At 31.5% G+C, this 50,831-nt stretch overlaps 3 protein-coding genes and 1 pseudogene across 4 annotated transcripts; 1 reads left to right on the top strand and 3 right to left on the bottom strand.

Annotated features, from left to right (window-relative positions):
• Positions 1-9,804: 9,804 nt before the first annotated feature.
• LOC114414949 lies at positions 9,805-13,882 on the bottom strand. 2 transcript variants are annotated; one of them, XR_003667294.1, is made up of 6 exons: positions 13,328-13,882; positions 11,391-11,453; positions 11,180-11,242; positions 11,006-11,074; positions 10,272-10,895; positions 9,805-10,105 (listed from the first exon to the last, which is right to left on the bottom strand). XR_003667294.1 is itself a non-coding variant. In XM_028379405.1 (5 exons), exons 1-5 carry the CDS (start codon positions 13,628-13,630, stop codon positions 10,629-10,631), a joined length of 765 nt encoding a protein of 254 aa, XP_028235206.1. In that variant the 5' UTR covers positions 13,631-13,882; the 3' UTR covers positions 10,203-10,628. The 2 variants fall into 2 exon arrangements, 1 of the variants encoding a protein (XP_028235206.1); XM_028379405.1 differs by lacking the exon at positions 9,805-10,105 and having other exon boundaries at positions 10,203-10,895.
• Positions 13,883-27,276: 13,394 nt separating this feature from the next.
• LOC114414948 (cellulose synthase A catalytic subunit 8 [UDP-forming]-like) lies at positions 27,277-33,629 on the top strand. The gene is made up of 13 exons (XM_028379403.1): positions 27,277-27,527; positions 27,988-28,064; positions 28,180-28,231; positions 28,320-28,467; positions 29,044-29,316; positions 29,601-29,946; positions 30,105-30,242; positions 30,700-30,825; positions 30,908-31,120; positions 31,389-31,623; positions 31,724-31,923; positions 32,062-32,415; positions 32,796-33,629. The coding sequence occupies exons 1-13, from the start codon at positions 27,350-27,352 to the stop codon at positions 33,381-33,383; spliced, it is 2,928 nt and encodes a 975-aa protein (XP_028235204.1). The 5' UTR covers positions 27,277-27,349; the 3' UTR covers positions 33,384-33,629.
• A 3,502-nt stretch (positions 33,630-37,131) lies between these two features.
• LOC114414947 lies at positions 37,132-40,702 on the bottom strand (annotated as a pseudogene).
• Positions 40,703-44,481: 3,779 nt separating this feature from the next.
• LOC114414946 (shaggy-related protein kinase eta-like) lies at positions 44,482-49,358 on the bottom strand. The gene is made up of 12 exons (XM_028379402.1): positions 49,055-49,358; positions 47,938-48,030; positions 47,747-47,806; positions 47,393-47,665; positions 47,234-47,308; positions 46,818-46,874; positions 46,221-46,361; positions 46,033-46,083; positions 45,849-45,944; positions 45,659-45,742; positions 45,408-45,509; positions 44,482-45,071 (listed from the first exon to the last, which is right to left on the bottom strand). Exons 1-12 carry the CDS (start codon positions 49,067-49,069, stop codon positions 44,976-44,978), a joined length of 1,143 nt encoding a protein of 380 aa, XP_028235203.1. The 5' UTR covers positions 49,070-49,358; the 3' UTR covers positions 44,482-44,975.
• Between the last annotated feature and the right edge of the window lie 1,473 nt (positions 49,359-50,831).

Genomic DNA, 50,831 nt, shown 5'->3' with positions numbered 1-50,831 from the left:
CCAGTCTTTACTTTAGACAAGGTAAAAGAGAAGAAATATTTTTATTTGTACATATGTATATAAGTATAATGCATGACCATCAGTTTAGTTCCTCGATCGGAGTGAGAGAGAATTGTCTAAGTATTAATTTAGATAAGCATCGTATATAACACTTAATAAAGAAAGTTAATTTTATTTGATTTATTTTTACGTCCAAGTCATTAGTCATATATAATAGTGATGTTTTGTAAAGCATACTTTCGAGGGTTTGACCAATCCTATTTCACGCCAAAAAATAAACAATTCATGCAAGCAACGAGTGACAAATTTTCAATAAAACTTTTAGTCCCATAATAAGAGTTTGCTGATGTTAGAATAGAAGAGGCCAATATGATTTTTCAAATACTCACGCAACATTTTCAAAGTGGATAGGAAAAAAAAGTAATGTAACTTTTCCGCTCTCTTGGAAGATTCGTCATTGTAGATTATCGCTACTTTAATTTTATGCTCTTATCTTAAGGCCGGGGTGAAACGAAACAATTGGATGTAGAATAAGGACAAAGAAGCAGTTATAATCACAAACTTTGGACTGCACTGTTTGATAGAACCCTAAATTTTCCTAAGTGTGTGTCTGTGCAAACATTGGACAAATGGGCATTTGAAATGTCTTAAGTTTAGGCGTGACAATGGCGCAGCCCCCCACTCGAATGTGTGGTGGCCTTATCCAGATTAAGACCATCTTTTTTGAGTTGCACTTTGTCGTGGAAAATGATTGTTCGGGTCAAAGCAAAGCAAAACGGTATATTATTATTATCAGTATGGAACAATTACGAAGGAGGGAATTTGGCTCAAAAAGTGATACCCAAATAATGCTCTTTGCGCGGGTTAAAAGAGACGTGCATTTTGTTCTTTTATCATAAGACCAAGCATTGAAGACCCAATCTCAAGATGCTCCCAATGCCTTATCCTGCTTATATTGTCTTGTGAGTTATAAGTCCTTAACATATAAGATGAATTAAATGATTAAACGAGAAGAAAAAAAGGTTAGAAGTTGAATAATTTTTACTAATAAAAATAACATTCTAACAAGTTAATATTTGTTAATAAAAATTTGTGTGTTACACATCTTGAGGGTTAAAAAAATGATCAGTAAAATTTAATTTAAATTGTAAGATAAATAATCGAAAGAGATACACGGTTAAAAATATTAAATATAAAGATAAAGAAAAATAGTTGAGAGAATTTTTTTTAATTAGTTACTAAGATAATATATGAAATGTACATTTAAAGAAAAGAAGGAAAACAATGTTGAAAATGTTTGATTGAGAGAGTTATAATTTATAATATTAAGAGTAAAATTTATCTTCGCTTTTGTTTTGTAAAAGTGTTGTTGAACCAAGCTGAATTATTTCTCTCGTATGTGTCTTGTACTCAAATTTTACTGATAAATTTTCTTTCCCTTTAAAAAAATAATGTAACTTTCAATTCATATCAACATATCAATAGAAATATAATATAAAATCATTCACATTTTCTTGCTTGACAGTTTAAGTTTTTTAAGGATGGTTGATTCATGCATGACATGATATATCAAGGTCCGTGATCAAATAATTTACAATTCAGCTGATGGAATAATTGATATTTGATAAATCTAAAGGAACAGATAAGGTAATAATGTTTGGAACCTAATTAATTAGTATTGTCCCATGGTATAATGTGGCTTAATTACATAACCAAGGCCCCCCTCTTCCCACCATATCATGTTCCTTTCCTCCCTTCACCTGCCTCCAAATTAGGCTTTCCTCAACTGAACTCCAGGACCACAAAAGCACTTAATTACCAACACTGTTTCCTTCCCTAGACCACTTTTTCGCCCTACTCAATTTTTCTCTCTTCTTTTTCTTCAATTGGCTTTCCTCGTATAAGATGCTGCTTGGATAAAACCAGCAACCCATAAAAATAAAAAATCATGTGAAAGTGAAAAACACATGCAAATATGTGAGTGTATAGTTGCCATACCTCCACAACAAGGATCGATTTAGTTTAGTTCCACGCTCCAACGGAAGGCGCGTGTGAAAATAACATATAACATAAAGGATATAAGAGTGAAGCTATATATGTAAAAAAGAAGAAGAAAAAAGTGAATAGTAACACCAATCAGAATAGGTAACGGGGCCAAGTATCCCCACCAAGGTAATGTAGGTGACATGATAGATGAGGAAAAAAAGAGGGCATCAGAGACGTATATATAATTGAAAATACGATCAAGCATGCATTCAGACTACACAGATGCATCATAATATGGTCGATGGAATTCACTGTTTTATTTTCTTGCTTTCAAACTTATTTCTGTTTTTGTGTGGTTAGTTGGAACTATAGCAATTTTGATGCGAACGTGTTGTATCATGTATGTGTTCCTTCCTTCACGTCTTGTCACACCAATCTGCTCCTTGTTTTATTTTATTTTTTATTATTGATTGATGAAACTGAGAAAAAAAAAAGTCGGAATCAAATATAATAAACGTTATGAGAGAGAAATAGGGGGGTGGGTGGTAAAGTGAAGACTTGGGGTTAAGTTGTTGAACGTTTCTGTCATTTGCAATTACTACTAATTTGGAGGGTTTGTTTATCATATCCTTGCCCCTTCAAAAGAAAAATAAAAATGAAGGGTTTTCTTTTTTTCTAGTAGGTTTTGGGGTGAATTGTAGTTTGTGTAGGCGAAACTGAGTTTTATAGTTGTGAAAATAACAAATACAGTAGGATTGAGTTATCCTTTTTGTACTGAATGACACTTTATCCGAATTTCCTACCTGAGAAATTAAAAAGAAGAATCATAAAATTATAGAGATTAAAAAAGTTATTTTTAAAATTACATAGATTAAATAAAAATTAAAATATAAATTATAAAAACTAAAAAAATCATTTTCAAATTATAAAGAAAAAAAAAATAAGAATCGTAGAATTGTAAAAAGTAAATGAATAATTTAATCAAAAATAAATTTCAAATTTTAGTTGCAAGTACAACAGACAGCTCCACAAAGTATCCAATAGATAAAATAGTCTTTATGCTTAGTCTATCGGTTCGTCTTCTTCTACCCAACCTTTGAGGTTTTAATAGTAAACAAGAGAGATTGAAGCACGGTCGCATAGTAACCACTGTGTGTATTTTTATTTTTTATTAATAAATATATGCTAATCATTTCAATAAATATTAAGAAATTTACTAAAAAAATAAAGTAAATATTTGTTTGAGACATTCGTGCAAATTTTAATCTATTAACAATTAATTAGATTCTTTAGCATTAGAAAATATAAATCAATCAATCACTTGATTAACTCAAATCAGAATTCTTATGTTAAAATGAAGTGGTCACTTAATAAGTAAAAAAAATGAAAATCTTATATTTATAAACAATTAATTATAATTTTTATAATCTTCTAATATATGTTCTTATTTATCCTAGAAAAAAATGTAAAAACATATAAATAAATTTGCTAACAAATTTCATAAATATTACAAAATTTTAAAACAATAAATTAAATATTTTCTTGAGCCAATCTTGTAAATATTAATTTAATCACAACTTATAATTGCTTGATTATATATAGGTGGGAAAAAAGCAAATGTATTAACAGTATTCAAAGAAAAAGAAAAGAAAAGAGAAAGGCATATTCGGAGCATAACTAAATGATGTCATCTTCTCCAAGCAGAAAAGAGCATATATGGTTATGGCAGCACAAAGAGTTTTATTAGGACAGAGATATTTATGTGGGTTCAATTACGGATAATTTAATTGGACGGTGCAAGACGGGCAACCAAAAATGACCGTTGGATTACAGATGATTAAATCGGACCATGTTGATTACTTTCACACCTATGAAACTCAGTTTGGCCTATGCACGCTAGAATTCACCATGTTTTGGAGCATAAATTTATTTGACAACTCAAGGCCAGGAAACAAAATTGGCTTGCCATCATCAGCTTCCATACTTTTGTATATCTATTCAATGTCCTGACAAAAACCTGAGTATTATCTTTTGAGTTTAATTTTAATACATTATTAATGTATTTTTTTTACATCACTAATTAATTTAAAATTACTATAGAAATTATTTTTAAAACAATTATAAGAACTTAATAAATTTTAATTACTTCACAATTTATAATTATACGATACTGTAAAGTCAGTATATTTTAATTAATTTTTTTAACTGGTTATTGGCTTGTATATGATTTTTTTTCCATCTGTTCAGATATTACTGGACATGCTAATTAATCAATATTATACAGAGATGTAATTGGTTTACACGGTTATAATTTATGACCTTTCGATCATTCTTATGGCAAAATCAATTTAGGTATATTTGAAAGTAACTGGTCAATGTGAAAAGGATGTATATAATCCAACAGGGTCAATGAGACGGCGCCATGTGGCAAAATCAGAGTAGGTTGGTGACATGATATAAAGTTATAAACTATAATTTATGAAATAAAAAAAAATATATATATATATATATATATATATATATATATATATATACTTGTAGGTTATAATTAAGAAGAGAAAGGTCAATGTGAAATTGCGCTGATTCCTCATTTGTATAAGCAACTAGAATAGGACGAAAAATGGATGGTTGAGGAAACCGTTTAAATCCTTTTTATACTTAAGGTCTCCTACTATACTAATTACTAACGAGGCCTTTCTTCTAGTTCTAGGGTCAATTGGACATTCAATCACTTTTAAGTGTGTGCCAAAGTACCATATTATAATTTCCTATATTCTTTTGGGTCACTTTCTTATTCCGTTTTGGTTACAATGCCCTGTTTCCCTTCTCCCAACCACGGTACAAAGATATTTACCCAATTTCCAGTGCCATCTCATCTCCCTCTCCTCTCCTTATTTTAAGTTGTTGAACGTTTTAATTTAACCTCATATGTCAATAATAATTCAAAAAAGAAGGAAGTAGAGGATTGGAGAGCACCGAACAAAACAAGGCCCAAATCCATTTATACATCCCATCAAAAAAGAAAGAATGTACTTGCTATTTGGTATTAAAAAAAAAAAGGAGACAAGCTAACAGAAAATTGAAAAATTAGTTGATTGAATAAAAAAATGTTTGATAAAATTAGCTACCAAATTATAATTGATCAATGTAAAATAATATAATCTATATAAAAGGAAGAATTCTAATAAGAATCTAAGGATGAAAATAGAAGACAAGAGTTTAAAATGTTTATACATTTGAATGCTGCTTGAAATAGTATTTCCAAAACAAGCTCTTGAAATGAACTCATTTTCCAAACAAGTTAATCAAATTTTTAAGCTAGTTAAATAAGTTACAAACTAACAAGAAAATCTTGCTAACTGCACCCTAATACGAGGAAATTAAAGACAACTAGGTTTTGCAGCAGAATAATTTATGAGCTATTGTGTGCAGGCTTCAAAATAGTGAAACATTTGCATTGACTCGTTTCTTTTTGTTGATATCAACTCAAAAAAAAGTTTTGGACTAGAGTTTGGCCCAAATAAATTGTCTTTACGAGAAGTACTACATTAGCTATTCATTTTTCTAACACACTCTACTATTGGCTAAGATTTATTAGAAATTATAATTTTTTGTGAGTCTTGCTTCTTATTTTATAACTTCATCTCTTAATTTTGTGGTTTCCAATAAGTATATATTAGGCAAAATGTGTTAGATAGTGAGTTATTAACACTCCTCTTGTCTGCATTAGTGGCCAAGGAGTTTTAAGAAAATCGAGTAAAAGTAATTTTCTTGTGAAATAACAGCAGTTTTACAACAACAAAACAACTATCATTAAGATCAAACCTTATGTTCCATGCCTAATCTTACCATCTTAAGGTACTTCATTTGAAAATTATTGGGGAGTCAAGTTAACGACATAAGATGTGGGGAACCGGGAAAGATAGGATTTCATTAGTGCCCGTTGGCCCTGTATTTCACAAAGTCCATTCTGGAATATAAATGAATGGACTTTCCAAAATCAATAAGAGATGTTCGAAACAATAATGAGAGTGCGGGATATAAATGCCCATGAAATATTATATCAAACCATTTGAATTGAGTTGGGCCAAGGGAACATATCCGTTTGAATCCACTTTTTTGCGATCCACTGGAGTATAGTACTATACTTTTTATCGAACATATCGGCTTAAAGTGTAGTCCATTTCACAGAATGATTTGGTCCATTACAAAGTCTAGTACTGTCTTCGTTTTTATTTTTGTAATAACAAGAATTTCAATGACATTTGATGTGAATTTCAAGAAATAAATTAATATTTTGTTCATAAACTTTAACATACACAGTTATATCAATAAATGGAAATAATGCATTTAATTTTAAGATGCTACAATTTATAAATACAAATTTACAAAAAAGAAAAAACATTGAAGAGTGAGACATATATGTTTCTTTTTGTGTAATTTTTTTTAAAGATTGAAAACAAAAAGTAAAACGAGAGATCTCGTCGCTGTAAGCATTAAGCAATAAGGGAACAAAGCTGTGCAACTTTTTGTGTTCTATTTCAGTATTTTGTTTCCTTATAAGTTATAACTATATAGTCTATAGTTTGGTCTCGGTTTCGGGTTTATTTTTGGATTTTTCGTGTGCAAAGGTCGAAAGACTTAAACCGAACAAGAAATAGACAAATACTACTTAAGTAATAAACCACAGTTTATTCCTTTTCATACATTGTTGTGAAAAAATATTTCAAATATTTTAGATTCACACATTTAAGCTTATTTTTCAAATTAAATTATATTTAAATAACAGTGATAATAATTCAATTCATTGAAGGATTTTTTTAAAAGGACTTACGCTTTTGCTAATAAATATAAAAATTGGGGTTAATTAATTTTAGTACTTCCGTTATTTTCTTAATTAATAAGGTTTAAAAAGTGTGTGGCGATCTCAAATTTTACGATTTGAGTAATAAAAATATTTCATACTTACGTGATAAAAATATTTCAAAAGCTATTACCAGCTCAATTTAGTTTTTCAAAATTTCAATCAAGTAGACCTGAGCTGACCAATTATTATTCATGATCATATTTACATATATTTCAGAAATCAGTTTCTTCATGACTTATTTAACACTCTTTACTTGAGCCTTTATCATTACACAGCCACAAACCACTGATGAACTGCTTATTTTAAGCTTTGGTTGGCCTCTTTGATTCCTAACATCTATGTTTTTTATTAATGATAATTTTATCCGAATTGACAAAGGTTGACTTCCAATTGACAAATTGAACAGTGTTAGACAAACTCATTTTCTTTAAATGGGAGAAAGATGAGTAACGCGACAAGTCTCATAACACCAAAACTCATCAACAATTTTTCTCACTCAAGTGTACCAAAAATCTCACTAATGGAGGAGGAGGAGTAGGTTTTAAATTTGTGGAGCCCACTAGTAGAAAACTCTTATAATTCTTCCCTATTATCATTACTCAACCAAACACAATAACTTTGTTTTTCATATCTCTCTTAAATCACCCATGTGCATTTCTTTCTCCAATATCAACTCAAACATAAAAAAAAAAAAAGATTTAGAGCGTGAAAACCTGCCCTTCTCAATCATGGGTGTATGAAATCCTTAATTTGGCAAAAAAAAAAAAAAATGTTGCCAACTTCAATTTTATTAATAGAATCGATTTGATTTTGTTATATATATGAAAATTTTCAAATTAAAAATAAATGCAAGTTAAAAGGGACCGAAATTTCAATTAAATTTTATTTAGTAGTGTAAAAAAAACTTGGAGTGCGTCTATTTGAAGCAGCACGCTACATTGTTCTCATTCATTTTTATTATTATTTTGTACTCTTTATTTTCTGAATAGGGAATTTTGTACCGATGTGAAAAGGTTGCAAGTGACTTAGTTATTGCATTTGTCTGTATTATGATCTACTGTTTCTTTCAACAACCTACACATGTTTATAAATGACAAAATAATCAATTGAAGAAAAAAAAGAGAGAAAGGAAAATTGAAGCAATATTTCTACTACAATAGGATTTAATTAGTTATTCAGTTGGACAAAACTTATTCTAAATTCGCCAATTAGGAGTCTACTAATTCACTACTTTTTTTTTTGGAGGAAGGAAGGTTTGACTCCTATGAGATACAACAAGTAGGTTTTTTTTACATTTTCGGAACAATTAATTTTAAAAATTACAAAAATAGGTAATTTTTTTTAAAAAAAGTAAATCTTGTTTTAATAACATATTTTGAAACACGACATACAATATTTATTTATTTTTATTTTAGATAAAAAATCATTTTTAAAATGACCGTGTGAATTTTTATTTTTTTATTTGAAGTCATATTGACTTTTTTAATTTAAATTAAGAAGTCGGGAATTTAAACACGACTTTCCCATCTGGCCAATCAAATAATAATATTACTATTATAATCAAGTCTCATCCCCCCCCCCCCCCCCAATTCTTTTTTTCCACCTTGGTTTTATAAATGAAAGGAAGTTGGCTTAACGGCCAAATATTTTTTCTTGAGACAATGATATATATCGCGTTTCATTACACAATTTCAATTTTTAAAAAAAAATGAAAGTTGTGTCACTGTATGCGACTTTTTTAAAATAAAATTTGTCATATTTAAAAAAATTTAAAAAATGTTATGATTTTATTTACGACTAAAATCTGAATTAAAATGTGACTTCAATAAAATTATGTCAACAAAAAAAATATAAAGTCAATGTTTTAAAACATAATTTCTTCGTTCAAAATTATGTTTGTAAAATACGACTTATTCATTTGTGTAATTTTTTAAAAACTTACCAATTTTGATAATTTTCAAGTAAAAAAAACCGGTACAAGTATCAAAACCACACTCAGAGATCATATAATATCATATAAATTTTTTTTTATCATTATATTCATATAGAATATCAAAACAAGCATGTAAAATCATCGTAAATGATAATTCTACTTTTAAAGTTCTGTTTGGATGTAAGATATGCTAAAAGTAAAAGAAAGAAAATTAAGAAAAGAGAAAATTAATTTTTCATATTTTTTAGAATAAAAAAAGGTTCAAAGAAAATAATTATTTTTATTTTTATTTACTGAACATGAAAAACCAGAGGAAATAAAATATAATATCATATTAAATGATTTTAACATCTTTCTTAATATAACGATGAATAAATGAACATTTCAACAAATTCTCGTTTTAGATCTGATTCTTCTGGAGAGCCTTTATTCTGTCTCCTTAATCAAATAGAAAAGAAGTACTTTTTCTTTTGTTTGTCTCCATTTATATCTCATTTTCACTCCAACTTTTGCCTGGGCTGTTAAGTAAAGCCCTCCTAGTTAAGAGTTAGGGATTAGCATTAATCAAATTTTGTGATATTTCACCATATTGATTCAGTTTGTTTAAATTTTTTAAAAAATAATTAAAAAGTGATTTTAAAAAAGTATTAGGAGTTAGAGATTTCTCATTAATCAACTTCTGTTCTTTTAGTACGAACTATTTTTTATTTTGATGCTATTTTTAGTACAAAATGTATACACATAGAACTCTTACCAGGTAGCATTTCTCACGAGAGAGAAGCATAACAGGCACATGTTTGTTCAGCAATTTTAGATTAGACGCAAGCTTCCGCTACTTGTGCTTGGCCGCAAGCTTTTGTGAGTTTGTAGAGGGGCCCATAAAAGTTTTGAAACGGCAAAAAGAAATGGAAACAAAACTTACAAAGCAAGGTAATCATCAGCAATCAGCACAAGGAACAGGTTCTTAAATTTAAGATGTGTTTTACCCGTTTCTTTTATGTTCTAATACACCTTATAATGAGCTTAGGCAGGATGAAAATTGAATATGTAAAAGATCTAACCTCGTAAATAGCCATAGTTAGCAGTCCCCTGTACTGGCACTACACACAGTAGGGGACCACTAGAGCTATGTATGTTCATCTGGTTGGATGTATGCTTTTATCCCCATTGCACTGTCCATTGTTTTGACATGGAGGGTGAGTCATTTATCAAATAGAATAAAGAATAGTACATACATGGTGCCAGGATCTTGTGTTTCACCAGTCACCACTAAGATAAGAGAATCCAGCACATGATGATCATGGCAGTGCCGAAAGATCCTACAAAAAACCATATGAAGTGGACCGACATCATCTTTATGTCCCTTCATCTTCCACGAGGGGCATGATTCACACAACACATTCTCAAAACAAGAAATGAAGGAGCAACCGATGGAACTGATGAATAAAAATATAAAATTGTATATTGATTTTAGATTTTAGATACCTTCTAAGGGAATCCAAGAGCGTTTAACCTACAAAAGAATTGGTACATCTGACATGATTGACGAATTCCGAAATCGGAAAGGTTTTTAAGAATTTCGGAATCGGAGGAACCTGCGAACTTTTTAGCATATCTCTCTACTCTACAGCCTAATGGCTAGAACTACCCAAGAAAATTTTCCCATATATATGACTACCAATTTCTTTTCCATTCATAAGAATTAGTAGTCAGATCAAGAAACGTTTCTAGTGCACCACGATATTCATTGGTTTTCTATTGGATAGAGCCTTCAAATAGCTCTCTGGGCCTGTACATTGTTCAGATTTGTATCCCCAACACACATAGTAAGAGAAAGAGGTCTCAACTCATTCCACATAGAGCGTCAGTGCAAGAAACATCCTCGGACGGCACCATATTTAGATCTGGTATCAAGAAAAAACTTTCCCCGGTTGATTTTATCCTGTTTGGCCTAGATTCTGATGCAAGTGAATGAGTATCTTCTTGAATGGGACGTATGAGGGCCTCCGTAGATACCACTATTCTCTGATGGGGTTGACCAGCAGGCAGACGCTGCGGTTCAACAGATGTTGAACTTGGATTGTTCTGATATTTTGATCCCACATCAAGCTGAAAATACCAAAAATAAAAATAAGGTAAGCAAGAAACGAAAAGGACATCTTCTAAAAACTGACCAACAAAAACGGTGATTCACAATGTCAAAGAAAATATGGACATGCCTTCATTCTCTTCAGACTCTCATTTTTAGCTCTCTGTGCCTCAAAGTTTGCATTTACAGACGCTATTTCCTGCAAAACAAGGGTGATATTAATATTCATGCATGCCCATCTTAATATATGCCTAAATTATAGTTATGGTACTTCACATTTTTTTTCATAAGACAAGGAAGATACCTTTTTCAGATATATGCTTTCCTTTAGCAGGGAGCTCTCCTCTTCCTTTAATTCTGCAAAGGTCTACAAAATGGCAAAAAGAATCATGATTAACACTCATATATAGGCAAAGAAAAGCCATTGCCTGTACCAGAGATCATTCACCAAAATGTTTGAAGTAAAAGAAGAAAGTAGCTTTATTACTACTAGAAGTAAGAGAGGGTAATTTTACCTTTTTTCTTCTGCACCTCTTGGTAGAAGCAGAGTTGCCAGTGTATCCACTTGTAGCAGTAGCCTGAAAATTTGTTTCGGTCATCAAAGATTAGCAAAATAATGACATGAGATTCGGATCAAATTACAGTTTTAATAGGGACCTCAAAGAATACAAAAATACACGACTTGTAGCTAAATCAGATATGAGCAACGAACAAGCAACACAGAAGAATAGTAGTAATATTTTATTTTATTTAGCCTTAAAAATTAGCTTACAAAGGTTGCTTGAATGCTAGATGTTTGCAACCTAATGAACTTATTAATAGTATCAGTAAGTAATTATTAAAAGCAAGTACTGGCTCCGCCTGATTAGCACTGAATCTGTTTGTGTCTGAGGTCACTGACAACGAATTGGTCATACTCTCACCCACCCTCAGGCCCAATGGTTGAAACAACAACCTGCTTGCCTATTACGACTCACACTTCAAACTACGTCATCACAGCACGTGATTTTGGGATGGTCACATGACCTAGCCCTTCAATTTCATTGAGCTTATCTCCTTCTGTTTCTTCAATTTAATTAAGAAAAACAAAATGAGGCACAGCATGGAGTGGGCCAAAGGGGCCGAAGATACTGCGTGGTGCCTGTCTCATCCCATTTCCCACCCCCAAACCAATCCTAATGTTTAAGACACCAACTTTAACTACCCTCACCCCCGTGACACTGATACCACATCCACCTCATAATAATGCTACTGTGCCGCGGTGTTATGTTATGACTGTCTATCACATCTCTACACGAGAAACCCCTCGTCCATACCAACACCTCTCTCAATTCTAATTTTAATTCAAAACACCTAAAAACCATTCATTATGGCTCTTTATTACATATTTGATATTTAAAATTAAAAAAAAAAAAGTAACAATACTTATAAGAGAGAGAGGGAGAGAGAAAAAACAAAGTGAATTCCCCGACCCAGGCCCAGAAGCAGAACTGATTCAACTGAATCATTTAGGACACTAACTTCAACGAATCTCAGGCCCGTCAGCTATCCATAACATGAAGAAGCAAACCTTCCAAATCCACAGTCGGCTCGGTCTTTTCTCCACCGTACCCATTCCCATCTAAATCATGGGGACCCCACAATCCCACGATTTACATTGACCAATATACCCACGCTACCCACTCCCAATTTTCAGTGAAAAAATGGATCCGTGATTCTCATCTCGGTTATCGCTGCCGGGAAAATTGGTGGAAATTGTCAAATTATTGATTTTTGTTTTTTCACCTTGACAACAGAAAAAAAGTGGTGTCAGCGGAATGTTAGTTTGACCTATGAAGGGCGTTTTCGTCAATCCGTCGAATGACCGGCCAAACAAAAGCAGGTGAGAACAAAACACCGAGCCTTTTTTCCAGTGGACCTAACGCCCCCACAAACATCCCAGCATTTCCGTCACCACAATTTCATAATGAAAAAACATTTAAAAAAACAAAAAAATTACAAGATCAACCAACCTCCATAAGAATTAAAAGAAAATCGAAAGGAGAACTAATTAGCAAGTTCAATTTAATTAAAAATTAATAAGAAAGGAGAAATTGACAGATTTGCCCGTGATGTCAGCGAAAAATCGAAAAAGATGCGAGCGATTGGAAAAGGAAGAAAGGAAAAACAGTTAAGACTTAAAAACACCGCTGGCCTAGTGCGAGTGAAAAGTGAAAACAGAGATGAAGGGCAAAATTGTCAGAAAAGAAGGAAACGTCATTTGGAAGGCAAGAATGTTTCGTGACGCACGCCAAGCCATCTGAACCGCCCCAAACTACCACAGTTCTCCGACAGCGGAGAGAGTTGCGCGCGGTTCGTAGTTCGTAAGGGTATTTCGGTAAAAAAAAAACTCAAACTCTGACGCACACAAACAGAGATCAGGAGAAAACAGAGAGAAAGAAAGAGAGGGAACCTTGGATACGGCGGCGTGATGGTGGTGGTGGCGGCTGGAGTCTTCGTAACTGTCGGCGCCGGCGCTCCAAGAGAGGGGCGTGGTGGGGCTGCATCTGGTGGAAACGGCGGCGTCGCATCGGGAGACGGCGGCGGAGGTTAGCCTTGATCTTGAGCGCGGCTGTTTGACTCCCCAGGAGAAAGGTAAAAGCTGCTGGTGGTGAGATTTGTGTAAAACGGTACCTTGCTTGAGGCGTAGCAGAAGCTCCACCACAACGGTGTCATCCTCCATCGCCGCACGCACCCACTCGTCGTCGTTCACCATCTTGGCCGTTCAACACTCATCAAAGGGAAATAATCTAGCGTGAGTATTGAAGAGAGAGAGAGAGAGAGAGAGAGAGTGGTGGCGGAGGTATTGGAGGAAAAGATAAAGAGTGGAATGAGCATAGGTTTATATACTAGTATAATTTTAGTTTTAATAATAAAAAGAAAAAATGAGCGAAGGGGTGAGGATATTGTGTGGGGGTGAGGAAGGAGGAAGGTGGAAGATGGAGTAGATTCGAGTTATTCTTGGTTCGCCGTTCTTGGTTAAAAAGCAAGCTAGTGGGGTCTCACTCTCTTTTCCAATCCCAGACCCCACCTACTGACATTTGGCAATGTCAATTTCCTTTTCTCTCTCCCTTTTTTTTATTCCCTTTCCTTATTAGTATTACCCATTGCAATCTTCAAATCATCAAAATCTAATTTACGGATTTCATCCCTTCATATATCCTCTATAATATGTTACAATTTTAAATTTTTTTATTAATTTTTTTTATGGGATTTAGATTTTGGGACTCATCAAATCTTCACGGGACTTTAAAGAATATTTAGAGATATACTTGCATATTATCATAAGTAAGATTCTCCCTGAAAACAATAAATATTTAACTTATATATTTTTAATATATGAGTTTATTTCTTACTAGTTGGAATATTTTTTATGATGATTAAAATTTTGTATCAAGAACATTGCACTTTTTTATTTGACTCTATTCTATTAGAATATTTTAAAATAATTGCATTTAGTAAATAAACAATACAAAAATATTTCTAAGTTTATCTCATTTCTTTAAAACTAAATTCCTCTATAAAATAATTTTTGAATTATCATTGACTTCCTTGTCCGGCAAAAATTACATGTTTATTTTCTAAATTACGACATGAATCCAAAATCATAAATATTGGCGTAGGAAAAAAGATAAAGAAAATCAAATATTTATATATGGAAGGACATTGATAACTTCCTTATCTGACAAAAATTACATGTTTATTTTCTAGATTATGACATGAATTCGAAATTCATAAATATGGGTGTAAGAAAAAAAAAGGAAATCAAATATTTGTATATGGAATAACATTGAGAGAGATAAATTAATTTCAATATTTAACGGTTAGTAAAAAAATACTCTATGTTAAGAAAACAATCTAAAAGATAGGCTTATTTAATCTTTTATTAGTGGCAATGTTTAAATTTATGAATAAAATATTCTTTTTTCTGAGTTAAAAGATCATAAGTGTTGTCTGATTTATAGAATGAGAGATCAATTTTTTGAGTATTTCAAAAAAAACATTTTAATTTCAATAAAGTATTAACCCCTGAATTAACTTATTTTGTTTGTTTGCTTTTAGTATTCAGAAAGAAAAAAAATATCTTGCGTAAGGAAGATCATTTCAAAGACTCAAACTATAAGTTATTCCTCTTCTACCAAGGGTGCATTCAATTCATTGTGATTTGTTGGCTATTCAGTTATTCCTCCTCTACCCAGACGGTCTCGTTCCACTCGACAAAGTTTTAAATTACTATTACCTCTTCTGTTTTATGAGAATCAATGATTAATTTTTAAATTTATTAAGAGTTAATTTTTTTTATATTCTTAATTCATTGTTAACTCTATTTATTAGGTATTTATTGATTGGCCTATCAATATTAATATTAAATAAGACCATCAATTATAACATTTAAATTTAAAAATATTTTTAAAATAAAATTTAAATTTATGATAATATTAAATGTGACTATCTTATGTTTCTTATATTTAGGATCGAAAATAATATTAACCAACATTTATGATAACTGTGAAATATAAACTAATTTGATAGTGAATTTGAATTAATAAGTGGGTGTAATTTCTTTACTTTATTATTGTTTTTAATGAAATAATAAAGAAATTAACATCTTTGTTATTTTTTATTAGCAAAATTCAAAAGAAAAATATTTCAAGTGCATTAGAGAAAAAATTGATAAAAAACTAGAAGAAGAAACCTTGAAGAAAAATTAGAAGAATTGAAAAGCCCGCTTAATGCGCAAGACAAACTCAGTGCGCAACACACGCTTAGTGCGAAAAAGGCCCACGCTGAGTTAAATGCTCATTTGTTATTTTCTTGCAGGAAATCTCTCCAAGTTTGAGCTCACATTGTAATTTGGCTCCTTTCCGCAGGCGTTTCACTTCTTTACAACGCATTACTGACTCTTTAATTAGGGGCAGATCCACATCAGGTGTTCAAGGAAAATTACGTTGTCTGATTATAGCAATTACAGTCTACTGTATTTGGTTGTCTAGGAACAAGCTGATTTTTGAATATTATCAATTTTCTGTAATAGAGGTTATTTGCAAGATTAAGTTTCTTATGTATAGACTAGTGCACCTGTTGCATTTGTTTTAGCATTTTGATATAGGTCTTCTTGTATTAGGGAGACTTTTGATTTTCTTTAACTGCGGGGTATGCCCCATTTATTATTGTATCATTTTGGGTTTAATATAATTTACATTTTTTCCCAAAAAAAAAAGGCCCACGAAGAAGTTCAAAGGCACACTTAATGCGAAAGCCCGAAGTCAGCATGAAAATTAAGCTATCTAGTGTCTACATGACAATGAGAGGCTAAAACCTCATTTAGTTAGGGTCTGACAGGCCTAAAAAGCCAACAGATATATTGTAATGTTTCATATCTATCAATGCAATCAGGTGTTTTCTTTCCTATTATCCTTTCTTATTTTAATTTCATCTATCATTCATTATTTTATCATCTTTAGGGGTTAGTCGCTCGGGAAACGGTAATCTTTAACAAAAATACAAGGAATGTCTTACTTGCATATGTTTTAGGGGCAATTCATTGGGAAATGGTAATGTGTACAGAACTGGGAAAAGGTATCTCAACATTGCATTTCTAGGGATAGAGTTACTTTGTTGTGACTCTGCATACATCTTTATACTTAATGTTGTTTATGATTCCATTTTTGCAAAGGAATCTAGGAGAGATAATACATAAATTAGGCTCTTGATCGTGAGGGATCCGAGTTGAGCATATTAATAAATGTGGGTAGGAAACATTCACCAAATTGATAGAGAAAAATATAAAATAATACATCTTAGGCAAATAAGTTAGGTTAGGTCCCAACATTATTATCACATTTTGAGAATTTATCTTCATTTATCTTTATCTTATCTTTTACTTTTCTTATCTTATCTTTCTTTATCTTTATCATCTTTTAATTCAAATATTTTATCTTTTCTATCTTTCTTTGTTTATTATTTTATTTCTTTATTTCTTGCTTTTTAATTTGGGTTTGCATCGTACAAAGTCTTTGTGGATTCGACACTCAAATAATTTACTATTTGTCACAACATTAGTTCACTTACCAATTGGTTAACACTTCAGTATGTAAAAACTAAAAAGTTGTAATCTCATAGTCATGGACCATGGCTTTGAAACTCAAAAAACTTATCAAAGCAATCACAATTACGATTTAATGCAGAATATAAAAGTTCGCTTAGTGCGCAAGACAAACTCAACGTGCAACACACGCTTAGCATGAAAAGGGCCCACGAAGAAGTCCAAAGGTGTGCTTAGCACGAAAGCCTGCGCTAAGCCCGAAGTCAGCGTGAAAAATTAGCTACTTAGTGCCTATATAAGGAGGATGGAGCAGAAGAAAAAGACATGGAGTTTTCTTTTTTATTATCCTTTCTTATTTTAATTTCATGTATCATCCATTCTTGCATCATTTGTACGAGTTAGTCATCCTTAATAGAAATACAAGTAAGGTCTTTATTGTAGCTCTGCATACATCTTTATTTGATGTTGTTTATGATTTCATCTTTGTAAGGAAACTTGGGAGGGAGAATACATAAACTAGGTTCTTCATTGTGAGGGGTCCAAGTTGAGCATATTAATAGATGCAGGTAGGAAATATTAACCAAATTGATAGAGAAAAATCTAAAATAATCTTAGGCAAATAAGACAAGCATAGTTCCCAACATATCACATTCTGAGAATTTATCTTCATGTTATCTTTTAGTTTTCTTATCTTATCTTTCTTTATCTTTTGTTTTCTTTTAACTTTATCATATTTTAATTTAAATATTTTATCTTTTCTATCTTCTGTTTTTTATCTTTAAATCTTTTATCTTTTCTTTTAAATCTTTATTTTATCTTATTTCCTATCTTTCTTTTTTATTATTTTATTTCTTGTTTTTTAATTTGAATTTGCATCGTACAAAGTCCTTATGAATTCGACACTCAAATAATTTACTATTTGTCACAACATTAGTTCAGTTACCAATTGGTTAACACTTTAGTATGTAAAAACTAAAAAGTTGTAACCTTATAGGCATGGACCATGGCTTTGAAACTCAAAAAACTTATCAAAGCAATCACAATTACGGTTTAAAAATGTAAATCTTTTTAAGAAAAATGTAAGTTTCAAAACTCGCCAATAAAATCTTCATATATCAACAATTAAATTTGATTCTATATTTTTGTAAAATATGATTCTGATGCTTACCAATTTCCCTAAATGATTTGGATCGCAATTTCCATGAGTTTGGTGAATGAGGTCGTGACCATATATGCATGGACATTGGAGAAAATCAAATACACGCAGAAGATGGAAAGTGGTATTGACAAAAAAAAAAGACATGTATGGAAACTGAAAAGTGGTAGCAAAATATCAAGAAGAGAGGAAGATGAGAAGGACAAGACAATTGTTGCAGCCAGATATGATGGGGAAGGGTTTCTTGTGTGTGTGGGGGCGGAAGGGAAGCTAAGCAGGTATATGGTTAAGTTATAATACAGTCCACAAATATTTTTTTTTTAATTTTTATCGGATTATCTACCTGTCTGAAAAGAAAAATCTTAAAGATTAACACGGTATTCAATTGAAAAGAATCAACTAAATAAAAAATAATAAAAATGGATGAAAGACAGCAAAAAGAGATGAAAAGTGAAGTAAAAAAGAATAAAAAAATTAAAATGATTTGGTAAGTAAAAAATAAAATAAAAAATTAAGTATATATACAATTTTCATTTTACTTCACGCATATGCCTTTTTTTTTTGTTAAGATTTTTTTAAAATTAAATAGATATAATCGATTATGTCTAAGCATAAGATTTTTTTATGTGTTGTGGATTTTTTTTTATCAAAAAAAAAAAAAGATACATAAGCAATTATGTCTACATTATGTTATAGGCACAACCGATTAAAAAACAGCTACTTCGTCTTTTTTTATATTTGCAGCCACGTGTTTTTTTTTCTTAAAAAAAAAAACCTCTCATCTTTGAACCTCACGAGGAAACAATATAACAGTTTCAAAAATATAAACCATGCCACATATTTACTGTACACTTTTGATACGCTTTCACATTTTCATTTTATTTTGAGGTGAAAGTGATATCCGTTCGTTGTAACTCTTTTTCTTTTCACTACTTTTAATGCTCATTTTAATCGAACCGAACAACTTTTCACTTTCACTTTTATCTTGTTTCATTCTACTATCCACTTTTATTATCTATTTTCAACACCAACTAAGATGATTTATGGTCACTTGATAGTAAGAAGATTTTGCCTGCATAAAAATTAAACTCTAAAAATGTATAATTGTTTTATCAGACTCTAAAAATATATAATATTAAGTTATTACTAAGATAATACTTATTATATAAAGCAAAAAACTCATCGGTTACTAATTACATGGAGAATGAAGTTTTGTTTAGCTATTATGAGAACTAAAAAAATATAAAATTTCAAATTATATTTAAATGATTAATATTAAAAAATGCATATGATATTTTTAAGTAACTATGTAACTATTACTGTTGTTTTTCACTTTTTCTATTTTTAATAATACATAAATAATTGAATAAGTTAGATGTATCATTTTTATATTTCCAAATAAAAATTATTCCTAGTACGCCAAAGCGAGGAAAGAAACCAAGTTACACGAGAGACACGAGTGAATGATTAGAAAGGAAGAGTGCGTGACAAGCGTTACTCCTTTCGGCGACTTCAACTCTTCAAGCTTTCCCTGTCACCATTGGGATTTGCACTAACACGGCAAATTTTGAAACCCTATCACAAATTCACAAGTAATACTAGAATTTATTCCTCTTTTCGATCTAAATTAATTAATTTTATTAAAGTTTATTAATTTCAATCAAACTAATTTTTTTCTTAAATTATATTTCATTAAAATTTGATATCAAATATAAAAAAATATTTAGCCTATTGAATGAATGATATATTTGAAAATAGCCGCATTAAATACGAAGAAATCATTTAAGATTTGTTTGCATTTGAGAGTATAAAAAAATGGATTTTTTATCATGTTATTTATACAAAATATCTATTTATTTTATTGATGACTAATAAATGAGAATTTAACTGATCACCTTTATTAGAGTTTTTTCTCTTAATTGTGGTTTTTTTTCATTCATAAGATTTTTTACCCAACATGCTGGATCTAAAACCCTAGGGGACAATTCATTTGAAAAATAAAAATTAATAATTATTATCATGAAAGAGGAGAGGAATCATGGGTAGAGATTAAAATAAAACAAATTAAGGAGACAAAATGTACATACTCAAGATATTTACATGAACTTTTTTAAAAAATGAGAGTGTGCATGTGCACCCATAAAGTAAGTGTGGATCTATCACTCCAAACCAATAACTTGTTGATAAAATAAAAGATTTTAGTTTGTTATCTTTCATATCGGAGAACATATAAGATTAACTAAAATTTTAGTCAAATAAACGTTTAAAAAAATTCAATCTATATTTTCTAAATAAAAGTTTGGCTGATGAAAGTTTGTAAGATTTTTTTTTTCTGATATAACCTTTAATGGGTAGGGATTAATTTGTACGTTATAATTTCTTATCTTTCATATCGGACAACATATTAAATGATATCTCATGATATGTCTGCATGTTAGTTTTAAAATTATTTAATATGGTTCATTTTTTCCAAGTTAAAAACACACAAAAAATACTAGGCGACTTTTTGAAAGCATTTAATGTTTTATGGTGGCTAAAAGCCGCTAGAAATTTTTTGCAACCTCTCACTCACTCTCACATTAAACCAAAACCATCCTCTTAAAAAAAACAATCTTAAAATTATTATATAATAAAAAAACCTATAATTTTTAACTTTTTATGAAACATAGAATCGAATTTTTAAGTAAAATTTTAGTTTAGAAATTTTAAAATTTCTGAAATTGAACGAAAATGGATTTTTAAGTAACAATATGATACTTATATGATTATTTTGTAACGTGATGAGTGTGATTTTTCCCTTGTTTCTATTGGGCCCAACACTAGTTTCAGGCATATCACACTTTCTATATAGATCTCATGTCATGTTATTGACACTTGCTGCTAAGTACACCCCTTCCTCTTCTCTCTATATATTTTAAATTAGAGAGACCACGGATTTGGATTGCTTCATAGCGAGTAATGCTATAGCTGCCGAAATAAAACAACCGACCAATTCTTCGAACCGCACTAAAATAGTAAAATGACACTTGCAAACCTTTTTGACTGAAATATTCATTTAATTTAATCTTTAAAAATGTGTTTTACTTTCCAAATATATCCCTTATTATCTCTGAATAATTTTTTACGAATCAAACCCAGATAGACGGTGAGGTACAATAGCTTCCGACTGAACTCAACAACACAAATGATTCAAGAATAAGAATACGTAAATCTAAAATCTTTCATGTCAATTTTGCAACAATCAAATTTGAATTTCCTCCAATCCACTCCTCATTTAAGAATTAGATTCGGCAAATCAATACTTTCTAATTAAATGAGATTTCCACTTTCCTTCGTCCTCTTAGTTGTTGTTCTGCAAAAATCCTAAACCCAAGCTCAGAAAACGAAGATGAGGGAGGAAGAAATGGTGGAAAACATAACATCAATTTTGCAGAAAAAGAACAAGGTAAACGGAGGAGTGGAATCCTTCATCCCTCACCCCTCTCATCCTCTCACGGAAGCCCCTTCACTCCGAAACCACGCGCCACCGTCCATCCGTTCCTCTGAATCGCCGCCCTTCTCCACAATGCCGTTCACAGTGGGACAAGGAGTAAGTTTGAAATGTTTAACTCGAACCTTCATCTATATGCTTGCATTCAACTTTTAATTTTTGTTCACATGTTCTGTAATTTAAGGTGCATATGCGTTGCTCCATTTTGATTTCTTTTACCAAAATCCAAAATTACTTTCCAAAATTAGGATATGTTGTTCGATATAATAATTCAGTACTTTTTTTTATTTTTCTTTCCAAAATTGTGACATGGAGTTCACTAGTTTAATTAGCAAGTTGACTTGGTCAACTGTCAAAATAGTTAATATGTTCAGTAATATTTTTAAAATAGTACTATTTTAGTATTTTGTTCTTAAGAAGTCTTTATTGCTGTTGAAAATATTATTTTGCTCAGTTTCAAAAGCAATTCGTCATACTCTTCACCATATTATATTTTTAATATTTAAAATATCTTCTAATATTGTAAAAAATATCAAGCTTTTGTTGAGAAGGGCCAATCTGCGCGCATAAGTGGGTCACTTCGGTGCAAAAGCGCTGTATCAGCTGATTCAGCTCATGTTGCAAGTGTCTATCAAAAGTTAACACTTAAACGTAGAATTTCTAAGATTTGCTCGTGAATAGTGGACCATATTTCGATCAGGAATAAGGTTACCCTATTATTATGCAAAAACATATATAGTAACATTGTTTCCAAGAGGCTTTGGATCTTGTGCCAGAGAATCTAGCACATTTCAGATCCTAATAAATTCCATTTTTCCCTACATAAATGACATAATCATTTTGTGGATAAAGCTGGTATGGATCACTAAGGGCCTATACTTGTCATTTCAAGTTCCTTGAATGTAAACACTTAAATATAAACAAAACCTTATGTTATGGTCAGTGCAATACGCCAATACATGTTCTTTCAGAAATGCTTGTGCAAAAACATCTAAGGAGTAGACTCAAATAATGAACATGATCGTGATTTGATTATGATCCAGCAAGTAATCAATAGTCTGAATGATTTTAGCACAAAAAGATGTGGCCAAAGGATTCCAAGCCTTGATTCCTGCAGATAGTCCATTTTGTCTTGACAGGTCATTAGAGCTTTCCAATTGGTATGTATGAATCTATTTTTTTGGCAATTTATGCATGGCAGCAGCCTAATTGGGCCCTTTCATTTTAATTTTTTGCTCAACCTTTATTGCTGTTGAAACTTATATGTACATGTTTACATTAGTGATCCACACCAGCTTTATCCACAAATGATTATATGGGGAAAAAAACAGAATTTAAAGTGTTTGGTCACAGTGGACAGAGATTTTTGTATCTAGCAGTGATGAAGGCAATGGAATTGCTTAGAACTCCTGGGTAAAACTCTGGATTATGTTAAACACATACACCCAGAGATTTTACAGTTTTTGAATTTATGACTTGATTCCGATCGAAGCAGAAACTTGTTATACTAAATTGCTGTACAAATCTTATTCAAAACACTACAAGAGAACAATTAATAACAATTATAACAATTAGATGCTGATTAAAATTAAGATTAAATTAGGATTTTTGTTTCCCTAATTTCTCAAATTCATGATTTTGATCTCCATAAATTTTAATTGTAATATTTGATCCTAGTCTTATAAATTGATGATTTTGGTTATTAACAAATAATTATGATCAATTGAGTTGTCAAGTTAATTATAAATTAATTAAAAATATTATTATTGCTAATTTTTTATAATATTGTGCTTCTCCTCTTCTCTCCAAACACCTATTCTATTTTTATTGTCGCATGCAACTCCACTAATAGTAACATTACATGACTTAATAGTCTTTTATTAATTTTTTTAATGATTAGTAATTTTTATTTAATTTATAATTAATTTAATATCTCTAATAACCACAAGTGTTAGTTAATAATCTATCCGGGAAATCAAAATAGCAAATTTATAAAACTAGAGATCAAATGTCAATTAAAAATCAAGGGGACAAAAATCATGAATTTGAAAAATTAGGGGAACCAATTAAACCTAAAAATAATAAACAATTGGGATTAAAATATTTTAAAATTAAAATCAAAATCTAATACAACCATTAAATCTCTAAAAAATTCACCAAACAAATTAGGTCATAAAATATCTCAATTCTCGTTAATCCATCATCATCACTATCATGATTGTTACCACCTTCGTTATCATGATCATCATCGTCATCGCTATAGCCACTGCCACCGACGATAACAATGATGACGACGATGATTATGACAACAGAGGTGGTGGTGATGATGATAATCATGATGATGATTACAACAATGGCCATGATGATTGCAATGACAATGACGAAGAAGGTCATGACGATAGAGATGGTGAAGGTTGATGACAGTGATAATGACGATAATGATTATGGTGGTGACTTTAATCATGATGAAGACAATGACAATCATGATAATGATGAAATAATTGAAATATTTTAAGGAATGATAATTGATATATTTATAGATTTATTTGTTGTTTGGTTAATCTTTTATAAATTTGATAATATGTTAAAATTTAATTTAAAATTTTAAATATTTTAATCTCAACGGTCTATTATTTTTATTCTTGATCTGATAATTACTATTAGTTATTCTCGTATTCTCATATAAAATATTATTCTCATTTTCTCACAAGAAGTTGTAATTAATATATATATATATATATATATATATATATATATATATATATATATATTAATTAAGGAATGTTTGCATCACTCCTTTTAACACACTCCTTTTTAATACATTTTCTATTATTTAGTAAAATTTATGTAAGTCCCATTAATAATAAATGGACTCATTAAAAGGGTAAGATCCTTAGTATTTTTTGAGATTCACATGAATTTTATCCAATTCAGAATGTATTAGAAAATACTTGCTACTCTTAACACTACTAAGAAAATCATGGCTGTAATATTGTGCATACTAACTTGAATCTTGGATGATGCATAAATTATGTATTTCTATTTTCAGGAATTGTGGAGGTAACGGTGCTTTGAAGATGTGCAGGAGACACAACTGGATGCTGTAATCAGACATTTGTAAATATCATTCATATTCATTTCTCATTTAAATCTAGCTAGAGTGAGTAACTTGTACAAATGCAACTGATTCATGTGAATGCAATGGATTTAGACTTTTTATCAAGAGGTTTTTATTAATTTTGCAGTAGTTGACCTTGTCCTACGTAAAGAGTTAGAGTTCTATCGTGCCACTTAATCTTTTTTCAGTTTGATTTTGAATTTGGAAGAAATATTCATATGAAAGTCTAACTACATATTCAAGTACTGATAATTTTTGTTGTCTATAAGTTTATATATATATATTACTAACTTCTTTCGTGTATGATCTTACGATGTATGCAAATAAATGCGTACGTAGCTTAATTACTGCTTTGGGGTTCTCTTGTCTCTTGATGATTGAGTGACCCATGTATGAGCTGTTTAATGATGGCCTATAAGTTCAATCACATGAAATGATTCAAGAAATTAATCTTCACTTGTTCTCTCCTGAACTTTGAAGTTACTCTATTTGGGGTGCTTTTTGTGAAGATATCATGAAACTGCTACGTGAATTAACACTGCACAAACTCACGTTATTCTACCATATATAAATAAACACAAGCACATATGGAATATGTTTTACGATTTACAGTATGGAAAATTTCTGAAAAGAAAATTGAATTATTGACTACACTACTTGGGCCACTAGGTAATGGCAAAACGTTTCTATAGTATCCATGCCTGGCAATATAAATATGATATATAAACGTTTGTACTTTGGCTTAGCAATGATTGTGATCATGATCTGACGTTAGAGCAACTTCAGAATAGAAATGTGTATTTTGCTAGTTAGCAACATACATACCAACTGTTTTAAATGCTAAAAATGTTAGCTAAAATTGGTAAGGAGAATAAGATGCACGAAACCTTGTTAGTAAACGGCGGTCAAGTATCACTATCAGTTGGCCGTTCCTCTGTTAAAGGAAGATCCTTCCTGTCTCTAATTCTATGTTTACATGGAGTGAGTTTACTCGGTGGAGGATATTACTTTCATATAAAGATGAGACTAATGAATATAGATTATTAGATTTTAGTTGAAGGGTTTTTTTTTTTTTACCTGAAATATCTTATGTCAAATTCATTTTCAAATTTAGTTATTTATATATGTGGTGATGATTTAAATTTACACTTTTCACATTGTTAAATGGTAATTACTTATTTTATTTAAAAAATATTTTTCAATAAACAAGTTTAAACAAATATAACTATTTTAATTACTCATAAATCATGTTAACAATGACTTTTAAGTTATATAGTTATTGTAAAAATAAATAAAATGATTTTATTAGTTGATAGTATAAAAATTCTTTATAATATTAATGTATGTACTATTTTCACTTTATTTTATTGTCAGAAATTTAATTCTCGTACTTTTCAATAAAAATCATAGATTCCAATGTAATTTCTCTCAACTTTTTAAAAATCAATTCTACCAAACTATACTCCAATACTAAAACAAACGGGCACTTAAGGTAAAATAAAGAGACACTTAAACACTTTTATACTACTTACCTAATTAACAATATATATTAGTCCCATAGAAGAGCATCTAATTTTAGCTTTCATACCGAAAATAATATATATGGAAAAAATAATGTGAAAGGAACTCTTACCGATAAATTGAAAATATTTACCCACCTTAATCCGTATAGCTTAATTAACAGCAGCGAGATTAGTAGATTACCGACAGAAATTTTATCTCAATACTTTTCCTATCCAACTAATTAATTGAACATCCACTGGCTGGCTCTACATCTACCATCTGGTTGAACACAATTGATTCAAATTGCAGTAAAAAAATAATAAAAATTGATTCAAATTAATTAACTCTATCGAGAGACTCACTAGAATTTTTCACAACTTGTCAAACAATTTTCTTTTTTGCTATACATTATATATTGTTTTCGTGTTTCCTAAACAAGCATTCTGTTATCACCGATTAAAGACTAAAAATAAAATATATTAAATAAAAATAAAACTTATATAGTTTTCAACATATTAAATATATATTTTTTTTGGATAAAGAACATATTAAATAATTTGTCATTATTTACTAAAAACTTTCCACATATATTATTCTCAAAGCTGGAGAAATGAAAACAGAAACCTTGTGTTGTGTCAATATCATATCAGGTTGTAGTGATCTTTTTCCATCTAATTTTGTTCATTGAAAATGTTTGCAACATTATTTTTAATTGTAATATATTCCTTTGGTTGCAGGTCAGTGGTCACGAGCTTGTAGCTTAAGAGTTGTTAGTTAAAGACGTACCTAGCTCAACCGAAAGCCTTCCTTATACTTCCCGCAATAAATTCAAATCTTTAATTTCTTGGTATGAAAAAAAAAACACACACACACAAAAACTAGACGTTGCTTCTCATCTCTCATTGTCTGTCTCTGAATGTTACCTTTGTGTGTGAGCCAAACAATGAATGACACCAACCTTCTAACCTCTGAAAATGATCTCACTCTCACCACACTACTATCACCAAACAATGAGTTTATGTTCTTTCATATAAAAATCCATAAGAGCATAGACTTAGAAGGCAAAGGGTGAGTGAGAGAGACATTTTGGTCCTTGAACATAATTTGGACCAAAACCAAAAGATGATGGAATCCGGGGCTCACTTCTGTAACTCTTGTGGTGAACAAATTGGACTTGATGCTAATGGGGAGGTGTTTGTGGCTTGTCATGAGTGTTATTTTCCAATTTGCAAGGCTTGTTTTGAATATGAAATCAATGAGGGGCGTAAAGTCTGCTTGAGATGTGCCACTCCCTATGCTGGTAACCCTCCAATGTTTCTATTCCTCCAATTATCTTGTCACTCACTTCACTTTGAAGATTTTTTTTTTTTCACCAGAGATTTTTTTTTGTTCAAAGAATTTATGTGATACATTACATCAATATAGTATTTCATAATTCCTAAAATAATGATTCTTAAGGGTAGATTCATCTTGGGTCATTTTATTTTGTATCATAAAGAGAATAATCATATTAAATATCAAATAAAAAAATGGTCCAAACATTTATCAAAGACCAATCTTAGGTGGAAGAAAAGGTTCCTTGAAAGTTGGAACACTTATTTATTTATATTTCAGTATATTGGGTCTCTTTCTTTCATTTCAAAAAATTTATATAATTTCTATTTTGAAATGAAAGAAAAGGTATGGAATAAAAAAGTGACATGTATACTAGTTCATCACATGTTATTTTTGTGTGAAATAATAATGTATATATTTGATAGATAGAGCAAAGGATAATAATGACACCAAGGTTTATGAAAACCAATCCACAACAGCTGCCCAGATCAATGTTTCTCAGGTAATTAATTAATTATTGGAGGTGCAAATAGTAATTAATTAGGCTTAATTTTTTTATTGACAACAAGTTGTTGTTGTTTACATTTGCACTTACAATCTCTGCTTGCATTATGTAGGATGTTGGGCTCCATGCTAGGCATGTCAGTACTGTGTCCACAGTGGATAGTGGTAAAGAAAAGAAAGACTTAGTTCACACCTAGTACAATTTCTTTAGGACTGATCGTTGATAATCATGATCTGTTTTTTCCCCTTGTAGAATTAAATGATGAATCCGGGAATCCAATCTGGAAAAATAGAGTGGAAAGCTGGAAGGAAAAGGATAAAAAGAAGAAGAAGAAAAAGTCTGCACCTAAGGCTGAAAATGAGGCACCAATTCCACCAGAACAGCAGATGGAAGAAATGCAGTAAGTTCAATGAGATATGCCACACTTTTTTTGAAGGGAACAATACGAAGTGTGTATTGAAATAACATTCTTTTGGAAAGTTAAAATTATTTCAGCCTTAACTAGGTTAAATTTAAGAGAAGCTATAGAAGAAATTGAAATAGTCCCTTGTACATTGCTCATTTGGTAAAATGAGATGAGGATGGGGTAGAGCTATTTGATAAAATACATGAAATCAGATACAAAAGGTTAAGAAAACTTATATATAAGAACTAAAACAAAATATCATTTGAATTCTTCCATTGATTAATTTCTCAATCCTGTGTGCATTCATGTATTTTGTTTGGGGCGTGCTGGTATAGGCAGGATTCTGATGTGGAGAATAACAAACTCTATCTTGAAATTAATGACCAATTTTTCATCAAATTATTAATGGTTGTAGCTGGAGGACTAGCAGTACTTTGATCATGAATATTTTCATGTAGCTATTAATTTTGGTGGCCTTGCTCTATCATTTTAAAATTTGTCATAAAGATTCAATCATATTTTTATTCTGACGTACATGGCTTCATGCTGATATATTGATGTCTTTTGCAGGTCCTCAGAGGCTGCTGCTGCTGAACCACTTTCAATGGTTATTCCAATCTCAAAAACAAGACTCGCGCCATACAGAACTGTGATAATCGTGCGACTGATAATCTTGGGTCTTTTCTTCCATTATCGAGTTACAAATCCTGTTGACAGTGCTTTTGGTCTGTGGTTGACATCCATCATATGTGAGATCTGGTTTGCCTTTTCCTGGGTGTTAGATCAGTTCCCTAAATGGTCTCCTGTCAATAGAGAAGCTTTTATTGACAGGCTTTCTTTAAGGTAAATGCACAAAGTTGTCATACATTTGAAAACTTTGTTCCTTGTACTTCAAGATTTGAAATGAAGAATCATATTGTAGTGGATTTAGGAATTTTCAGTATTTCTTTCTTTCTCTATTTAGAATTTGTGAAAGGTAATCTATAAAAATGAAATGAATGGATAATATATGGTAAAGTAACATCAAAGTTGAATGTGAGAACTGAGAACTGAAATTCTTTCGGTAGTATTAACTAGTCTGTATTTTGTTGGATGCTTGAATGCTCACTTCTGTGTTGACATGCCAGGTATGAAAGACCTGGTGAACCCTCTCAGCTTGCTGCTGTGGATTTCTTTGTCAGTACAGTCGATCCTCTGAAAGAACCACCATTGATCACGGCTAATACAGTGCTTTCTATTCTTGCTGTGGACTATCCTGTGGATAAAGTATCCTGTTATGTGTCAGATGATGGTGCTGCAATGCTGTCATTTGAGTCCCTTGTGGAGACAGCTGACTTTGCAAGAAAGTGGGTTCCATTTTGCAAAAAGTTTTCAATTGAACCACGCGCACCTGAGTTCTACTTCTCTCAGAAGATTGACTACCTGAAGGACAAAGTACAACCTTCTTTTGTGAAGGAACGTAGAGCAATGAAGGTAAGCATTTGTAGCTGCTTATATTCATGACTTCAGAGGCAGGACAATCTTGATGTTTAGAATATATCTGATATGTCATACTCAGTACCTTGTTTTTTTTTTTTTCAAATCGAGTATCTTAGAGAAACCTCTTCATTATTATCTTTAATTTCTTTCAGAGGGAGTATGAAGAGTTTAAAGTGCGAGTTAATGCTTTGGTAGCAAAGGCTCAGAAAACACCAGATGAAGGATGGACTATGCAAGATGGAACTTCATGGCCAGGAAACAACTCACGTGATCACCCTGGCATGATTCAGGTACGTCCATTCATTTTGTGTGTAATCAAATCTCAATTCTGATATAGTCAGATATCTGATTTCTGAAAATGTGGAAGTTTAAAAATGCCTAATATTTTAATTTTAATGAATGCTATATAAAGCTAATTATCTACTTTGTGTGGAAGCAATTCAACACATATTCAGCATACAATATGTTTGTTTTTAAATTAGTTTTTAATTATTGCATCGAGTTAAGCCTTCTTGTTTTTCTTCAATGTCCACAACATTTGTTCTTACTTTTTCTCTTGTTAAAAATGAGTGCTCCATTTGAACATTCATATAAGCAATTGATTGTTCTTGTAGTCGTTTAATCATTAAGAATATTTTACATTCTGAGCAAATAATATGAAGAACTTTTAAGTGCATGTCATACTTCTATTGCCTCGTCATTGCAAAAGCAGAATTTTTAGGCAAAAATTCTGTTTGCCATTTCCAGGTTTTCCTTGGACACAGTGGTGCCCATGACATAGAGGGAAATGAACTTCCCAGGTTGGTGTATGTTTCTAGAGAGAAAAGGCCAGGCTACCAACACCACAAAAAGGCTGGTGCTGAAAATGCACTGGTATGGATAGTGACTTCATATTAACGTTCCATATAAGGTTATTAAGATTTATAATGGTTGATGCTTTTTTGGATTTATACAGGTGAGGGTGTCTGCAGTTCTCACAAATGCTCCCTTCATTCTCAATCTTGACTGTGATCATTATGTGAACAATAGCAAGGCTGTACGGGAAGCAATGTGTTTTCTGATGGATCCAGTAGTTGGCAGAGATTTGTGTTATGTGCAGTTTCCCCAGAGATTTGATGGTATAGATCGTAGTGATCGATATGCCAATCGAAACACAGTTTTCTTTGATGTAAGTTTAAATAAAATTAAGAGTTTTAAAACTTAATAACTATTGTAGCCTCAGTGTGGAAGAAATATTGACCCATCAAAGAAGCATTCAAACCTTTATGTGTTTTCTTTTTGTGAATGATAAAAAGTCCAATTAATTTGGAATTTATCTGCTTCTATGTCCAGATAATTTTTCTTTGTTAACAATATTAAAATGGTGGCATAACTTGTATGAAGTAAAAATCATGGACACAAAACTTATTGTAGTTTCCAACCTTGATCACTTTCAGGTTAACATGAAAGGACTTGATGGCATTCAAGGACCTATGTATGTGGGAACTGGATGTGTTTTCAATAGACAAGCACTTTATGGCTACAGTCCACCATCTATGCCCAAATTACCAAAATCATCATCCTGCTGTTGCTGCCCCTCAAAGAAGCAAACCAAAGACGTCTCAGAGCTTTATAGAGATGCAAAGAGGGAAGAACTTGATGCCGCCATTTTTAATCTCAGGGAGATTGACAGTAAGCACAGCTAGCTAGTTTTGTCTACCAGTTTTACTTAAACACGTAGCAGAATCTTCAATGAGGAAAATGCTTCTTGTTTCTTTTTTACTTCTTGCAGACTATGATGAATACGAGAGGTCAATGCTGATTTCACAAATGAGCTTTGAGAAAACATTTGGTTTGTCCACTGTTTTCATTGAATCTACACTAATGGAGAATGGAGGGCTTCCTGAATCTGCTGATCCCTCAATGCTGATCAAAGAGGCCATTCATGTTATTAGCTGTGGATATGAAGAGAAAACTGCATGGGGAAAAGAGGTTAGACTCAAATGCTAATGCTATTTACCAATGATGGTATTTCTGTTACTATACTTATACCAATGAAAATATCATTCCAACTACATTTACTACCTTTCACTCTACTTTTTTTAATCACATGTTTTCCTGTTTGTTCAGATTGGTTGGATCTATGGTTCAGTTACTGAGGATATCTTAACGGGGTTCAAGATGCAATGCCGGGGATGGAGATCAGTTTACTGCATGCCCTTAAGGCCTGCATTCAAAGGATCAGCACCAATCAATCTTTCTGATCGTTTGCACCAAGTTCTTCGATGGGCCCTTGGATCAGTTGAAATTTTCTTCAGCAGACATTGCCCCCTCTGGTATGGTTTTGCGGGAGGTCGCCTCAAATGGCTGCAGAGACTTGCTTACATAAACACCATTGTCTACCCCTTTACATCCCTTCCTCTTGTTGCATATTGTACTTTGCCTGCAATTTGCCTTCTCACAGGAAAATTCATCATACCAACGGTAATCTCCTCATAAGTATTTTCATATAACATAATAGTTTAATTTCTATGCAAAGTTAGTATAAAGAATTTTATACCGCTAACCAAATAAGAAATCATTCTAAGTATGACTTTTAAAGTGATAATCATAAAAATCAACAAACTTAACATTCGTGTCAATATGTGATTGCACTGTCAAGGCATTTAAATTAAATTCATAACATAAAGTGTTAAAAGATATATATGGTATTAATTCATTCATTCAATCCATAGGAGAAATGTCATAATTATTTATAATGTGCAATTACACAACAATGAAAACAGTTTATGACAAGAGATCATCATATAGATAAATTAAGGTCATTACATCACACTTGTATAACATTTGCTAATTTGATGCAGCTTTCAAACCTTGCAAGTGCCCTCTTTCTTGGACTTTTCCTGTCCATTATAGTCACTAGTGTGCTCGAGCTGCGGTGGAGTGGTGTGACCATTGAAGCTTTGTGGCGTAATGAACAATTCTGGGTTATTGGAGGAGTTTCAGCGCATCTATTTGCCGTGTTCCAAGGATTCCTGAAGATGTTGGCAGGTGTTGACACCAACTTCACTGTCACTGCCAAAGCTGCTGATGACACCGAGTTTGGTGATCTATACATAATCAAGTGGACCACACTCTTAATTCCTCCAACAACCCTTATCATTATTAATATGGTTGGTGTTGTTGCTGGATTTTCTGATGCACTCAATGGAGGATATGAGTCTTGGGGACCACTTTTTGGAAAGGTTTTCTTTGCCTTCTGGGTCATTTTCCATCTCTATCCATTCCTCAAGGGTCTCATGGGTCGCCAAAACCGCACCCCAACCATTGTTATTCTGTGGTCAGTGTTGTTGGCTTCTGTTTTCTCTCTGGTTTGGGTCAAGATTAACCCTTTTATCAGCAGACCTGACAGTGCAAGCATTTCCCAGACCTGCATTTCTATAGATTGCTAAGTCATCTGCCTATATAAAAAGTTTTGACCATATGTTAAAAATATGGATGATGATGATGATTGATTGTGATTTGAGCCGCAGTTGAAATGTGTAAGCACTTTAAATGTAAGGTTGCAAACATGGTTGTTACTTCTTTTCCATGCATTGGATGAAATTTCCTGTGTAAAGATCAACCGTTGACTCATTATATCAATGTAAAATAGTGATTTTTCTTTCCATTTAGAAATTCGAATGATATGCAGAAAATAAAGATTATAATAATACGTTTTTACTCTCTTAAATTTAACTTATCACTTCTCGAGAATTTGTTACTTTCAACACTCTCATTGATACTCCCTCAAAAAAAAAACATTCATCATTGATACAAAAGCACACTTGCTCATTATCGAAGTAACATAGAATTAAGAGCCCTATTTAAGACTAAATAAAAAAAAATCAAATTTACAAGATCTTTATGTTATTTGGATTAAAAAGGAATGAACAAGAAGTAAAGAACTGTAAGAATAAAGACATAATAAGATAACGAGGAAAACATTAATGACCGTAAAAGAATTCACTAATATCAAGATGTTTTAAGTTTTCATTTAGATTAATATTTTAGCGACTAAGAAATGGAATGATTTACCAAGATCGTCAAGTTGAGACAATTCCGTTCAGATCGATTGAAATGGTCGATCGAGTTTTAATTTCTTCTACGGTTATGGAATGAAAATCTCACTCGTTATAGAAATTGAGATTTTGTTTCCTTCTTTTTTTTAGATTTTGTATTAAATCAAATGATAAGAAATAAAATAAAATCCATTCTTTTATGTCTCATTTAATTTTATTCTAATTCAACACAAATGTTACAATATTCAAATTTCATCACATCTCACCAATTCCAACATCACATGAATCATGTATTGAACATTTGAACCCATACCTGGGAAAACAGTCATTTCATTCTCCTTGTCATCTACTTTTTATCTTGGCAGACATGTTCTTGTAGTAGGCAAATCCAACGAAGGACAGTATCAATAGATTGTCGGACTGTCTTCTTTTATAAAAAAAATCCTCTCTTTTCTCTCACGGCAATGGACTCCTTTGAACTCTTCTTTCATTTTGCCTACCTACTCCCTTTCCTTCTACCTCGAGATGGGTCTCACCATTTTTATAGATTTTCCTGGCTCATCTCCATTGGATATGGTTTGGCTCTCCCAATTGTTTTATAATAATTCTCTGTTTCTTAATATATTTGGAGGGGGGCTATTTAGGGGTTGTTGAAGTTGGGATGCCAACATAATTGAAATGTCAATCCTCTCATCTTTTTAGAGGATTTGCAAACGAAAGATTTGTTTGTGAGGAGACTTCGTTGCTAGGGAGAGCTTACAAGTTTACCCAACTTGCTTAAATTAGTTTGAACATTCCTTTTACTCTGCTTCATAACGCATAATTTTTGCATGCGGAACGGTATAGTATGAATGAATATCATGTCCCGATAAAATAAATCAGGAATTAATTCACAAATACAAAAACATCATAAATTTATCCCCATTTCCTTTACCAGGAAGCATGATATTTATTCAGTATTCATTCATATTGTACCAGTTTTGCACGCAGAAACTAAGCATTATGAAAATAAATAAAGAGAATGTCTAAATTTGAAATATTTGCTCTAAGCAATTTGGCAAAAGCTTTAAAGTCTGCTTAGGTACAGTGTACCCTAAGTACAAATAAATCTTTGGCTAACAAGTCCTCTAAAATGAGACACCCGGAGAGAAGCATCATAAGATTTATAACCCTGGAAAGAGACCCAATCCAAATGAAGGGTTTTGATGCATGGAAAATCTATGTAGGAAGATCGTCAAGGCTTGGATTTTTTAATTTGAGAACAGTGAAGGTGGTTTAATTGAGAATGCTGGGAGGCAAGTTTAACCATTTCATTTGGGCCCCTCATGCCAATAGGCAATAGTAAAGTTTTTTTTTGTTGATGGTTTGATTTTAGCTCTTAAAAATACAAGGAAAAATTTATTTATCACACGCCAAGTTGTATACTACGATGAAATGTAATTATATGAACGTTTTTAACTTTGTAGGATTTATTGGAAAGATCGATTTACCCCAAAAGGTCCAACAGGATATGTGTTTTCTTTCTGCCAATGTAGTCATATATTATCATATGCCAACTTGGTTCCCTGGCCGTACAAAATTAAAAACGACCATCGAGATAAGTTCTAATTATTGGCAGTGTCTATCTGTATTGGAATATTGATGTCTTATTTATTAGATGGAAAACAATATGAAAAAAAGAGAATTATAAATTCTCGACATTTTTAATTAAAGTTTTAATTAAATATTGAAATAAAGTAAATAAATTTCACTTATGTGATAAAATATCTCTACTTAAAGTGCATTAAATAATTCACGATGCCTTCCTTATTTGGTAGTAATAATAATAATCCACGACTAGTTGTTCCTTGTTTTTCTATGCTATTTTTATGAAAATTATTTGCAACTAAATTCTTATTCTAGTATAAGGATAATTGAAGTTTGATTCTTTGAAATTCACAAAAAAAATCTTTGAAAGTGGTGAGATCTAATTATCTTTACTTTTTTCATTATATTTATATTTAAATGTCTTCGATAAATCTATAACATATGTAAATTTATAGAACCATTTTACTTGATTTTTTAATTAAATTAATGAGATTTAATGAGAAAATGATTCAACAGCATAAAATTTCAAGTGATTCATATTTTTTAATTAAATTATGACTCAACAGCATAAACTTAATGAATTTTACTTTATTTTTTTGGATTTTTCTTTTCGATGTTAGGAAAGATGAGCAAACGAATGGAATAGCACGTGAGCCAAATAGAAGGGACTTCTAGCGGAAAGGAAAAGAATGAAAAAAACAGTAGACCCGATACTGTAAGTAGTGTTGGGTGGCACTGTAGCAGCGTATAGCATCCTATTTTTTTGTTTTAGATAAATCGAGCCTAATGTCTTTTTGAGGTCCAAATTTGTTATTTAGTTGAAATAATTCATAATTGAGAGTATTTTTTGCTATCTATATATAAACCTACATTTTTCACAAAATTTTATCTCTTAAAAAACCTTAATAACTAATTTTTTAATGTCGTGCACAAAAGGTTGAGTGTAGTCAATGAAAGAAGAAGATATCTTGTAAAAGCAAAAAATAGGCGTCAAATGGATTTCTAAAAAAAGCTAACAATTGTCATTATATTAGAAATAAAACACTTCTATTTTTCATCACGGCATTAGAAGTCATCACACTGGATAACGAAGAAGGCGAATAAATCGACATTACCCTATATCCAAAAATGAATATTCAGTCGTCTAAATCTAAATTATAGGCGTGAGACCAATTATATAAAGAAGTCCACGAATATAGACAAGCGAGAAAGAATATTTATTGTTGGGAAATACACAAGTCTCACATCGGCTGCCTCACTCCTTGAAGTGCAGTTTATATATATATATATATATATATATATATATATATATATATATATATATATATATATATATATATATATAATTAGCTTTAAGATGAAATTTAACATGGTATTAGAGTCTGATTGTTCCTGGATCTCGCCTTTGCTTCCGCTGCAACCACCCACCATTTATTGTTCACATACCAAGTCCCACATCGGTTGTATTGGATGTCTTTTGTGTTTGTTTTGCAGTAGATTCTTTACTTAATTTTTACAAATAAGATCTATTGCCACCAAATGTAAAACAGACTCTCTCTCTCTCTCTGTATATATTTACCTCAACATCAAACAAACTCCAAAAAATGCATCCAGGAAACAATTTGACTATCCCTTGTCAAGCTGGTAATTTCTTTACATGGAAGCTTCACATCTAAAGGGTAGCACACCTTCAGAATGTCAACTTGGACATGTGGTTAATTTAAGCATTAACATCCCTCCAAAAAATGTGATGATACCTCATAGCATGTATGCCAGAAACCAATCATCCACTCACTATATTAGCAAGTTTGAAGAATTGAAGGCAAGAATAACAGTTTGATTCACCAGCTAGAACATATTTACACGAAAAAACCACGGCCGAAAAAACCCTATTACCAGGCATGCCATCAAGAAGTTACAAAATGGCTGTCCTCACCAGCATCCAACAACCCTGTGGGACGCGTTACCTTCGGTGTCCATCAATCTTCTTTCATTCCACTCTTCCATAAATCCATTAATAGTAACACCTGAAACATTTTTTGCTGCCTCACCACATATTTCACATAACCTGTGGTTATAAAAGGTAGCACAGGGCACTCACTTGGTGGAACCATTTTTCAAGTTTGCACTATACAATAGAACTATAACATAGAACAAAAGAACCTCAAGATTAAGCAATGAAAAGGTATTTGAGGTTTAGGGTTTAGAGAGAGCTTTTACCGGACTTAATTGAATGTAAAAATAGCTAGTTTTCTAGAAGTTTTTTTTGACTTGTTTCATTTAGTTTTACGGAGAAACTTGTCAAAATAAGTTCTTTCTAAACTAATGAAGCTTTCATGTGATAAGCTCTTATTGAATAAGTGCTTAATTAAGTTGTTGATCCAAACAAGTCCTTTACATATGATACAAGAAATAGTATTTACGTAATCAGTTATACTAGATTGTAATACAATAGTTTTCACTTGATATGGAACCAATTTCCGTATTTGGTCTTTAGCAATAGAGCTGACTTGGATACAAAAGAAACTCTTGGATACTATTTGGAATTAATGATCATCTGAAATTGTTGATAATTAAGGAAAGCAATCAGGATCAAGAGACTTGATCTATGGAAATCAATCAGAATTAATGCGATCTGATTTGTGCAATTAGTAATAGGATTTGATGTAATTAGAATCTATTGTATTTCCTTCTTTCGGTTTTTTGGCTATGGCATTTACAGGAATAATTATTTCCCTGATTTTTAGGCCTATATTAGTTTACAGAATTAATCTCCTATTTATAGCTCCTGATTGTATCAGTTTCATATCAGTGAAATATATCCGCTTTTCCAAAGAAACCTTAGAATTATCCAATGAAATACTACTGTTCTAGGAAAAGGAGGGTTGATGAATATGTCCCTATTATATCTAAACAAAATTCATTTTGTGGTGATAAGACTATCCACTTAACTTTTGCTAATCCATACTCCATATGTCACCTGAACATAGAAACATCATATCCAAAAGAATCTTCACCAAGACACTTTTTCAAACATCTGAACAAGAGCACTTTTTCAAACATCAAGGACAACGAACAAGAATATGACAATCAAATGCAATAATTTACTAGTTGCCAAACTAGGATTTGATCACTTGATGGCATCATATGGATATCAATTAAACTCAATTCACAAACACTCGAAGCAATTTGCTAATTGTGTTTATGTCTAATCCATAATCTTACATCCTAAAGGAGGAAACTCCACTGGATGCATTTGTCCAATTCACCACTCATAGACCCATACCGATATGCAAGGTATGGCTATCAGGCTATGTATGGGTGCAGTAATGATGATAGTGGTTCTCCAACAAGAGATGCACCAATTCAAAGCAAATAGCAGTGAGCTACACTACCCAGTTCACCAATGGTAATGATAAGCAAATTCAATGCCAAGAGCTCGACCTCCAATTAAGGAACCTTATGAAGGCAAAATCAAGCATAAGCCCAGTCAAGAATCTGGAAAGGGTTTGAAGGAATACTAATAATGATTTTGGAAAGTCCTACTTCTAAAATTCTGTTCTAGTCTAAAACCACATTTACAATGATGCCACAGACCTCAAAAAGATTTTAAGACAAGTCATGGAAAGACAAAAAGATAAAAAATCTAACCAATATTGTTGAAATTACAAATGTTCCATATTATCAAGGTAACTGCAACATGCACAAACACAGAGCAACAGAAGGGCAAGCGAAATATTTGCTATCAGAAATTGTGGCAAACTGGATAATTACGTGACAGGAACTTATAAATCACTATATGTTTAGGAATTCAAAATAAGTAGACAATACCAGGAACATAATAAATGTTAAAAGGTTCAATGCAAAGCCTAAAAAATAACACTAATGTTATTGTTGATAATCAAACTGATATTTGGCAAGAACAGATACATGTTCCCCTTAAGCTTGAACCACGCCAGAGCACAATGAACGTGTGCAATGCCTGGCTTGCCTTTACACGCACAACCAAGCTGAATCAAATCTGCGCTTGTAGCACTATCAGAAGTGCCAACAGTTGTTGCATCCGATGACTGCCCAGAAGTCAGATGGCAAATCCTACAAATTCTTTCACCTTCAGAACTCTTGTAAATTTTTTTGCGGCTGCTGCACTTTATATCAATCACACATGAATTTTTATCAGTTTCAGACACCCCTTTTGGTGCTTTCATGGATACCAAGCTCAACCCTGATTCATCAACTTTTGCTTCCAGTTTCGTATTATCTTCATTGGCATACTCGGTCTGAACAGACTCAATTACAACCACAGTTTCTATCACTTCCTGATTAACCAAATTGTTTGAATTATAACTAGTCCCCTGATCAACCCCAGGCAATTTATCACTAATATTTTCTTGATCATGCTTGTCTTGACCCTTAACATCGTCCTTTAGTTCCTTATCAGATCCCAAATCCTCATCCACCTCTCCTACTTCTCCACTTATACTAGCTCTTGCAATTGCAACACCTTCAACCGAATGACTCAAATTCCTATCATGAACCGGATCCAATACCTCACCTCTATGTTGATCCATTAACAAATTGTTCACTCTCAAGATACTCCTGACAATGCCACAGTACAAAGTACAAACCCCACCTAAAAAAGCTCGTTTTTTTTTTCAATTACAGAGGATGAAATATGTGATCAAATGAAAGGAGTGAAATACATATCTTCCAACAACCCATTTCCTGATTGGAGACATAATCTCTTAAGATATTCTTAAAAATAATCAAACTTTAAAAAAAATTTGGAAACCTGGGATGCCACCTATGACATGGATGACCTTTCTCCCCAAGGAAACAAGCCCCCAAATAGCCGCAAAGAGATGGGGTTTACCTTAAAATATTAAATTCCACTAACCAGTTCAAACCTGACATGTTTCAATCCAACCCACGCCAGGTAAAACCTGCGTGATTAGTGGGGAAATAGGAGCAGGATTAGGTGAAGAAAGGGAATGGGAAAAACAATAGAGACTAGGAGATGGAGTGCAATTGAATCACTGATGAATTGGATTAGTGATCAAAGCAAAGGAAATTAAAAGGGTTACTTTGTCTTTATTGAGCAGATACCGATGACACAAAAGATGAGTATTTATTTATTTACTGTATAAATTTTTATTTATTATTAATTTAATTGCAGAATTTTGTCATTCAACTCTTCAAGGTTATCTGGGAAAACAGTTTGTAATGAGCAACACGAGTGGGTTATGTGATGTGTTTATGTTGTTTGGTGCATAGTGGGTGAGATGTGTGTGTCTACTTTATATGATAGTGAACCTCCAACTAAAGGCAGTGGTGAAGTATGAGAATTTTCATGGACCTTAAAAAACGATACTAGTAACTAACTAGAAATACAAAACACTTTTGTACTCATCCAGATTCTTACATAATGCTGACTGCTACTGACCACTGATATGTTAGCCACTCGAGAAATATTATCCATTAATTTTGTTCCCTTTACTTGTGTATGATGTTAATTTGTTTTTTGTGTGTGTGTGTGTTTCTTGTTAATTATTTTTTTCCCTTTATGTTTGTGTCTTGTGTGTGTGTGTGTTTGTTGTTCATTGTTCTTTTGTGTGTGATCGTATGTTGTTACTTTTATTTTATCTATTATGTTATCAGTTTGGAGAATTATGAAAAGAAATTGTATTTTTTAATTATACATTATATCAAGAGTTGCATCTTCGGAAGAATTGTAATTTTTAATAGTGTAAAATAACAAATAAGCAAACTACATTAAAAAAAATATATAATTTCTATTTATGTGTTTAATAAATTACTTTAAGAAACTACAATATTATATATATATATATATATATATATATATATATATATATATATCAATTTTAATCTCATTAAAAAATTATTAACTAATATTTTTAATCTTAACAAAAAAAGACACGCATTATCTTGAAATTATTATTACAACAAATCATTTATAATTAATCATAAATTAACCTCTTAAAACATTTTATATGTTTAAATTATATTTATTTTTATATTCAAATAAGTTGTATTATATTTAAGTCTATCACCAACCACATGGATTAATTGGCGGCAGGATTATTTTAGTTTAATGAATAATCTCAAATTTAAATTCTAAATATGAAGTTGTATTAAATATTTTGAAAAATTAAGAGAATTTATGATCTATAATAATTTTACTGAACTCGAATAAAATTCTCTATGTACTTATGATTAAAAAAAGATTACAAAATTAATCTGAGTGGTTAAAAGGAGAATATGAGATCGTGAGTTTCAATTTTTCCAAAAAAAAGAATCTAACAAAATAAACAATTAATATCCAACTTTAAAAAAACATGATTTAGAAAAGGAAAAAAAAAGAATCACACTTAAGAATGTTATTTTCTGAGTTCTGATCGAGACAGGAAAGAATGATTAGACTCTATTCCATTTCCATATTAGACACGATACCTACAAATGAATAAACCGTAAATTACCTGAATAATTAATTATCCATTGTCTTTGACAAGGTATGTCATATGGATATTCAACTTCAAGAGCTTGTCTTCAGGGACCCAAATGTTTAGTTTGATTCCATTTCAGTCTCATTTAAAATTAAAAAAACTTATGCATGTTGATTGACCAATGACATCCCTAGAAAATTCAAGAGCAAATGGGGCCTGCATGTTGTGATGTGTATTAGTAAGATATACACGTTTCCAGCTATTGGTGAGGTCTAAAACAAGTGGCATAAGATGTGAAACAAATGGCGGGGCACAGCCAAAACAATTGCATGTGACTGCTGTTTGACTCTAATGCCTACAGCCACAAACCCCTTTGCATTGCATTTGCAGGACATCCATTGTGCAATGTGCATCAATAAAATTAATTTTGATGTCTTTCTTTATAGAATTATGGAACCAGAACCTCGCTTGTCAGACATATAGATGCACTACCAAAAAAAAATCAGCACAAAAATATTATGCTTAAAATGTTAGAAGAATCTGATAAAAAAAACCAAATTTAACGGTGATACATTAAAAATTTATACTATGAATTAATTATAAATTAGTGTTGATATGACTTTAAAAATGATTATTGTAAAAATTAACAAACTCATCATACAGTAAATTATAATTGAATTGGATGATAATATTTTTTTTTTTTACATTATCGGTGAATTACTTATTTTTTTCAAAAAAATAATAATGTTTATATTATAAATCGATGTCTTCATTTATGAATGTGAGGATATCTTTTATTTTACTCTTTTATTATTTATAGTAAATTACTCCATCATTATTTAACATATTATGTGTGTGTGAAAATATATTTTAAAATTTCATTTTCCCCTTAAGTCGTATGTTAATTTTTTAAAATGTTAATATATTTTTTATTTTTTATATAATTTTTTATTTTTTATCCTTGTTTTTTAAAAAATCCACTCTTTTCCTCTTAAATCAAAATATTTATATTTTTAATTTACTATTTAAAAACTATAAATATTTTCTTATAATTTTAAAACTATTTATATTAAAAATAGTTGTGCACCAGATACTTGCTAGTATTACTGTATATAAAAGGTTAGTTGTTAGGTTTGTCGTTCTTAATATATTTTTTAACTAAGAAAAATAACATATCAGTATATAGTTATTAAGAATTTACTTAGTATAATGTACCGATAAAGATGTATATTAAAAAAAAAATTTGGTGAGTTTCATTTTTTATTTAATAATTTTGGTAGTTTTAAACAATTTTAACTAATGATAACAAGTATATTAAAAAAATATATAAGATAATGTCTTGCCGAGGCTGCTCGCAAAAAGAATCTATAAGCTGCTGCTCTAAACATCGAGGTGAAGAGTTCAACTACGGCATCATCATGAACTAAAAGAAAGAGTACGACTCTACGAGTTACCAAATTTGACCACACTACTCCTTACACCACCAAAAGCAAGGTTTGAACTTTGACCAACATTATGGCTTTCAAATCCACACTATATTTACTTTGAATATTAAATTAAAATTGTCGAATATCTCAACGCATAATAAACTCATTCACATAACATATAATCAGCATGCTAAAAAAACACTTCACATTTGCATAGACAGTCCATCTTTAACAAAATCTATACATATTTCACACTAGCAAGTGAGTCTTAATGAATCCTCCCAACTAAAAAAATGAAATTGACATGATCAAATTTATTTTTTTAAAACCTCAACTTTAAAGTAAAGATATATTATTTTAATAAAATTTATTGAAAGTCTAAAATCTCATAGTGATATAGAGGATTCATTCTCCTTAACTCTTGAGAAAGGATTGCATCCAGTGAAAAACAAAAAAGGAAAAAACTTCACATGGTCAAATGTAATGATTTTATCATTTACTTTTTGAAATCTCAATTTTAAAATAAATAAAAAATGCATATTTGCATTAATATAATTTATTAAAAGTTATGACCCCATGCAGTAGTAGAGTCACTTCAAAAGATTCATTTTCTTGACTGAGATATTCAAGGGCAATGTGCCTTACACTACCCTGCAGTGCTGTAGTAAGTAACATTAATGTGAATTCCTTTCCCTACTGTCACTTTCATGGCTGCATGGTACTTTAGTCATCAAAAACAAATTATACAATTGCATTAAATAGACTGCGGTGAGCAATTTAAGAATAATACATTTTTTAATCCTTTATTTACATAGTTGCATTATAGATTACATATTACTCGAGTTTAACTCATTGTCAGAGAAAAAGCTCAAGAAACGTCTAACATTTTTTAAAAAAAATCATATATAATGTCTACATAAGAAATTACGAGCTCTGTTAGTACTTAGCACCAAAAAGTGCTGGAAGTTAAGAATTCAAATTCAAGAAATTAAAACAGATTAGAAAACGGCGTTGAAGAAAAACAGATAGATACCACATTACATTTCACAAGGAAAGGAACTGGTGTGCATTGTGCAACATTGCAAATGAGGCACATATTAACAAGAGGAAACAAAAGCCAACCAACAAACCCCACCATCAAAAAAACTCTTCTCGACCCTCCCCTCCTTCCAGCCAAGGCTTTAGTTTTCCCCAAACAGAAGCATTCTGAGTTCTGATCTGTGTGACCATTTCAGGTCAAATATTACTATGACATTGTAGACGTTTACAATAAACAAGGCTATATATGCCTGGGGAAATAAAGATCCACCAGTTAGCACAAGGGAATCAAAAGGTACATATACTGACGGATCAACTGCGGCCATCCGGCATCGCGAATCTCAGTCTCGGTTCAGCTTGAAACTACATTCGCCAGGTCACAGAACATGGTATTAAGACAAAAAATAATGGTGCCACTTTTTTTTAACTTATCAGCTAGTATACACTATGTCCCCTAAGCTTTATCGTCACGATCCTCCCAGATGCATAAACTGTATCCCCATTTGCCGCTTCACATGGTCAGGTATCAACTTATTAACAAGCTCGGAAGATGCTCCAGATAACTGTAAACAGGGAGAATTACAATATAGTTTGCCATCAGTTATGTTCAGCTTTGATGTTTACGAGGAACCCAGTGCATAAATATTTTTCAATGCATTGCTTTGTGTACCCAAATAGACTAACACAAAAAGACAGTAAAAACACTTAAAAAGTTATTTGTGTACACACATGGTTTCAGAATGAGCAGCACTTTTGTAAGAACCTTTTGAAGGCTTCTTGATTTTTTTCAACTTTTTGAAAAAATAGAATCAATTTTATTCCTAGCCTTTAAGATTGTCAGTACAAATAATTTACTGCCAAAGCACCAGTATGACCAAGAAAGAGTTTTAAGGACTTACTTCCTGTTTGAAGTTAAATAGAGGGGGAAATGGACGACCATTTGGCAAGCGAGCATTAGGTTCACGAAGTTCATCAAAGAAAGGATGTGCACATGCTTCAAGCTGCATAGGAAAATAATTTAGTCTAAAATTGTTGAGCAAGTTTTTCTAAAGAACAACATCCATTGGCGGGAGAAATACAGGATGATATACATAATGCAATACTAAATTAGTCGGAACACAGAAAGCGGGGTAAAGCCAACCACACTTACCGCAGTGCACCGGAGACTTGGGGAGTATTGCAAAAGCCGGGATGCAAGATCAATAGCTTCTGGAGGCATCTTTTTGTGGAATATCTACATAAAATTTTGATGTGTTAGAATGCCCAGGAATATTTTTCATGTTAATCACATTTTTTATCATCTGAAAAACCAACTGTCTGAAGGAGATAAAATTATAGACCTTGTGCCATGGGTGTGCTTTTATCTGTGGAAACCTAAAGTCATTGTAATTGGGATTCATACAGCGTACTTCCTCTCGGGTGGGTGTGCCAAGCACCTGCAATACAAAATTTTACAAAGGTGAGTTATGATGACAAGGATGGCATGACTAAGGAACATGCAATACGTGTTAACACCAATTGTACCTTTATAATATGTACAAGCTGGTCTACTGCATTTTCGCCAGGGAATAATGGCTGAAAAAGTTTAGATTGTTTTAGATAACACATGGGTGGCATATAATCAAGAAAACATTTACATTGTTTCGTGGAAAATTTATACAATATAGTATTGTAGTAACAATAATTAATGAAAACAAATCAATGACACAAACCTGGCCCAAAAGAAGTTCAGCAAGAACACAGCCAGCTGACCAAATATCAATCGAACTGGTATACTCTGTGGCCCCAAATATAAGTTCTGGTGCTCGATAGAATCGTGAACATATGTATGATATATTAGCTTCACCTTCGACCTGATGATACAAAATTGAAGGTTAGTAAATGATCCTGGATATTGTAAGATGGGTAGTAGTCTCCCTCTCACAAAAATATAAGTTGAAATCATACAGAACATGACCAAAAACTCAAAAAAAAAATGCTGTTTCCACAAAAAAAGTGAAGGAAAAACAAATCAAAATATTTAATTTAATATGGTATAAAAGAAATCTTTAAAAAAAAGAAAAGAAAGAAAGCTCCACAGCTTGATGTAGAGCAAACCAAGATAAAAAAACATCAACACACGAGACTACAATCAAAACAATGTAAAAATTAGACCCTCTTCATCCAAAGTCTAAACTAAAACTTTATGACGATTCATAGGTTATTGGTTGACATTTTGAGTTATTACTTTGTCAATATAAAAGATAATGGTGCTGGAAAAGTTGGACAAAAAATTAAGTACATCAAGCAAAATAAGGAGGTCAACATACTAGAACTTTTGCACTTCCAAAATCACATAGCTTCACTTGGTGTGTAAGAGGATCCACCTGGAATATACACAGAATGATATCAAAGCCAGAAACAGTTACCACTTTTAAGAATGAATTGAATTTGAATATATATATATATATATATAGGGAGCATATCAAGCAAGAGTAAAAAATCTCAATCATATAATTCAAATGAAGGGTTAAGATAAAAACTTAAAGTCACAAGATCACTTAAAAAGGTCAAGTAACTTTTTTTAAGAACTCAAACGACTTGTGTTTAAATCTCAACCATTCATGATAAGATCTAATGGTCAATATTTATTTCTTTACCCACATAAAAAAAAGGCTCTCCCGATAGATACACCCCCGTGTACACACACACACACACTACAACAACAATTAACATATAAACAAACCAGTATATTTTGAGGCTTCAAATCTCTGTGGCAAACTTTGGGACCAGTGTGGATGTAAGCCAACCCCCTGAAAATCTACACACATGCCATAGACTTTTATCAGGCACTGAGCAAATAAATCAGAGATATCTGTGAATTACCAAAAAGTACGAGGCTTACCTGGTACATATAAAGTTTTACGTAGATGATTGGCATTCTTTGATTAGCATTGCTATAGTGCTTTAAGACTCTATACATGGACTCTGGAACATACTCCATCACCAAATTGAGAAAAAGTTCATCTGTACTTGTAGTTGAAAAGAAACAATGCTTCAAAGAGATCACATTTGGATGATCCATCACACGCATTAACTGCAGTTCACGATTCTTGTATCTTCTGTCTTGTAAAACCTTTTTAATTGCCACTGCCTCCCCAGTTTCCAAGCATTTTGCCTGAGAAAAAATTATCAGCATTTGGCAAAATAGGTGGCGACAGCAAGAGTAAATGAATCTAGTATTAGGCCATTAGCATACCTGGAAAACGATTCCAAATGATCCAGTTCCTACAACCCGTTCTGCCATGTAGCTAATAGTCTACAAAAATCATTGTACAAAACATTAACTTACAATCCAGGATAAATGCCATAAGGCAATTTTAACAACCCAGCAGATAATTTAAAATAAGAGTAATATTATCGGCATAATGGAATTTACAAAGACAATACCTGTTTGGGTTCCCCATTTTTGCCTCCAATAGTTGTAGATATGATGTGACCAGTTAGGGAATCATTCCCATTGATGACAGAGGTAGACATCTCCTGTTAAAATTGTCATGTTTAAAACAAGGTTTAATATTAGAATTTAACTTTTCACAAAATAATTCAAAATGGTTGGTTTCACTAGGAAGCTAAAAGTTGGAAGAATACATTTAAACATTTGGCAGGCATATAAAAAACACTAAGTAAAGAGTACAAAGATCAACAAGATACAAAATTAAAACTTCAATTTTCAACAGCACATCAAATAACTCAAAAATGAAGTTTCATAAAAGATATAACATGAGGAAAATCAGGTAAGCAACTTAAGGATGATATCACGGAAATCAAGTGGTGGAAATAAGCTGCTAAAAAAAGTAAAGACAAGGAAACAAGAAAAATAGCAGCACTAAGTTGTTGAAAGTAAGAACTAAAAGAACACAACGAGTTGCATGCAAAAATAAATTGAATTGTTTTTTAATTTAACGCAAACAGGTAGCAGCAGAGTACAAAAATCTGGATAAAAATATCTTTATCAGAATCAGAAACCAAAAACAATAAAAATAAAACGAATCTGGTGAATAACTGGCAAATGATCACAAGTTCGTGACAAACAAAAAAACTTAATCGACGACACTTTAAAGTCCAACATCAAAATAAGATCATAACAAGCGTGATCAGATTACGATACAAGTGTCGGCAACAAACAAATCTTCAACCCAGCTCAGAACCTCCCTCCAGAAAAAATAATAATAATAAAACCTCACATAAACCCATAGATCAACACGAAAATAAACCAAATGGATCTTCTACTTTAAGCTCAAAGACCAGATTTTCAGCAAGAAAACCGAATTTCCCCAAAATAACAAACCCTAAATCTCCCCTTTGTTAACTGAGCAAAAAAAACAACAGAGAAACAAAAATTACACATCCCAGAGATATCTCGCTTCATCCTCTTAACAAAAACAACGAAAATCACAAAGAAATTTTCAACTCTACCATTTCTAAGTCACTCAGCTTTCTTACCAACCAAAACAACAAGGTTAAAAAAAAAAAAAAAAAAAAACTTTTTTTCCCGGGAAAGTACCTTATCCTCAGCCATGGCGGAGGGGAGAGAGAGAGAGGAGAAGAAAAAGAAGAAGAAGAGAATGGTCAGAGAGAGAGAGAGAGAAAGAAGGGAGAGAAGAAAAATTTAATGGAGACCCAGAAAGAGAAAGACAAGTCCATGTGATTCCAGCTCTCCTTTCTTTCCTCTGTCTTCTTTTTTCTTTTTTTTGGACTTTTCCCAATTTCCTTGACTAGCTTTGCCCCTTAGGAAGACCTCGCTGTTAATCACAATCATTAGGTGTGCTTAACTCAAATCACAAAATGAAAATTAATATAAATAAAAAAAGGTACTACTGTAATAAACAGCAATAATGATATCTCTTCTTTTCTGTTCTTTTTTGAGGAAGAACAATAATCATACTACTTGATTGAGTTTCATGTTTTTTTTTTTTTTTTGCTTTTATCATTTTCACGTCGGCGGAATTCGTCTCAAAATGAGTTAAGGGATACAATGATTGTGGCATATATGATATCATTGGGTCCAATTTCTAACATCAGCCAGATCAATTTTTAACATTCGAAAATTGTATAAGTTTTTTACACTGAGATGTTCTTGGGTTAGCCTATGCATCAATGCAAATTAAGCTTTTTCCAATTAATTCTTAATTGAAAAATGTCAAGTTAATTATCTCACTGTACAAAGTCTCTACATGAGGATGTAAATGTATAAATAGAGAGGTTAATATATCACATGACTCGTTAAGAGTCTGTAACGTGATCCAAGTCAAATGTAGACTGATTAATAAATCAGATTAACTTTTTTAAAAATGAATTATTCAATAAAAAATTAGACTTCGAATTTTTTTAAACAAGTTTGACAAAATAACTTATTTAGTTAATGCTGTAAAAGAAACTTATATAATTAATAATAATATGCAAACCAAACAATGTATTAAATTTTCAAAATAATATTTTGAAACTCTGTATTTGCTACTTTATTTTAAAAATTAAAATCGTTGACTTACATATAACTTTTGGTCTATCAATTTATTTAAAGATAATACTTTTACTTATTTAAAATACACAATAAAATAGTCTTTTAAGAAAAATAGGTTAAATCAATTTTTTAAAAGAAAAAAAAAGTCAGGCAAAAAAAATTGGGTGTAAATAAATAGGTAAAATTCAATTTTCAAATATAGATAAACAAATCAAGTTTGAACTATATAAATGTGTGCAAATGGGTGATGATCACTACACAGTGATGAAGAAATATCAAAGAAAAAATTATTGACCCTGATGGTTTTACAAGATAAAAAAAGGTAATTATTCAAACAGTGTGTAAAACATTAATCTTTAATTTCGATTTACACCCACCAATTTCTATAAAATTTGGATGCAAAAGGATGTTTCGATAAATCAGTCTCTTATTATTTGTATTCCTATTTTTTATGTAAATTGTTTTTATTTATAACTCATGTCTTCTAGTGAATAATTTTAACATTTTAAAGAGATGTATCTCGTGACTTTTGATGAAGAATTGCATCTCACGATTCTTCTTATCGGAGAAACATATCTTATTTCTGTTGGTGAAGATAGAAAAATCACATCTATTTATATTTATATCTTTACATAAATATGAATAGACAAATAATTTTATTGAAAAATGTCACCTCTGGTTACTTTTGAAGATCTCTTGCATATAAAACCCCAACATAACATTTTATTTGGATAAGAAATAATTTTATTAAAAAAATAGAAGTGAAATAAAATAAAAATAAAAAAACGTACTATTTGGATGAAATAAAAATGAAACTCCT

This window comes from Glycine soja, chromosome 6 (genome assembly GCF_004193775.1).
Source record: "Glycine soja cultivar W05 chromosome 6, ASM419377v2, whole genome shotgun sequence".
Classification (NCBI taxonomy): Eukaryota; Viridiplantae; Streptophyta; class Magnoliopsida; order Fabales; family Fabaceae; genus Glycine; species Glycine soja.
The sequence above is the reverse complement of the archived record's forward strand: the minus strand, read 5'-3'. Positions and strand labels throughout refer to the sequence as shown.

Bases quoted from the DNA above. Each gene is read 5' to 3' on its own strand.
- LOC114414949 (XM_028379405.1), bottom strand. From the start codon at position 13,630: ATGGTGAACGACGACGAGTGGGTGCGTGCGGCGATGGAGGATGACACC. The intron at 11,454-13,327 runs GTTCCCTCTCTT...ACAAATTTTCAG, and splicing joins ATCACGCCGCCGTATCCAAG to GCTACTGCTACAAGTGGATA. The intron at 11,075-11,179 runs GTATCTTCCTTG...CTTGTTTTGCAG, and splicing joins AAAGCATATATCTGAAAAAG to GAAATAGCGTCTGTAAATGC.
- LOC114414948 (XM_028379403.1), top strand. From the start codon at position 27,350: ATGATGGAATCCGGGGCTCACTTCTGTAACTCTTGTGGTGAACAAATT. The intron at 28,065-28,179 runs GTAATTAATTAA...TGCATTATGTAG, and splicing joins CCCAGATCAATGTTTCTCAG to GATGTTGGGCTCCATGCTAG. The intron at 28,232-28,319 runs GTAAAGAAAAGA...TTCCCCTTGTAG, and splicing joins TGTGTCCACAGTGGATAGTG to AATTAAATGATGAATCCGGG.
- LOC114414946 (XM_028379402.1), bottom strand. The intron at 47,666-47,746 runs GTATGCTAATGG...ATTTTTTCTCAG, and splicing joins CATTTGGAATCGTTTTCCAG to GCAAAATGCTTGGAAACTGG. The intron at 47,309-47,392 runs GTAAGCCTCGTA...GCATGTGTGTAG, and splicing joins TAAAACTTTATATGTACCAG to ATTTTCAGGGGGTTGGCTTA.